Genomic DNA, 72,089 nt, shown 5'->3' on the forward strand with positions numbered 1-72,089 from the left:
ACGCTTTATAGTGACAATACAAATCTGCATATCAGTGCATAGGTAAAAAATGGGTTTGCTGAGGCTTGATTTCCGAATGCATAAAATAAACACAAACTATAATAAATATTGTGAAAAATGGGAAAGGAACACTTGTTACTGGATATGGTTTAACAAAAGGCTCCTTACTGATATGATGGCGCCTCATATTTTCTTATCTTGTCAAAATAGCAGTTTCAAGGATAATAAGCCAGCTAATCCTTGCTCATATAGAAAACAAATATCTAAAATCAGTCCAAACATACATCATATGCAACTTGAAGTAATTATTTGCATCAGCTGGAAGGTTAAAACAATTTTTTCTTAGTCGGTGACTGAGAAGTTTTCCAGTGTAAGAAAAAAAACATATATACAGAGAGAGAGAGAGAGAGAGAGAGAGAGAGAGAGAGACTGAACTGATGGGTTTGGAGCTTCTCCAGCTACTAAAACTGCTTCCCCAACAGCTCCATCTCCTGAAATTGCAAGGATGAAGTATCGTGTTCTCTATTAGACAAGAGATGCTAATCCATATGGTGGATTTATAAAAGGCAATGCATAACTTGTTTCAGTGATAACCTCTGAATACAGTTACCTCGAAAAAGGCTAAATTCTACTTAACAAACAGCTTCATACATACTTCAGTGAGTAAACAGTAAACACATAATACATGAAAAGATAACCTATTTAAATAGGATTATGAGAGATATTGGATTCCTTGGTATTTGTAAGATGCCCAAGTTATATTTCGTCAAACATTAAAAGAAACTGGTCTTTTATGCCATGAAAGCTCTCATACAATTCATCATACAAAGTCAAAAGGCCATAGTGTGTCAACTTGGTTCCTGCATATTATGATACGAAGTAGAGAGTGTGAAATCTATATATTAGGATGTCTCCAAACGCTAAAAGAATTGGTTTGAGAGATGGCTTACAGAAACTCACATGTTGTTGTCATGAAAACTCTCATACGACTCACAAAGTTTCTCGACTTCTTCTATAAAAATATGCCAAGGGGTTATTCCCCATATGACACTACGGGAAAATCAGGCGCTGCCGTGCAGCGTTTCAATGCCGTGAGCCGCCGCACAGCAAAGAAATCATTGCCGTGCGCAGCAAGCAGCACGCACGGCAACGACACTCCGCACGGCAAAATCTGAGAGCAGCGCACGGCAATGAAGGCAAGCACGGCAAAGACAGAAGCGGCGCACGACAAAGAATCTCATCACGGCAAAGAACAAAGAAAGCTCACGGCAAAGAAAGGAAGACGGCAAAGTCCCTACGTGCCGCACGGCAAAGAAACAATGCACGGCAAAGGCCCTGGGTATTGCCGTGGCTCGCCCCTTTGCCGTGCGGACAGGTTAGTTGCACGGCAAAGGCACCTTTGCCGTGCGTTCCCTTCTTTGCCGTGCGCCAATATAATTTTTTTTGTTTTTCTTTCTATTTTATTTTATCTAATACTTATATTTATTTGTTAATTAGTTTTTCTTTTTGATGACTATTTATTAGACAATGTGCAATACAAAATTACTCTCCATATATGTTCATCCCCCACATATATCACGGTTTCGGAGCAACCCGCGGTTCGGAAAATCTCCTAAGTGTTATCGCCCAACGGTGAGGAAGGTCACACCGGGGAGCTATTTTTGCACCATTAGACCTTGCACCACACTTTCACACATATCATAGGTCCACATGCAAGATTTGGTGGGGTTCCGGTGCTCCGGCGGTCGTTCTCCCCCTCCCCCCCCCAAACAGCGGAACGTGTTCCCCGGCGGGTCTACCCCCCTAGATTTCTCCGCGCGAGGGTGCACCAATGTACTTTTTCATTCTTTTAGGTTTGTTTAGGACATATACACATGGAGAACCAAGATTGGGACCCTTTGGCACATATACCCGCAGCTAGAGCCATTGTCACACGATCGAGGGTGTGCCTGATCTACTGGTTAGGGTTAGGGCTAGGGTTTAGGGGGTAGGGCAAGGGTTTAGTTTAAAGGTAGGTATTTATGGTTAGGTATAGGTTTAGGGTTTAGGGTTAGGGTTAGGGTTTATGATGATGGTTCTGCAGCTCCGGTGTCGTGGTTTAGGGGTTTAGAGGGGTTTAAGGCTCGAAGCCTCCCCAGTTTAGGGTTTAGGGGAGCTACTTTTGCACCATTACACCTTGCACCACACTTTTACACATATCATAGGCCCACATGCAAGATTTGGTGGGGTTCCGGTGCTCCGGCGGTCGTTCTCCCCCTCCTCCCCCCAAAACAGCGGTATGCGTGCCCCGACGGGTCTACCCCCCTAGATTTCTCCGCGCGAGGGTGCACCAATGTACTTTTTCATTCTTTTAGGTTTGTTTAGGACATATACACATGGAGAACCAAGATTGGGACCCTTTGACACATACACCCGCAGCTCGAGCCATTATCACACGATCGACGGTGTGCCTGATCTACTAGTTAGGGTTCAGCGTAGGGTTAGGGCTAGGGTCTAGGGTTTAGGGGAGCTACTTTTTCACCAATACACCTTGCAACACACTTTGACACATAGAATAGGCCCACATGCAAGATTTGGTGGGGTTCCGGTGCTCCGGCGGTCGTTCTCCCCTCCTCCCCCCAAAAGAGCGGAACGTGTGCCCCGGCGGGTCTACCCCCCTAGATTTTTCCGCGCGAGGGTGCACCAATGTACTTTTCATTCTTTTAGGTTTGTTTAGGACATATACACATGGAGAACCAAGATTGGGACCCTTTGGCACATACACCCGCAGCTCGAGCCATTATCACACGATCGAGGGTGTGCCTGATCTACTAGTTAGGGTTCGGCGTAGGGTTAGGGCTAGGGTCTAGGGTTTAGGGGAGCTACTTTTTCACCATTACACCTTGCACCACACTTTGACACATAGCATAGGTCCACATGCAAGATTTGGTGGGGTTCCGGTGCTCCGGCGGTCGTTCTCCCCCTCCACCCCCCAAAAGAGCGGGACGCGTGCCCCGGCGGGTCTACCCCCCTAGATTTCTCCGCGCGAGGGTGCACCAATGTAATTTTTCATTCTTTTAGGTTTGTTTAGGACATATACACATAGGGAACCAAGATTGGGACCCTTTGGCACATACACCCGCAGCTCGAGCCATTATCACACGATCGACGGCGTGCCTGATCTACTAGTTAGGGTTCGGCGTAGGGTTAGGGCTAGGGTCTAGGGTTTAGGGGAGCTACTTTTTCACCATTACACCTTGCAACACACTTTGACACATAGCATAGGCCCACATGCAAGATTTGGTGGGGTTCCGGTGCTCCGGCGGTCGTTCTCCCCCTCCTCCCCCCAAAACAGCGGAGCGCGTGCCCCGGTGGGTCTACCCCCCTAGATTTCTCCGCGCGAGGGTGCACCAATGTGCTTTTTCATTCTTTTAGGTTTGTTTAGGACATATACACATGGAGAACAAAGATTGGGACCCTTTGGCACATATACCCGCAGCTCGAGCCATTATCACACGATCGAGGGTGTGCCTGATCTACTGGTTAGGGTTAGGTGTAGGGTTAGGGCTAGGGTTTAGGGTTTAGGGGACCTACTTTTTCACCATTACACCTTGCACCACACCTTGACACATAGCATAGGCCCACATGCAAGATTTGGTGGGGTTCCGGTGCTCCGGCGGTCGTTCTCCCCCTCCTCCCCCAAAACAGCGGAACGTGTGCCCCGGCGGGTGTACCCCCCTAGAATTCTCCGCGCGAGGGTGCACCAATGTACCTTTTCATTCTTTTAGGTTTGTTTAGGACATATACACATGGATAACCAAGATTGGGACCCTTTGGCACATACACCCGCAGCTCGAGCCATTATCACACGATCGACGGTGTGCCTGATCTACTAGTTAGGGTTCGGCGTAGGGTTAGGGATAGGGTCTAGGGTTTAGGGGAGCTACTTTTTCACCATTACACCTTGCACCACACTTTGAAACATAGCATAGGTCCACATGCAAGATTTGGTGGGGTTCCGGTGCTCCGGCGGTCATTCTCCCCCTCCTCCCCCCAAAACAGCGGTACGTGTGCCCCGGCGGGTCTACCCCCCTAGATTTCTCCGCGCGATGGTGCACCAATGTACTTTTTCATTCTTTTAGGTTTGTTTAGGACATATACACATGGAGAACCAAGATTGGGACCCTTTGGCACATACACCCGCAGCTCGAGCCATTATCACACGATCGACGGTGTGCCTGATCTACTGGTTAGGGTTCGGCGTAGGGTTAGGGCTAGGGTCTAGGGTTTAGGGGAGCTACTTTTGCACCATTACACCTTGCACCACACTTTGACACATAGCATAGGCCCACATGCAAGATTTGGTGGGGTTCCGGTGCTCCGGCGGTCGTTCTCCCCCTCCTCCCCCCAAAAGAGCGGAACGTGTGCCCCGGCGGGTCTACCCCCCTAGATTTCTCCGCGCGAGGGTGCACAAATGTACTTTTTCATTATTTTAGGTTTTTTTAGGACATATAAACATGGAGAACCAAGATTGGGACCCTTTGGCACATACACCCGCAGCTCGAGCCATTATCACACGATCGACGGTGTGCCTGATCTACTGGTTAGGGTTCGGCGTAGGGTTAGGGCTAGGGTCTAGGGTTTAGGGGAGCTACTTTTGCACCATTACACCTTGCACCACACTTTGACACATAGAATAGGCCCACATGCAAGATTTGGTGGGGTTCCGGTGCTCCGGCGGTCGTTCTCCCCCTCCTCCCCCCAAAAGAGCGGAACGTGTGCCCCGGCGGGTCTACCCCCCTAGATTTCTCCGCGCGAGGGTGCACCAATGTACTTTTTCATTCTTTTAGGTTTGTTTAGGACATATACACATGGAGAACCAAGATTGGGACCCTTTGGCACATACACCCGCAGCTCGAGCCATTATCACACGATCGACGGTGTGCCTGATCTACTAGTTAGGGTTCGGCGTAGGGTTAGGGCTAGGGTCTAGGGTTTAGGGAGCTACTTTTTCACCATTACACCTTGCACCACACTTTGACACATAGCATAGGTCCACATGCAAGATTTGGTGGGGTTCCGGTGCTCCGGCGGTCGTTCTCCCCCTCCTCCCCCCAAAACAGCGGTACGTGTGCCCCGGCGGGTCTACCCCCCTAGATTTCTCCGCGCGAGGGTGCACCAATGTACTTTTTCATTTTTTTAGGTTTGTTTAGGACATATACACATGGAGAACCAAGATTGGGACCCTTTGGCACATACACCCGCAGCTCGAGCCATTATCACACGATCGACGGTGTGCCTGATCTACTGGTTAGGGTTAGGTGTAGGGTTAGGGCTAGGGTTTAGGTTTTCGGTGCTCCGGTGTCAGCACGTGTAGTTTTGGGTTTAGGTTTAGGGTTAGGGTTTCGGTGCTCCGGCGGTTGTTCTCCCCCTCCTCCCCAAAAGAGCGGTATGTGTACGCCGGGGCACACATGTGTTCCCCGGTGGATCTACCCTATAGATTACGCCGGTATGCGATCGAGTTTACACCCCTATAGCTTTAAGAAAACATGATAAGAACATTATAAAATATTATTAATGTTTGAAAAACAGGTTTAATTTAATTTGAAATAAAATTAAATGATCAATCAAAATGGTAAAATTAAAAGAAAACATTGCCGTGCACTAGCGCACGGCAAAGAGCAAAATTGCACGGCAAAGGGGCCTTTGCCGTGCGGCAAAGCCTGGGCCGCACGGCAAAGAGCTCTCGCCGCACGGCAAAGCTCTTGCGCACAGCAAAAAAACTTTGCCGCACGGCAAAGCTCGCTTGCACGGCAAAGGCCCCTCAACTTATCCACTTCGGGCGCGTCCCGACCACACAACACGCCCCCATCCCCCACGCATCTCAGCTCGACCCGCGCCTCTGCGCCACCCTTCCACGTCGCCGCCGCCGCCGAAGGACCTCCCCTGCTGCTGCCGCTCTCCCAGCCGTGCGCCCGTGCTGCCGCTCTCCCCCTCCGCCTCCCTCCTCCCTCCCAGGCAGGCTGCCCCGCGCCATTGCCGCCGCGCGCCCGAGCTGCTGCTGCTCTCCCCCTCCGCCGCCGCGCCTGTGCTGCTGCTGCTCGCCCCTCCGCCTGCCGCCCGTGCTGCTGCTGCTCTCCCCCTCCGCCCGCCGCCCATGCTGCTGGCCACACCATCCTTGGAAGCTCCGGCCACCACCCGGTATGTGGCCATTTTCTTATTTTTTGTAAATTTGCATGTTACTTAGAGATCGTTTGGGATTGCTACATTATCAAGTTGACGTGTGCATCAGATGAACTGCAACAAGTATTTTTCATAGCTTTTTGAACTCATCTTCCAAATCTGGCATGTCACTGTTTGTATAAGCATACCGGATGAAATGGTATGACAAAAGCATATGGATGCAAATATAATACTGCAACAAACCATATACTCTATATAAGAGCATACATGGTAATTATTAATAGCCCCTAATTGGTTTTTTTTGTTATGCAGGCGATGCTTCGAGGTGGACACGAGGGGCGGCGTCGCGGGGGTGTTTGACGGGGCATTTCGGATCTTCTTCGACGATTCTCTCAGAGGGTCATTGGTCTTCTTCACCGGCAGTCGATCACGCTTCGAGGGTGAGAATCCGTTCGCCTCTCTTGTACCTAGGTTTTTTGTGTGTCTAGATCACCAAGTCTGTCGCGATACCTAGGCGTCTCTTCCCGACCGTAAGGGTTACGCGGATAAATATGCATTAGTGGTCTCGCATATTATGAACCTTAACTCTTACGGCATTTATCGGGACAGCCGGCGGATGCGTAGTTGGGTACGTTCTCCCTGCTCTACCCCGATCCGAGACAGGATTTCGGTAGCGCCTCCCCGTTGTTCTCCGGATGCACACCCCTCTCGGCTTTTTGCCGAGACGTGTATCGGGAGAGTAGCGGGGAGGTGCTGCCAAAATTCTGTCTCGGATCGGGGTAGAGCTGGGAGAACGTACTCAATCTACGGATCCGGCGGCTGCTAGGAGCCCACCTAGTAGAGTTTCAGGTTGATGCACGCGTAAAAAAAATATATGATGCATTTATTTCCTATTTGATATATAAATGCTATGTTCGTCTGTTTTGTTGCTGATTAGAGGATGGATAATCGTGGCTGGATGTACGATGACAGAATCAGTCAGTGGAACTATACTGATGAATGGGGAGAAAAGACCGAGCAGTTTGTGGATAGGGCGTTTGCCATCCCTAGCAGACCTATTAGAGTTTGGTGCCCTTGTAGTAAGTGCGCTAACCAAAAGGCACAGGACAAGGACACTATGAGTATGCACCTGATCAAGTTTGGGTTCACACCGTCCTACAAGATTTGGACTTACCATGGAAAAAAGGCAAAGAAACATGCTAGGAAGGAGGTGCGGCAGATTCAACCAAGGGGGGAATATGACACTGGTTTTGATAGGTGCTTAGAAAACTTGGCTAATGGTAATGTGCCTGAAAGCTCTCATGTAGAGGTGGAGACACCTCAGGATGCGGAGACAAGTGAGGACCCGGAGGAAAACACAAAGGAGTATTATGAGGCTCTGTTTGCTTCGCAGAAACCCCTACATGAAAATACAGAGGTTACCCAACTAGATGCCATCGCTCGCCTTATGGCCTTGAAGTGCCATAGGAACTTGTGCAGAGATGGGTTCGATGAACTTCTGGTCATCGTAGGCAGCCTTCTGCCGAAAGGGCACCTCTTGCCGCAAAACTTCTACTATTCGACCAAATTGCTCAGTGACCTTAAGATGTCATCTCAGCAGATACACGCATGTCCAAAGGGATGCATGCTATTCAGAGAGGAGCACGCTGACACAAATTATTGCATCAAATGCAATTCCTCTAGGTACTTTGAGGTAGACCGCAATGGTGATGGTCAGAAGAGGCAGACCACGATTGCCAAGAATATCCTCCGCTATCTTCCAGTTCTACCGAGGTTCCAGCGGCTCTTCATGACCGAGGATACTGCCCAGCAGATGAGGTGGGCCGTGGAAGGAAACAGATACACCGACAAGATGATACATCCGTCGGATGGTACTGCATGGAAGAACTTTGTCAAGAAATTTCCACTGAAAGCAGGTGACCCGAGGAGCGTAGCAGTTGCGATATCAACCGATGGGTTCAATCCATATGGTATGTCGGCTGCAGTATACAGTTGTTGGCCAGTGTTTGTTATTCCCATGAACCTCCCCCTGGTGTCTGCATGAGATCAGATAACATGTTTGTGTCGATGATAATCCCAGGGCCCAAATACCCGGGTAAGAACATGAATGTGTACCTGGAACCGCTGGTGGATGACTTGGTTCGTGGCTGGGAAGGTCGCGGGATCCGAACATATGACGCATCAAAGAAGGAGTACTTCGATATGTATGTGTGGTACCACACGTCCCTGCATGACCTGCCAGCACGTGCTTTGTTCTGCGGGTGGTGTACACATGGGAAGTGGCCTTGCCCACAGTGCAGACAGGCCGTTAGTTTCTTCTGGCTAAACAAGGGAGGCAAGTATTCATGCTTTGATGAAGCTCGACAGTTCCTTGAGCGGAGGCATGCATACAGGAGTGATGTAAAGAGTTTCAAGAAAGGCCGTGTTGTCCGTGGCCCGAAGCCAATTCTGAAGACCGGAACGGAAATCAAGGCCGAGTTAGATGCTCTTCAGCCTAGCCCTGATGGGAATGGTTTCTTGGGATATGGGGAGACACACCAATGGACTCACAAGCCGTGCTTATGGAAGCTCCCTTACTTTGAGTTTCTCGAGCTCCCGCATAACATTGATGTAATGCACACCGAGAAGAATATCAGTGAAGCCATTTGGAGCACGATTGTGGACACTGAGAAGACGAAGGATAACATAAAGGCTCGAATTGATCAAGAAATGTGGTGTGATAGGCCGGAGTTGAACATGCAGCCACCTAATGGTGCCAAAAAAACTTGGACTAAGCCACACGCTCCGTTCTGCCTCACAAAGGCCCAAAAAAGGGAGGTCTTCCAATGGATGAAGGACTCCTTGTTTTTCCCCGATGGGTTCGCAGCCAACTGGATGAGGGGCCTGAACATTGAAACGCTGCGAGTACAAGGACTGAAGAGTCATGACTACCACATATGGCTTGAGCGGATAATGCCGGTGATGATTCGAGGCTATGTCCCTGAGAAGACTTGGCGAGTGCTAGCGAGGTTGAGTTTTTTCTTCCGCCAGATTTGTGCTAGGGAGTTAGACACTAAAGTGATTGAGAAGCTGGATGAAGAGGCACCCGTGTTGCTTTGCGATCTAGAGAAGATCTTTCCTCCAGGGTTTTTTAATCCGATGCAACACATGATCCTGCACCTCGCGGAGGAGTGCTTAAAGGGGGGCCCGAATTGGGGCCGTTGGCAGTTTGGTCCCGAGAGAGAAACACAAAAGCTTCATCAAATGACTGGCAATAAATGCAAGATCGAAGCATCCATAGCCGAGGCAGTCCTGAACGTGGAGGTGGCAAACTTCACCACTAAGCACTATGATCCCAACATTCCCACAAAGCACAACCCGGTCCTCCGTTACAATGCCGCCAAGAATGAAGAAGTACCCAAGCTTAGCATCTTCGTGGGGCTTGGTGGCAAGTCAAGTGGCTCGAAGCCGTACAGAACGGACCTACATGAGCGGACCTTGATCCACTCGTATGTCTTAAACACCATGGTCGAAGTGAAGCCGTACATCGAGTAAGTGCGAACCATTTAATTATTCGCAAACATTCACTCGTATGTTCGTGGCTAACTCTTCCTCTTTTCATCGGTATAGGAAATTCAAGGCTATACATTGGAAGAATACCCACAGGGAGCCTACCCCGGAAGAATCCAAGCAAATTTTCGATAAGGGCGGCGGTTTCGGTTTCAGTAGCTGGTTTTGTAATTTGGTACTATTCTATCCAAATTAGCTAGTACTTCCGACATTTATCGGTCATGTCTCGTTCTAAACTTCTTGTGCTAAACTTGTAGGCAAGAACTGACAAAGAGATGAAGTCAGAGCTAAGAAAAATTGCTAGGGGCTTTGACCATTCCGTAGAAGCGTTCAACTCCTATGACGTGAACGGGTATCGCTTCCAGACCCATCAATACACAACAAGCCGGCCCAACGCAAAGACAATAAATAGCGGGGTGGTATGTCAAGGTGATGATGGGCTCCATTACTATGGAAGAGTCGAGGGTATATACGAGCTGAATTACGGGTTTCACAAAGGGCTAAATCCCGTCGTCTTCAAATGCCATTGGTTTGACCCACGTCGGGTGAGACGGGATCCTGAAATTGGGTTGGTTGAAGTTCAAAGGAACTCCGTTTATAAGGGAGAGGATGTGTACATCTTGGCTACCCAGGCCTTTCAAGTATTCTATCTCCCGTACGCGTGCAAAAACCCGACAAAACGTCTACATGGATGGGATGTTGTGATGACGGTGCCTTCACGCAATAGGCCGCCCCCGCCAAACAAGGACGATTACCGCCGCGTAGACCCCTCAGCAAGGAGTGTCGAGTTTTATCAGGAAGAAGGGCTCCCCGGCCATTTCACAATCGGCTTGCCGACTATCGATGACATGGTCGTAGACGATGAACAAGAAGACGCGGGCATGGATGGAGACAATGCAGAAGATGAAGCTGAGGATGTTTGTGCCCCGGAAGACCTGAGTTTGATCGAGGCGTTCAAAGCAGGGATTGACCTCGATGCAGATGGACCACCTCCAGGTTTCATTGATGATTATTGGTTCGCCGAGCCTGATGACGATGAGGAGACACGCGGTCCAATCACGGATGGCGACACAGGCTACTGATCTATGTAGTAGTAATTGTGAGGCTAGCCTATTTGTAATAACTCTGTGTAACCGTGATTGTCTAGCTAGGTTATTTGTAAGAACTCCGTGCTATGTTTGAGAGAACTCTATGCTAGCTATTTGTTGCTTCCACTAATTAATGTTCATCTATTTGCATTATTGTTGCTTTCATTAATGTTCATCTACTTATATTTCTGTTGCTTTCACTAATATTTATCTCTTTACAATATTGCGTACTAATAAACCACTCTCTTCATTTGTGTTTGCAGGTGATTGAAGCATGCCGCCAAAAAAAAGAAGGGATGGCGGTCTTACAAAGAAGCTCAAGGACTTGGTAGGTATAGGGTCTTCGAGGCGGGGCCGAGCTACTACCCCCCTCCTAGCCCCCCTCCCGTCGCTCCCCCAGTGCACGTGCGACCGCGTAGGAAGAATGCGACGCGGGTACTCACTCCTAGTCCTAGCCCCCCTCCCGCAGCCGATGATGATGATGATGAGGTGGAGGACCAGGAGCACCACGGGGGTGGGGAGGACCAGGAGGAGGAGGAGGGGTTTGGGGAGGACCAGGAGGAGGAGGGGGTGGGGAGGACCAGGAGGAGGAGGGGGACGAGGAGGACCTCTCGGAGGATGAGGGGTTGGGGAACTTACCGTTTGATCCTGATCCAAACCTAGTTTGGGATGCGCCGCCGGATTACGAGTACGTTCCAGCTTTGGAGAGGCTGAGGCCACGTGATAGGAGGCCATATCGGCGTGGGATAACACAGCTCCCCGCGCTGAAGCACTGGCGCTACAGCCATGTTGTTCTAGTGCCCTATGGAAGGAGGTACATGCTAATTTTTGGCATTTTGTTATCGCAATTTTGTCATTATCAAAATTATTATCACATACATATTGATGTTGTCGTTTCATGGTGCAGCTCGTTCACGTATGAAGAGCCGTCGCAGAAGCCGCCACGTGGGTACTCGAACATCCTTGGGGGCCTACTTAGAAGGTATTTCCCTGGGATAGTCAATCTCCCTAGTGGTGGCTGCGACGTAGCTTGGAGGTGGTGGCACTACAGCCTCGCGGAAGATGCTCTTGGCCGCGGCACCTTGGCGGACTGCGTTGTTGGCAAATTTTGGGTACGTGACTTTGGACTTCTTACCATTCATACACTCTCCTTGGTTGACAATAATTGCACTAATGCCCCTTGTTTTACCTATGTGCATGGTTGCAGAAATACTTCAAGAAGGCCGAGGGCAAGGAAAATGCGTGCGATGATGTCCTTCACCAGCTTGCAAGGAAGAGGGTGACTGGCATGCACTACGAGGCACGTATTCAGTGCGTCCGCGACTGGCATGCCGACCGCTTCGTCCACATGACTAAGGAGGACGCTCGCGACACGCTCATGCAGCTGTGGCAGTACATGCATGTATTTGCATTTGTGTGTTATTGATTTCTTTATCGTCATGTAGTTTATTTTACCATAATGGGTTTATCTTGTGCATGTAGAACCCTCCTCAGTACGTCGGCGAAGACGACAGGTGCTTCCTTGCGATGGTCATGTAGTGGACATGCCCCCAGTACCTCAAGAAGCACGAGGAGGGCAAGAAGAAGCGGGCAGAGATGCGAGGTGGATCGCATATCCAAGGCAGCCTCCCCACCTCTCTTCACCTGCAGAAGGAGGTGAGCAAATTAATGGTTCCTTCATTATTTGAATTCATGTTATATATTTGCTAACTCTGCAAGGGTGTGCCACTTCACTTTATTACATGTTCTCTTTTGCAGGAAGTGAGGACAGGAGCGAAGCCTAACGTCTTTGCCGTGCTGAAGAAGATGAAGCAAAGGAAGACGCCGCATCCTGAGACGGGCTCCGTGTGGGTTAACCCACAATCCGAGACCCAGTGCACGTCCTATGTCTCCAAGTTCAAGCAGAAGTACGGCGAGGAGGCCAACCCAGAGGCCGAGGACTTTGACCCTGAGGTTGTGGTGCTTGCGGGAGAAGGCTTGAAGCATGGCCGCCTATGGTTTGGTGACGGGGTTGTCGACCCAGCGACGGTTCCCTCTCTCCGCCAGATCCGCCGTGGTCGTAAGAGCGGCCAGCCTGAGGTAGAGCCCCGGCCACGGGCTTCGGATCTAGCTGTCGAGCGGTTACGGGTATGTTCTTCCTCCGGCCTCTACCTTTCCTTTACATGCACATGCTTTCCATTGAAATGTTAATGACATCGCGAACACATCGTAGGCGGAGATGGCAGAAAAGGAGCAGGCGGCCCAGGAGCACGCACGGAACTTGGAGCGGCAGGTTCTGGAGTACGCCAGCAGGCACAGATGATGCTGCAGATGCAACAGCAGCAGATGATGCAGCAGCATCAGGCACAGATGAGCTGGCTGATGAGCCAGACGGCTCTGTCTTCTCCACCGGGGTGTATTCCTGCTCCTCCACCTTACTCCATGCCGTGGATGCCGCCACCGCCCACTCAGAGCCCGGGGACACCTCTCACCGTGAACAACATGAACATCATCCGGAGCATGAACCGCGGTGAGTCCTCTTGTGCCCAACCCGCTACTTGTACTTGTTCAAGTGTTCAATATGCAAATGCAAATGTTCATTCCATCAACCTTGTAGATTATATGTCACAAGGCAATGACGATGAGGCCGGCGGAAGCGGAGGAGGACAATAAGGTTGATGGCATGGTCTTGATGTGTGTTGATGGATTTGTGGACATTGCACTTGTTATGGATTGTACTTGTACTTGATGTGTGTTGATGTATTTGTGGACATTGCACTTGTTATGCATAAACTATGTGTGTTGATGTATTTGTGGTGTTGTTGATGTGTTTGGTGATGCTATGGTGAATATATATGTTGTATATGTTATATATATGTGAAATGCAATTTTGAAATGCAGGGATTAGTGGAAAACAGAAAAAAAAAATCCAGAGGCCTTTGCCGTGTGTATACACACGGCAAAGGACTTTTGGTCACTTTGCCGTGTGCACACGCACGGCAAAGGGGCCACGTGACGCTCACCTGTGTCGCCTGGGAGATCCTGGAGGGTCTGCTGCAAAGGCCTTTGCCGTGCGGGCTGGCCTTCTGCCGCACGGCAAAGCTAAGGGCACGACACAGAAACAGCGCACGGCAACGTTGCCACGCACGGCAAAGGAGGAGCCGCACGGCAATGTTACCGCGCACGGCAACGCTCTGCCGCACGGCAAAGTATCGCACGCACGGCAAAGAATAGGGCGCACGGCAACGGTCTTTGCCGTGCAGATAAGCGGTGCGCACGGCAACGTTGCCTTTGCCGTCGCTCGCTTTGCCGGGCAGCCTTGCCAAAGCCTTTGCCGTGCGTATAGCGGCCTTTACCGTGCAAAGTGCCGCACAGTCTTTCCCGTAGTGTGATCTCCTTTTTTAAGCTTAGCATCAAACTAGGAACCCTCTCTTGAGCTATGTCCGTCATGGTTGTATTAAAAAAGCAAGCATGTTAAGAAGAAAAACACCTTGCAAGCATAATAAGCGCTATACTCAATACCATTTAGCAAAACTGACCAGCGATTAAAAAAAAAAAAACACATCCTACAACGATGGTAATGGGCTCAGGAGTATATATGAGCTCTATCGTCTGCAAGGCTACATCATAAGGGGGCAAAGTGGAGGAATATTTTGCTTTGTTTATTCTTATAAAGAGATCGCTCCATGATTGAACCTGTTTGGGCTTCATAGCACAATACAGATTGGCTCTCGGGAGCCGCACACCCCTATACTTGGATTTTTTTTTTCAAAAAGTTCAAAAAAAAATCAAATTTTTTTGGAAATCAAAGATGATCAGGTATTGTACATGAAACAAAATATTTTCCTAGGAAATTACTTTTATTGTATCCTGGGTAAAAGGAACAAACTCGAAACGCCCTATGACCAAGTACTATTCACTTTATATTTGTCATAATTTTGTCTTTTTTGCCCTGGAGATCATGGGAATCATTTTGTTTCTAAACTTTTTTTTACGAAACTTGATCATCCTTGGTTTCTACGAAGATTCAATTTTTTTTTTTACTTTTCTAAATTAGTATAACTTTTTTAGTCTATGGGGGTGCGTTGCACCCGAGAACCAAAAATCCCCTTCCCCTTATGTAGCCCCTCAATAAAGTGTAGTGACACATAAAAATATATTCGAAATGAAACAACCGGGTAATCACTTTCAAAATATTTCCTTCAGAAACATGAAATAAATCGTCAATCCTTTTTCTTCAGATACGATTATGAGTTTTATAAATGGAATTTCAAGCACTATGCAGAATGCCAAAGTTGGCATATGACGCGAACTTTAGAAAGTGGAAATGAAAACTTACAATGTCAATCAAGAGGCAACTAAGTCTAGAGAATATTCAGATTGACTCATAAGCTTGGGGGTTCCTCATCCTTGATCCATCCAGTCCTTGATCTCATGGTGTAGCCAAAAGATACCGATGCAGAAGGAGGACAATGTTTATACTATCTCCAACAGAAGACAAATGTTCCAATACTATGTTGTACAAAATTCTCAATGAACAAACAAGACCAATGAATGAATTACATTTCTGAGAGAAGACAAAATCATTTAGAGAACATAATTGCATTAATTTGAGGCTAGAAAGGAGCAGTATGTACCTTATTCAACTGCATAATCTGTATTGAAGTCCTTGGCACAAGCACCAGCGAACTCCAGGGAATTCAGTTGTTAGATGTATCAACCTGGGCAGCGACTCAACTAGTGCAGTTAGATGTATCAACCTAAGACACTTATGGGAAAGAAAGACGAACCCATCAATCGCGTACTTGGGGCGTGGAAAAAGGATGAAGAATAAGTTTTGCGGACGCGTGATTTAATCACCTCCTCCTGGCGCAGGCGTGGCCGTGGCGGAGACAGGTTCTGATGGTGGCCCAGTAGTCCGGCTCGATGGCGGAATCCATGAGAGAGATGGCGCGTGAACGCGTCGACAGAGGATCAGAAGTGGCGACAACACGGGGGCGAGTAAGAGCATCTCTAGCATACCCTCTGTCCAGCCCCATCTGCATAATAACTGCTATTTTGAGGTTTTAGAGGGATAACATGGCCGGTTCAGATACCGCATCGGGCCCCATCTAAAATATTTTTTGCAGACTATCTAGTTTCACGTCGCAGAAACCTCAATTATCCAGTTTCGCGAGCTCTTCCAAGGGCGAACACCCTCATCCCCACTTCTGCGTTGGAGCGAAGGAAATTTCAGCCCATCAACCACCGTACGAGCGCTGGAGTCGGCCAAAATTCGCCCGAGTCGTAGGATTCTAGCCAAAATTGGACACGGAAATGAAGAGGGTGGAGCCAGCCGCCGCGCTGGGAGAGGTCGAGGCGGAGCAGCGACGCGGGCGGCGCGCAGGCGAGGCGGAGCAGCGGCTTGGCCGGGCGGGTGCGGGGCAGGGGCGGGCGGGTGGCGGGCGTGGCGGCACACGTGCTGGCTGGTGGCGCGTGTGCTGGCCGACGAGGCGGAGCAGCGGCGCGGGCGGCCGGGAGGGCGAGGGAGCGGGGCAGTCCGGCCGGCAAGCAGCGCAGAAGTGGTGTGGTAGGGAAGAAGAGGAGGGAAATAAAAAAAAGATGTTTTTTTGGGAATATGCTCTTATACGGCCCGTGTTTACGGTGCCTGGTCTACGCGCCGTTTTTTCAGCCCGCAAACACCATTTGGGGTGCCTTCCATCAGCGTTTTTGGGGTTTGCTGTTTGCAGTGTCTGCTAGAGATGCTCTAAGGGATGCGAGAAGAGCCAGTCCCAACATCGAGATCCATCGCCCTACACCACCGAAAGATGTGCTTGATCCGGGTCCACCTATGGAAGGGTTTGAGGGTCGCTTCCAGTCGCGCGCGGAGCAGGCGCCGCTCCAGCTATCGCAGGCATAAGGAGAAAGGTTGGCTCAACGATGTGAGAGAGAGAGGGTAAAAGTGGATTGAGGTGCGGTCTCTTTGTATGATAAAAGAAGGCCTCAAGGCCCATTGAAATTTTGACGGCCCGATTAATCACAAATGGTCTAGCTCGACCTATGGAATAGCGGCCATGTGATGTTAGACAGGCCCATTAGGCATCATTTCAATCAACTAAACGACATCAGCATCGCTACGGGAAGAAAAGATAGATCTAGAGCGTTAAACGGCTTAATCCGGCTGTTTAGAGAGTGAAATCGTTATGAGATGCTATAACTAGTTCATTTTTACTGCTAACTAATGGCATGGCATTCAGTGATAATGATTGCAGAGAGTTGACTGATTCTATCGATGATGATGGAGCTGTGGATGAAGAGAATGTGTGTATTAAAGAGAAAAATAGCAGAACGAAGAACAAGCCAAGAGATATTATGATGACTCAAATGACACTGTCCATGAGCACTTGCAAGTAAAAGTTTTCTTTGAAGACGTCCACCAGACGTGGAAAGTCGGACGGGGATGGATGGATAACATGTCAAGTCAGAGATCAATAACGCGGAGGTTAACGGCGGGGTCCATCGGCCAACCACGCAGGATAGGGTGCATCAGGTGATGCATGAAAAAGGAATATGGCAACCCCATGTGTGGTTGGATCGATCCCAAAAAACAAGGGCACCATCCCGATGCTTCCGCGTGTCCTCCTAGGGATGGTATCGAACGGGGCACTGTTTTCGGGGAGACATGGATAGCCAATTGCGTCGAAACATTTGACTCCTCTTACTTACACCAATTTCGCTAATCAAGTTCGCGGTCAAAGCTTGTTAGGAATAATCAAAATATGTTGCCGTGCCGGCATCGTGTGCACGCGTGTCCGTGGCCGGGGTGCACACGTATAGACGACGAAGCTATACGTGTGCATCCCGGCGGATTGTGGTTCAGTACGTGCGTGTCTCGCCGGAAATCGCTTCGTCGTCTACGTCGGAAAGTACTCGACTTACAGGGCTGTGCTATGTATCAGAGCGGCGAGAGTACTGACGCGTCTGGCGGATTGTGGTTTGTACGTGCGTGTCTCGCCGGAAATCGCTTCGTCATCTACGTCGGAAAGTACTCGACGTACAGGGGTTGTGCTAGGTATCAGAGCGATGAGAGTACTGCCGGGTCTGGGCCAACAAAGCTATGCTCAAAATTAGAGGGGTCCATATATTTAGAGGGATGAGGTATTGTTTATGTGATTGTATAAAATTGCTATTCTTGAGGATTGCCTTACGCATGTAAAAAATCGTTCATTACGACCAGAATATGGTGATGCAGTTTATTTATTTTGCAACTGAAGACTGACATAATTAAAGCCTGTGTCATTTTCTCATCCAATTAAGACGGCTTTGGATCGGTCGAAAATCACTTCTTCACCTGGAGTCTCAGTGACAAATGGCATGCTAGCTCATGCTCTTTTTTTTCGAGAATGTATGTAACTCATCAATGTTCTAATGTGGTCATTAGCGTATATATGTCCAAACGAAAAGTCTGGACAAAAATTTCCATCCCTCACCAACATCAGTGTGACTCACCATCCTCTATCTCACATCACATGTCACATGGAGCACTCGTCTCTCCCATTTATAAACCTTCAGTCAAACGCCCGGTTGTACACTCCGATCTGAAGTCTGAACTCGTGCTATAGCGTGACTGAGAGACCAACTGCGGACATGGAGAACTCTGGCTCCGCTTCCGACGTGGGCTACCCATCAGAGGGCGAGGTGAGAATCCTCGTCGTCGACGAAGACCCACTCAGCCTCATCACCCTCATTCGGACGCTCAAGAGCTGTGGCTACCAAGGTAATGTTCGATCTCCTGGATGCAGTTATGCTTCCTCGATGTTCCATGGTTAGCTCTGTTCCCTGTTGCTGCCATATCTAGATCACCTACTACTATCCATGCTTGCAGTGACGGCCAAGGCGTCGCCGGAAGAGGCGCTGCGAGAGGTGCGGCAGAAGCCGGAGGGGTCGTTCGACCTCGTCATAACTGTGGCGCGCACGGAGGGGACAGGTATCGATGGCTTTGGCCTCCTCGAGCACCTCAGAAATCGTCTCCCAGTCATCCGTAAGTCGTTTGCAATTAACCTGGAGGCTAGCAGCCTTGAATCCTTGATAGCGCTACCTACCTACTGATAGATCTGCATGTATTGCAGTGGTCAGCAACGAGCCCGAGCCCATGGAGACGATGATGAGGGGGTACCTGGGAGGCGCTTTCGAGTTCTTGACCAAGCCCCTGGGCGAGAAGGAGCTGCGCTACATCTGGAAGCACGTCTCCCGGTGGAGGATCAACGCCGCGAACGGCTCCGACCCTCGGTGGAGAAGATCCGCCGGAGCGGTGAACGGCTCCGGCGAGGGGAGCTCTCGCGGCGTCCGGCAACAGAAGAAGCGGTGCAGGACCACTAGGAAGACCCAGTTCAACTCGTTGCCGAACCTGCACGCGTTGTTCGTCGAGGCGGCCGAAGTGCTCCAGGGAACGGAAGGTGCGTACGTGAGACATAACCCGAAACGGGCGATCAAAGAAACTGTCCATCTATCTATCTGCAAGCCGATTTGGCCCTTCTGCTATTGCATCATGCCTGATTTGTTCTTACTTGCTTTATGTCTGGGTGCGCTATAGCTTTACAGGGTTGTAATTGTCTGCTTGCTAGTAGTAGTATTAATTGCACTAGATGAAATTGCACAATACTGTTTATATGTGTGAGAACAAATTTTGAACTTGCATGGAACGTTCTAGTAGTACACTATCGAGTGCTCAATACATGTGAGCCTGTGAACCAACCATCCATCTTTCTAACTGCATGTCAGTTTGGCTCTTTGTGTCATTGCATCATGCATGATTTGTTGTTTACGTGCTTAGTTTCTGGGTGCTAGCTTACAAGGTTTAGTACTAGTGACACGTATGTAAGAGCATCCCCATCAGATCGTGTATATTTAGGGGAAATATACACCACCAACAGTGTTTTACACCACCAACTTTTCCACCTTTTCTGGTTTTTGCACCACTAGCTTTTTTTTTTTTTGCCAAAACCTAGATGGTATAAAATGCACCACCTAGTGCTCCAACAGATGGTGCATATTTTAGGTGTCGTGTATTTCACACTTGTATAAACCTCATATCTAATGATTCCAAAACACAAATAAAATGCAAACATACTAAATATTACATAACACAAATAGTTCATCATCAAGTCGCACACAAATCATTTCATAAATAGGCATAGTTCATCATAAACACACATAGTTCATCCACAAACACACATAGTTCATCACACAGTTCAACGACGGCAAACATTCCTCGGTTGCCTCCACCATGACCACCACTCCTCCATGACATCCTTCTGAAGATCTTCATGGGTATATTCATCACGGATCTCGTGGTTGCACTCAATGTAACGGCGATGCGGTCGTGCTGGCGACACGGCCGCACCAGACAAGCCATCAACTTATAGTGATGATCATCCAAACCTTGACCACACTCATTTTCGATTATCATGTTATGCATGATCACACAAGCCATCATGATGTACCATAGGATCTCCTGCTACCAGAACCTCGCTGGACCTCTCACAATAGCAAAATGGGCTAGCAAAATGCCGAATGATCGCTCCACATCCTTCCTAGCCGCCGCCTGAGTAGAGTGAAAGCCTTGTTATTTCTTACCTGTGGGGTAGACAATAGGCTTCACAAATGTTGCCCAATTCGGATAGATGCCATCCACAAGGTAGTAACCTTTGTCATAGGTGCGGCCGTTGGCCACGAACTCCACCGCCGACGTATCTCGGCCATTGGCTATCTCGGCAAAGAGTGCTGACCTCTGAAGAACATTGATGTCAATGCATGATCTGGACATCCTAAAGAAAGCATGCCAAATCCATGTCTCCTGATCGGAGACGGCTTCAAGTATGATAGTGGAGTCCTTCTTCTGTCCTCTGAAATGTCAATGCGAAGCTACTGGACAGTTCTTCCAAGAATACCCGGGAAACCACGCTCGGCATTGATGGCCAAGAGTTTAGCAGTGTCTTGGGTACTGGGAGCTCTCAAGTACTCAGACCCAAACACCTCCACCATAGCAATCGAAAAGTGCTTGACACACTTGGTCTCTTGGATGTCACTCATCTCCAAGTTATCATCAACAAGATCTGGAATTCCATATGCCATCATGCGCAATGTGGCGGTCACCTTCTGGAATGTGCTATGCCCAAGCTGGCCGACTTCATTCCTTATTTGCTCAAAGAAGGTCTCATGAAACAACACCGCCTCGGCAATGAACTTGAACAACTTTGTCCCCATCCGAAACTGGCGATGGAACCACCACTCGGGATTGATCAGGTGCTCGGCTAAGTAGTTGTGCATGAGTCCACTCTCAGTGAAGCTTTGCATGGCCGACGACTGAGCCGCCACGCTTCGGACGCTTGTTGTTGTGAGTGTGCAACGCAAGAACCGTGTCTTCGTTTTCTTTCTCCACCATGTCAAACTCTTCATCGAACGCCGTGTAGTCGAGGGTGCTTGAACTGTCGCTTGAAGACATCTACAAATCACATAATTGTGTCATTTAACAAGATCTACACAAAATAACTGATACAAATAACATAAAATATAGAAGAAAAAGATCAAGAAACTACCTTTGCCACACCGTCGAACACCGGCTATGCGCCCCGGAGTTGCACGGTCGCCGCCGATATAAGGGTGTGTCGAAGGCAACACGAACGAGTTGGAGGCAGGCAGGATCATCAGAAGGGCCGTCGTGAGGCGGGCTGGGCAGGGTGAGGCCGCCGACGACGGTGTGGAGGATGATGGGCGGCGAGGCGGAGCCGATCAAGGCCCGGCTGATTTCGGCTGAACTTGGCCGCGCGGTAGCTCACTGGCGTCAGATCGATGCTGCCCGAGATCGTGCAGCCCATAGACTGCCCGCAGATGGCCGCGGCGAGCCAGAATCATGCCTCCGGGCGGCGGACAACTACAGCTGTGGTAGGGTGTCTCTGTCCATCTCGACTTACGATGAGACTCCAACGAGGCGCGGGAGGGCTCGGTAGGCGGCGGGAACGCATCGGCGGGCGGCGAGGAAGCGTCGGCTTGACAGATTTTGGTTGATTTTCCGGTGGCGGCATGGAGGATGCGCGAGTTGGGAGTAGCTGGGCGAGCGCTGGGGCAGAGGAAAAACGGTTGGAGGAGGCATGCGGGCAGCGGATGGATTATACACCACCTCGCCAAGTGGTGTCAATTTACACCACTTGCGGCAAATTATACATCAGGTGTAAAAGTTGGACCACCTGTGGGACCACTTTTTTTACACCTACACCATCTGATCTAGCTCTATTTTTGCTTCTAAGTAGTGTATATGACAGGTTTTTTACAGCGACACCATCAGATGCCATGCTCTAAGTGTCTACTTAATAGTATTAATTGTCTTGGAGAAGATGAAAATACTGTTTATACATGTGAGGGATTTTTTTAAAACTTGCACGCAAATTGGAATGTTCTACTAGCACACTGTATCAAATGCTCGATACTGGATCGGCCATTTGGTCATGTTTGAATGGCTGATCTGTAGTCGTTGTTAGAGTGTTCTGTTTTCCGGTCTATCAGTTTAGAGCTCAAATAAGACATCTCTAATAGCTAAAGCTATGTCAGATTGTTGTGTTTTGTGTAAGCCATGTAGAGTGGTAACTGTATCATCGAGGAAGTTTATATCTAGTAGTACGTAGCTGGTGTTATGATCTCTAGCTTAGTATGCAGTTTTTTCTATATAAGTTATTTTGTTGGTATGCCTGATAGCTAAAAATACATGTGAGTACAATCTTTGTGCAAGCACCACTGAGATGGTACTTCTCGTGGAGGACATGAAGCAGGGGGCAAAACTACAAGCAAGGGAATCAACTCTTATTGCCGTAAAGGAAAAATCACCCCTTTCCTTTATATATAGTCCGCCGACAATCTAGCACAGGATGCATGTATCGGTACGATATATCTATAGAGAACGTACCCACACTAGTAGAAAATAGCTTATATGGATCATGTGATCCGTGACGTGGCAAACTAAAAAACGCCACAGGTAATATTTATGGGGTGGCGTATTTTGGTGCATCACCGGTATGGGTGGGCCTACCACTGGCGTGGCAGAATGAGTGCCACGCCACATTAATGTGGGACCCACGAGCCAACTTCACCCATGTCACCTTGGTCGTTGGATGGAAAAGCAACATATATACCAAATAAAACACAAGTTGTGCACTAGCATATTTGCACACATACTTCATTTCATATGAATCTACCCAAACTTCGGTCTGGTGGTTCCAGAGTTTCCCAAAATGTCCATGTATTTTGTCGTTGTCTGCATGAGGTTTTATCTTCTATGAGTTCCATGTTGTCTCGTCAAGTTCTAGATAGTATTCAAATCCGAATAAGCTAGAGTGAGGATTGATTCTAACAAAAAAGCAAGGTTCTTTTTGTAATAATGACCACAACCACTAGATCTTACTCACCATTTCTCCATCCAACAGTCAAAGAAACATGGGTGCAGCCGGTGGACAAATTTAGCTAGTGCGCTGCATAGATTCTCGATCTTTATACTTATGGTAGTCTCTGGTGTTAGGTTGGAATTATTTTATTAATAGTCTGGTATGGTGGTATATGTATGTTTTTCTTGCTTTTCTGTTCATAAGAGGAAACATCCATTAAAGTCAGCCAACCTTTATAGGACCATACGTGAATAGAAAGGAAATTACACTTAAGTCCTGTGGAGAAATTGACGCCATCTTTCTCCTGCACTTCTCGGTTGAACGTGACATGCATGAAGCTTGATGTTGCATTTGGACCTCCAGACCACGTAGAAGTATACCTCAGAATACCTCGGGATGGGTCACACTAAAAAGGCCCAATTTTGAAAACCTAGGCCTTATATTGGCAAGGCCCGACAATAGGGTTAGAGAATCAGGCCTCATCAAGACCCGAACTGAGGAAAATCCTAGCAGGCCTTGGATCAGCCCCAGTTGTATCCTGCCAAATGCCAATATCAAACCCATCCCGTCCTAACCGTTGAGCTGAAAATGTAGGCCTGATGGCATGGCCCAACCCAGCTTGGCCCGGGATTTTTTGGGTCGGGCTTTGACCAATTATACACCAGAGCGTGGAAAACATAATTGATGCGACAACCGGGATGTCGAGGTCACAACTAGAAGATGCCAACAATAGTAATGTGAGAAATAGATCCCTACCACGGAGAATAAAGTGTGACAAGGGTTGGACGACCAACCTTGATCCGGCGGCAGACAAATCCAAGGAGACATGTGCCCTCACTATCTCATACTTGAAAACGAAGTTGGCCGAACCTCACCGGATGGAGAAAAAATCATCAGACCATGACACGAAGAATAGGGACTAGAACGAGATCCAACACTTTAGAAGCGTATGAACCGTAAGATTTCCAGCCCTCTTCAACACTAGGGAGGAGAAGTATGTTGACGAGGTGTATGTAGATTTGGGAAAGCCTTATTATTCGTCCACACAATCTTTCCATCACCACCATAGCATCGTCGTCTATTGAACAAACCCTAAGAGACCTAATTACAGTGACACATCATAGATCTATGGTCCCCAATTCTGAGCTCCCTCTGCTTGCACTAGCACGGGGAAGAGGAGGGGATATGTTGATTGATGGCTAGGAGTAGAGGAGTTGTGTCTGAATTTTTCGTATGAGAAATAAGATTGTTTGTTCTTCTGTTAGTTGAATGTTTCATTTATTAATATGAACTAATTGACAAAAAGGACATGCCTGATGTTTTATGTGAGTGGACTCTTCTTGCATGCCAGATGATATTATACCCGTCATGACAGAAACAGAGTGTACGGGGGCGTGAGTAGCTGGAGGGCATGTGAATTCTATGGAGTTGTCCAAGATCTAGAGTTCAACAACATGAGATTCGGTTGGATGACCATAAGTTTGTTAGTAATTTGTATGGAGTAAGATTTTTTTTAATTTATTGGTATGGAATAAGAGTTAACCTACTATCTTGTCACCTTAAGTAGATACATCTTCAAGAATTGCAGAGCTAACTCTCGGCGACTGTGGACAACTGCTCGAACTCAATCGATAGTTCTCCATTAAACAATAGTGTTAGTATATATATGGGCTAGCAACGATGCTTTTTGGGGTTAACACAGGAGTTGCTGCAATTGACCATGCCCATGATTGGAAAGTGAGTTGGCTCACCACTTCTAGATAATGTATAAAACATACGAGTGTCATCATCTAAAAGGACTCGCTGTGTTAGCTTCCACAGGATCCCATTGGTTTGCACATGAAAGTTGGTTGGAGCAATATGTCGAAGAAAGGTCCTGAGCATGGCATATAGAACGGTTATTCACTGTTCTTGAGAAGCCACTTGTCTTCCGACCGCTACACTAGTTTGGTAACTTGTAAAATCATCAACGATTTATTCCTAGAGTAGGTTGGCAAGCATAATGCATGATACACAATGACCAAGGCAGGATAGCTGGCCATCTTCTCCTATTTTCATAATTTCCATGTGTGGAGAGGATATATTCGTTATCCTCTAACTTTCGTGAGAGATGCGTTGCAGTTACAAATATACACTTGAGTGATGTCTATCATAAAGCATGTACCTCTTCAAGATCGACCATATATTGGCGAAGAGGTAGAAGCTGTCACATTTTCTCTTAATCTTTTTTTCGCTATGTTCATACCTTTGTACCACGTAAAAACACACAAGTATCTTCAAGCGGATTTACAATGGTTCCTTCATAAGGACTTCAATGATTTGTTGGAGGTATGAGCCGAAGTTAGCCTGGAGTAAAATTGTGTGTGTGTGGTGGTTCTCATATCTTGAGAACTTTTCATGCTTCTATGGTTACATAAGTTTAATAAACTCTACATCATTGGCTCCTTGCTCGCCTAGGATGATTAAAGTTATCAGCTCCATGGGAGCGCCGAGGCATATACCCCGCTTACCCTACTTTGTTGATTTCAATGGGGAGCCGTGAATCTAAACTCTATCCTCGACTTCGCCAGACTATCGGGTAGTGAATGCTCAATTTTCTACAATATTTTGGCAGTTATGTGACGTACACCTAATCAAGTACCTCCTCAGCAAAAATAGACACCGCTTCCCGGTCCATTTGGATTGAAGAACAATTTGTATAATCTTTTCCCATATCACATCCCTCGTACATTCCCGCCAGAAACAACATTTAGTCAAGGAGTGGTTTCGTCTAGAAATATTCAACTCATTGGCTTTGATATTGAGGCTCAAGCACGACAGATGGTGAGCGACATTATGTCATAGAGAGGCATAAAACACAAGAGATCGTGTGTTAGTTTACAAATATCGAGATGGTGCTTGTGTTACCATGGCTATGTTTGTGTTCTAAGTTATAACAACATCTACGACCTCTTGCCATAGGTCAATAATGAAAGTGACACACTTGGGTGTGAGCTTCGATAGGTTCTCTGATTTTCCTTTTCATCATTGACAAGGGCATCGGGCGTCCATTATTTTTCCTCAAACTTTTTCCATGGAAAGCGGTGAGAGGAAAATCATAAATGTTGTACCATAGTTGGGTGGTTAATATAAGGTAAATTTAACCAATATTTCTAAATAAAGAAAATAGGAATATTTAATATAAAAAATTAATGTAATAATAAACATAAAAAACCATCTCCCCGGCCCCCCTATGGTTCCCATGGTCAAAGCTCAGCTAAAGACACAATCAAATTCATTTAGCAAGATTGAACCCATTGGCTTCAACTCAAATGGCTTTCATCTGATACATAAACCATCCTTATGTTGAACCAATGCCTAGAGCACTATCAATCAGGCGGTTGTTTGCACATATCGATAAACGCTCATGTTACCATGCTTGTGCTTGTTCATAAACTATAAAAGTGTGTGTGGCCTCTTCCTCGTCTAGGTCAATATTTGGAATGACACCCTTGAGGAGTTACTGGTAATCTAAACATGCTCGCCAAAATAAGGTATCTCTTGGAGACCTACTATAAGTTGGAATAGAAAAATAACTCATATGAACTTTCCCCGCGGTCAAGTTTCCCCCACGTTCTAGTATTTAGATTACATCAAAGCACACACTTAAGTTCGTATATAAGATTCAAGAAGATGTACTTAGAAGAGCTTAACCAGTTGCAGGGTGATAGGTGGTGGTTAACATTATCTCAAAGCAAGGTCAAGAGATGTAATTGTCCAGCAGCTCATTGATCTTGCGAAGATGATTATAATTGGATGTCTCGGCCACTTTTTGTAATATATAAAATTGTCGACAATCTCTTCCCGCACCAGGTCGATAATGATAGTGATACTCTCCAGGAAAGCTGTGGTAGCTATCCCTCTTGTACTACTTGTTCACTGCCATGTTATCCAAGCCTCTTATCTATATCATCTAAATTTCCAGGGAGATTGTTGAGTGGTGAACACGCAAGATTCTAACATATATTGGTGGTACCGTAAAGAAATTAGTCCAACACACACTCATCTATAATAGGTACATCTTCAAGATTCAGCGTTGATCACAACAGATAAAGAAATGCTATGGATTTTACCCCTCTATCTCATTGCCTCTATGCTCCCACGTAGACATGTCCATCGTAAGCTTGAATAGGGACATAACTGAAAATCCTAGGCTAAGTTAGGTCCGGCCTGGCCATCAGGTTGGGCTTGGGCCTAGAATCTCGGCTCATTCTACTTCTCGAGCGAGACTTGGGCCTTAGAAATAAGACCGTTCATGCGGTGTACCAACCTAGACTAGAAGAACTTGATCACAACAAATCAGACCATTGATCACAACAGATAAAGAATTGCTAAGGATTTTGCCCCTCTATCTCATTGTCTCTATGCTCCCACGTAGACATGCTCATCGGAAGCTTGAACAGGGACATAACTGAAAATCCTAGGCTAAGTTAGGTCCGGCCTGGCCATCAGGTTGGGCTTGGGCCTAGAATCTCGGCTCATTCTACTTCTCGGGCGAGACTTGAGCCTTAGAAATTAGACCGTTCACGCGGTGTACTAACCTAGACTAGCCTAAAATCCCTCTTTTTGCAACTTTGGGCCACACTCGAGTCCAAAATTTCTCGTTGGGGAGGGCTTGGGCTCTGATTTTTCACAGGCTTTTCCGGGCCCACCGGAGTATGGCTAGGGTTATTTCAAACCATGTATAAGAAAAAAGTAGATTTACTTAACAAGATTCAACACATTTTCTTCGACATGGCAGTGTTTAGGCATGAGATACTGGATGCACCATTGATTATGTCAAATCAAGGCATATATTAGGTGAGTTTGTGATATGGTTTGCAATACATGAGGAAGCTGATCTTGTTATCATCCCTATGTTAGTTTGGTATATCAGAAAATCTTCTAGCACACTTCCTTGCCTAGGATGACAATGGTGGTGACACGCTTGGGTTGGCCAATGCAACTGTCTCACATCTTGTTATTACTTCATTGGCAAGGGAGTTGAGCATCTAATATTTGGCATCTAATTTTGCATTGCATGGCACCGAGGAAAAGAACATGTATTTTCTACCAAAATTGAGTGCTATTTATTGTGCTAGTAATACAACGCCTTCTCATCATAAATAGATAACATTTTAAGGTCCATTGTCTATTCTCTATTGGGATAGATTCAGAGTTGGAATGATTATCCCCTCAATCACAGGTACGTTCCAACGTCAACACTAGACCAAAAAAACATCAAGACTAGACTGAAACATTAACTTGGAAATTTCAACGTGTTCTCTTCAGTACGGCCCAAACAACTAGCCAGCGAGAGGCGGCATACGAGAGCTAGAAATTGTGCGGCGGTTTATAAATCTCAAGGAGTCACTCGTGTTGTTCGTTATGTGGTTTTTTTTTTGTGGGGAGGGGGGTAATGGGGTTTAGGTCATGCGTGCATATGCATGGTAAAGGTTCAGATTGTGGATTTCTATGTCTCCACGTTGCCCTCACAACTAGAGATTTTTAATTCATCCTTTGAGAGAGAAATTTTTCGAAAAGATTTTGTTGTTTTTTCCAGAGAATGTCCAAAAAAGTGCAGGCATGCTTTAGTCAAGGGGCATGTAATTCAGGGCTAATTAAGCATGTTTGGCCTGAAATAAATATATCGCATGTATTGATTAATATTGTTTTTTATCTTTCTGAACTCTGCCCGTTTGGCATATTTTTGGTTTTCTAATGCAGGATATTGTCTCAAAGGGATACGTGAACTCTTGTCAGCTCAAGGTATAGAAATACCTATAGACCAAGCCACAATCCATCTGGAGGTACGATTTTGACTAGCTAGTTGAAGTTTCTAGATTCGATCTGAAACTAAGTTTTGTGCAGTATTCATATGATCATGACATTATCATAAATAATACTCAACTCAACTACCCAAGCATCTACTTATTGATGTTCTCACGAAATTTCAGATATACGAAAGGGACCGTCTAATTAATCATCTATCTGGCGAGCCCACAGACATGTCATCTCATTATAACAATTCAGGGAACTATTTGACGTATCAAAGTTCAGGATCCTATATGAGATCTCATGGAGCTACAAATGTTAACCAACTAAGTAATGGTGCATTTCCACGTTGTCGTGGCGTTCTTGGAAATGAGAGCTACAGAGCTAGTCATGTTGGACATCTTCACAACAATGGCAATCACCATGGCAATTCTAGTGGTTATGGCAATGCTAATGCTAATGCTAATGGTTATTGTGGTAAAGGTCCAGAAAACAGAAGCATGGTTAGTGCACCTCCATCTTTCAACCAAGCACAACAAGTACAACAGACAATGGCCACTCCTGGTTTGGTTCCAAGATTCAGCTACCACGGCAGCACCCGTGGGATAGCAATGTTGGGTGATGGTGATGACATGGTGAGAAGCTACCAGCTGGGTGAAATAGAGGCCATCCAGAACAATGCAGCAACATGTATGACCCAAGGAATCCATGAAGCTGACGCTGCTGGTCAAGCCAGTGCATCGCATGCTCAAGACTTCACTGACTTTTTAAACTGGGAGAGCACTTGTGGAAACGGAATAACTGGGCCATCAGATGCAATGTGATCCAAGTGAGGACGAAATTAAAAAGCTTAATAACTAGCAGGTATTGTTCTAATTTTTCCATGCATGCATTTTCTTTTTCTTTTTAAATTTAACCATTTAGTGTGACTGCTTGAATCCATGCCCCTTGAGAAGTCAAGTTTGCAAAATAGTGATGCAAATACATTAGTCAGTGTTATAATTATGTGTAGTCACAACGTAAAGGTCAGGTTCTTTTACATGGAATTACAATTTATTGGAAGAATTTCAGTTCATGGTTTATCTTGTCCATAATTTTCTTAGAACCATTGGACCTGATACTACCCCGCTGATTGCTGATGGGCACTGCATATTTATTTTCTTCATTCTCTTGATCATATAAAGTAGTTTTACATGGTAACCGTACCTAAACTTTTTTGTTTTAATTGGACAGGGCATACATTAATTGCAAGCTTTATATATAAAGCTGGGCCAAGGGCCTTCTCTTTAAAAGGGCATACATTAATTGCAAGAATGCTAACCCTGCCTATGATGAATTAGCAAGGAACATGGTGTGCTCTCCTCTATATGAATGAATCGATCTTCAATTTGGTTATTTATGAAGTAGAAATAAAGTACTATTCTGTAAAATAAGTTAACTGTTGATACTGTTCATGTACTAAGTTAATTTGAAGATATGTATGCGTGAGACTTTGTCTTGGAATCTGTATGGTGCTGCGAAAATACGTGTGGCGCTGTCTTATGTGATTTTATACAGTCCAGTCTAGGTAAGTAGAACTATTCCTCTTCGCTGCCCTCCTCTATGCTTTCAACTGACATTGCCCCTGCAAACTTGGCGCGCTAGTATATACTGAATTCACAACCCACACTAACTCTAAGTTCAGGGCTCCCGCTCAGTGAAATGCTAAATCTTGATAAAGACGTAGATATAGACAAAACGAGGCATGAAACCATTATAGTATCAAAAATTATAGAGTGTGAAATCAGTCCCTAGGGTTCCCAGCCGCCACTCGAGATCTACAGCGCAGAGGCATCACTGCTCCAGCGCTCCCTCCACCACCGCACCGGAGTCCGTTCGAGCGCCGCCGCCGCATGGACCGCGACCGCAGGGGGAAGCGCCGCTTCGACGAGCTGGGAGAAGGAAGCGACGGTTGGCGCCGCGACCAAGATCTCCGTCAGAAGCTGGACAGGGAGCAGGAGGAACAACGCCGACAGCAAAAGGAGCGGGACAGGGAGTTCCAGCGACGTGATGAAGATCTCCGCGCAAGGGAATGGCGTGGCAGGGAGCAGCGACGCCCACCGGCCCAGCTTCCGCGAGGGCGCGATGCGGGCCGGGGGGAAGGGAGGCCAGAACGAGCGGCGCGCCAAGGCTCTGCGTCAAGGGGATCCGACGCTGGGGGAGGAGATGCGAAGCACATTACCTGCTACAACTGTGGGAAGCAAGGGCATGTGCAGGCGGAGTGCAAGGACGAAGCGTTCTGCATCAAGTGCAACAAGACCGGCCACCTCTCAGCGATGTGTGCCGCGCTGAGCAGGGCGGCGGAGCCTTTCTGGGCGGGCTACGGGAACCCTGGGGTGGGGTTCGTGTGCCTGGAGGTCCCAGAGGAGGAACTGCTCCCTCCCGCCCCCAATGCGGCTAGGGTAACGTTGACCCAGGGTATGCTCTCGGCGGAGCAGCTAGAGGACGAGCTTAAGGACCTGGTGGATGAAGAGTGGTGCTGGAATGTGCAGGAGCTGAGCGCTGGGGAATTTGCCACCTCCTTCCCTTCCAAGGAGAGTTTGCGCATGGCGATCCGCGGTGGCGGTCTCAACTTGCCGAACTGCAACATCCGTGCGATTGTGCGGGCTGCGGTGGGGGACCCGGCGGCGGCGGAGCGCCTTGACGAAACCTGGGTGATGCTGTTCGATGTGCCACCTCCATATAGGCACCCGGTGCGCATTCTGTTGGCGGCAAGAGAGCTGGGAAGACCAATTGGGGTGGACGATCAATCCCTGGAAGTGCCTTCGGCTCCGGTCCGATTGCTCGTGGGTTGCAGGAACCCCGCTTTGCTCCCACCCCATCTGATGATGTTTGTCAATTCTCAAGGTTTCAAGGTCAGAGTGCAGGTGGAAGGGGCTGCTGGTGTGGGTCCATCCGCTCCTCCACCTCCACCACATCCAGTGATCGATGACAAGGAAGAAGACGGCGACGAATCTGAGGGAGAAGGTTGGGACGGCAGGCGTGGCAAGCACTTAAGAAAGGACAAGGACTCTGTGGCGCCTCGTCCAGGGAAAGACGGGGCCCCCAAACATAAGTCAGTTGGCAACGGCTCCGCGGTGGAGCCTCAGGACAAGGTGGCCCCGACGATCCCATCCTCGGCCCTCAGCCAATATGGGTCAAACCTTTTGGGGAAGGGGGACATCTTCCCCATTCTGAAGACTTTGCTCACCCCGGCGGAGGGCTCGGCTTCGTCGCAAGATGTTGCAGTGCACGCGGAGGGGGACCAACCGCCCTTGTCCCCGTCGCTGCTGACCGACTCGGCTACTGATTGCCTTGTGACGCCGGGCCTGGACGGTCACACGGAAGGAAAGGCGTGGTTCTTGTCTCAGGAAGAAAGGGCGGAGGTGGGCCTGAGCCCTACGTGGGAAACAAATCCGAACTTGATGAGGGAGAAGGAACGCCGGAGCAAGAGCAACAAGGATCGTCCATCGCTGGCACACAACAGTGTCGGAAAGGAGGTGGCGACGCAGCTGATCTTTGAGGAGGGGGAACAGCGGGAGAGCGTGGAGACGCGGGGGTCCATCCCCATGGAGGGGGCGGTCATCGGAGAGCTGGCAGCGCAGGTGGCAAGGGCGCCTCGCACCAAATCTAAGTCTGGCGGCCCGTCGCGCAAAAGCAGGCGCGGAGCAGCTGCTTCCGCAGAGCCGGTGCTGCAAAGGGCGATGGCGCGCGCCCAGAGGAAAACCCCAGGTACTTCCCCCTCTCCCATTCCCAAACCTCTATCTCGTTTTGCGGTTCTCCCAGACGTTTCAGATGAACACCTTTTGGCTGTGGCCAAAGACAGTTGCATTGTTTTTCCTTCGGCTGCTGGCAATCCGGCACCGCTGCTCTCTATCATCCGAGCGAAGGAACTGGCTCAAGCGGAGCTGGCGCTAGCCCGGGACAGGCTAGCTGCGGAACAGGCGGTCTCACGAACTGCTGAAGGAGGGGAAGATGTGCTTGATCCTCAGGGGGCAACAGGGGTTGCTGCCCAAATGGAGAAGACTGCCTCAGAGAGTGCAGGGAGCAGAAAGAAGAAAGACATCCTGGCGGTCAGGAAGAAGAGGATTTACAAGAAGACCGCGGTGGTCGGAACGAGAGTCCTAACCCGCCAAGCACGGGGTCGTAAGATCGGACCCCAATGAGAGCTCTTTTTTGGAACATCAGGGGTTTTGGGCGTAGGGGGCGCCGAACCCTGCTTAAAGATTACCTCCGGTTGCACAAGATTGATATTGTTTGCCTTCAAGAGACTATCAAGCAGGATTTCTCGGAGCAGGAACTTAGAAGCCTCGAGGTGGGGGATAAATTCTTTTGGTGCTGGCTCCCAGCGAATGGGCACTCGGGTGGGATGTTGTTGGGCCTTAGAGATAGCGTGTTTGATGTGGGGAGAGTTGCTCTTGGCCAGTTCTTCATCAGCGCCTCGATTTTATGCAGAGCTGACAACTTCAAGTTTGAGTTTATCGGGGTATACGGACCAGCTGATCATGCTTTTACTCAAGTGTTCCTTCAGGAGATTTCAGCAAGGGTGGCAGCCTCGGATCTTCCTATCCTTATGGGAGGGGATTTCAACCTGCTGCGGGACGCGGCAGATAAGAACAACGACAGAGTCAACTGGGCAAGGATGGATCTTTTCAATGATAACATTGCTTCCTGGGGTCTTCGGGAGATTCCGCGCACGGGGGCGCGCTATACTTGGACGAACAAGCGTCTTAATCCTGTCAGGTGTGTGCTGGATAGGGTTCTCATTGCCCCAGAGCTTGACATCCACTTCCCCCTCTGCTCCCTGATGGCAGAAACCAGCTTGGGATCAGATCACACCCCACTGATTTTAGACTCGGGCCAAGACCTTCAGTGTGCGTCCAATAGATTCTTCTTTGAGTCTGGGTGGATGGAACTACCGAACTTTGCAGATATGTTTGCTGCTATCTGGGGTGAGCTCGCTGCCAAGGTTCGAGGAAGGGACGTCCTCGACTGGTGGAATTTCATGAGTGGTGGGGTGCGGAAGAAGCTCAAAGGCTGGAATGCGAACAGAAAGGTGGAGGCAAATGCCGTCAAGGCGGCGCTGCTGCAACAAATCAAAGACTTGGACCAGAAAGCAGACTCGCTGGGACTGGATGGTGAGGAATGGGCATTCCGCTATCACCTCGAAGATCAAATCCTGGCCATCTTTAGGGATGAAGAAGAATACTGGAGACAAAGGGGAAGAGTCAGATGGCTTTTGCAAGGAGACTCCAACACGGCGTACTTTCACGCTGTGGCCAACGGTAGACGCAGGAAGTGCTGTATTCTGAGACTGCTCACAGACAATGGTCCAATTTCGGAGAAGAGACAGATTCAGGAACACATTTACGACTTTTACCGCAGGCTCCTGGGATCGACCGACACAAGGGTGTGCTCGCTGGATCCAGGGGCGTGGGGGGTGGAGGACAGAGTCTCTACACAGGAGAATGAGGAAGTCATGCGCACTTACTCTCAAGAGGAGCTGGACATTCTGGTACAGGAGATGAAATCTGATACGGCCCCAGGTCCTGATGGCCTCCCGGTCCAATTCTTCAAGAAATTCTGGCCATTGATCAGGATGGGAGTGTTACACATTATCAATGACTTCTTACTGGGAAGAATCGACATCTCCAGACTCAACTTTGGGGTTCTATCTCTGATTCCTAAGGTCCAGGGAGCTGACCACATCTCCCAATTCCGGCCGATAGCGCTTATCAACGTGATCTTCAAGATGGTCTCAAAGGCGGTGGCCACCAAGTTGGATCCGATCGCTAATAGGGTGATTAGTCCCAATCAGACAGCGTTCATCAAGGGCAGGTTTATTCTGGATGGGATCTTGGCTCTGCATGAGGTCGTCCATGAGGTTAAGGCCAACAGGGAGGCGTGTATCCTGTTAAAACTGGACTTTGAAAAAGCTTACGACAGGGTCAATTGGGATTTTCTTAGGGAGGTCCTCAGATGCAAAGGCTTCGACTCTGGGGTCGTCCACCGTCTGATGCAACTTGTGTCAGGTGGTCAGACCGCTATTTCTATCAATGGCGAAGTGGGCCCGTTCTTCAGAAACAAGAGGGGAGTCCGGCAAGGGGACCCGCTCTCCCCTCTTCTGTTCAACTTCATGGCGGAAGCTCTCTCCGTCATTTTGACCAAAGCGAACTCTGCCGGGCACATTGCGGGGGTTGTGCCGAACTTGATCCCAGGGGGAATCACGCACCTTCAGTATGCGGACGATACGATCATCATGATCCAGGATGATGACCAACAGATTACCAACCTCAAGTTCATCCTTATGTGCTTTGAGGACATGTCGGGACTTAAGATCAATTATCACAAATCTGAGGTGATTATCATGGGGAGATCAGTGGAGAGGCAACAGTTAGTGGCAGATCAGCTCAATTGCAAACTGGGAGAATTCCCGTTCATCTACCTTGGGCTGCCTATCTCGGATAGAGCGTTGACTATGGAACAATGGTTGTTCCTGGTTAGAAAACTGGCTGCCAAAGTGGAACCCTGGTGGGGCAAATTCATGTCGTCGGGAGGGCGGCTGATTTTGTCCAACGCTTGCCTCGCCAATCTCCCAACGTATGCGATGGGCCTTTTCCTGCTGCAAGACGGCATCCACGCCAAATTTGACTCACACAGAGCAAGGTTTTACTGGGAAGGGGTGGGCCCTAAGAGAAAATTTCACCTAGTCAACTGGCCGGCAGTTTGCAGACCTAAGGACTGTGGGGGTCTGGGGATTGTCAACTCCAGGCTTATGAACGTGGCCCTCCTTCTAAAATGGGTTTGGAAGTTATACCAGGATGGAAACCAACTGTGGAGACAACTGATCAATGCTAAATACCCCAGCGCGGATGATATCTTCACGGCCTCCGGCCAGCGGGGCTCCCAGTTCTGGCGCAGTTTGCACAAGATTAAGCATCTGTTCAAGTTAGGCGCTAAACACTCCATAAGGAACGGACGTCGCACTAGGTTCTGGATGGATCGGTGGGTGGGGGATGCACCTCTTAAAGACAGGTTCCCAGGGTTGTTCAGTATCGCTTATTCACAAATGGATTCCGTGGCCCAGGTTTGTGGTTCCAATGAGCCGCTGAGATTCCGAAGACAGTTGGATCAGATGTCTACCAGAGCCCTCGAAGAGTTACAAGCTGTGATCGTCTCTACCGTGCTCGTGGAAGGCCCGGATAAGGTGTCCTGGCGCTTCGAGAGTGACGGGAGGTTCTCAGTTAAATCCATGTATGCGCGACTGGCACAAGGGGCGACGGTGGCGCATTTCAAGGATGTGTGGGCAGCGAAAGTTCCGCTTAAGATTCGTATCTTCTCATGGCAACTAGTTCTCGATCGTCTTCCCTCTAGTGCCAACATTCAATCCAGGCATGGCCCAGGCAACGGTAACTGCTCTCTTTGCGGGGAAAGAGAGACGGCGGACCACATTTTCTTCACCTGCCCTTTGGCTATGTTTGCCTGGAGCGTACTTAGGCAGATTCTTCAATGCAGCTGGTGTCCCGCCTCCTTCCCGCAGTTTTTTGCGATTGTATCTAATTTCGCGGGCCGGGCACGTAGAACGATTTGGAGCCTGTTTCTTGCACAATCCTGGGCGCTTTGGCTTATCAGGAATAAATTGACCATGGAATCTAAACTCATTCGACACCCGGCTGACATTATTTTTAAAACCCTGTTTTGTTTGCAGCAGTGGCTCATCCTGGCGAAACCTCTGGACCGTCCCTGGCTTAGGTGGCTGATTTCCGAGCTCAGACGGGTGCACGCTCTTCATAGGCCGGACGACTCCTGAGGCTGCTCCGTGTCTTCGTCATTCCAGGGGGAGGATGTCGACTCGTCTCTGTTCGCTGGTTCTCGGTCTGTTAGGGGAGGCCGACCCCAGTTTACTTGCTATGTGTGTTATCTTGGCTAAGCTGTATGCCGCAGCATGTAATGAACCTTGCTGACCTTGTTGGGCTTTATTAATTTAAAGTCGGGCACCTCGTGCCTTTTATCTAAAAAAAATTATAGAGTGTGTATTTGGACTCCGGTCTTAAGGCCGAGACATGATTTTTATATTGGGGTATTTGGAGTAACAAAAAAATTTCGCACGACGCTAGGCAAGATCGAAACTACTACTCATAGCATGACACGCTCTCTTATAATTCCGTCACATTGCAAGAACAAGAAGAAACATTGATTTTAATTCTATGATTTTTGTTTTGGAAACGAGAAATGAATCAAATGATGTCATCTATTCTCGGTTGGGGAAAAAATTCAGAAGCTGAGGAGTTCATAAGAAATGAAGAAAACTTATGTACAGAAAAATTAATGGTGATGGCACACTTCTCCCGCGCCGTTGCCCGGCGGGCGTCGCAGTGGTTCGGACAGTGAAGTCGTGGGGGAACCAAAAATTAAAACATGCATCTTGTAACACATATCTATAGGAGGACAACATGGATCACATCCTAATGCAATACGTTTACCTAGATTGGTGTGGCATGGTTGTCACCGACACGTTGAGTTACAGATTGAGGAGCCCCAGTTGGACAGTAAGCTAGAGACTTGGTGGATGAAGGACAGGGAGCATGTGCTCATTCAGACAAGCGCAAGTTTGATACGATACTCATTCTTACATCATGGTTACCATGGAAGCAAATGAATGCAAGGGTGTTTAACAACCCACGAGAGCAATATAATGAACTGCTACTCATGGAGCGCATAAAGGAGGAGCTTTGCCTTTGAGAGTTGCTCATGCCGGAGGGAGTGAACCAGCATCGAGAGAGTAGGCTTTAGGGTAACAGTGTGTGCGTGTGGGGTGAAGAACCCTGCTAAGGCCTTGTTTGGCACTAAAGGTTTAGTGGGGATAATTCCCACCAAACTTCACATCCTCACTTATTCTAAATGCATGTTTGATGCTAGAGTATGAGCGAGTTTAATCTCCACTTATCTCCATTTTTTCTAAATTTTAGTGTATATTTTTTAATTCTTAATACTCTATCTCTACCTAGTAGATGGGGATAGGGTTTTGTGGGAATTAGGTGATAGTAGAGGTTTCACCCAATACTCTAGAGTATCATCCCTACTAATCCCCACAACACTCTAGTGTCAAACAAGGCCTAACTAGGATGTTTGCATCTTAGTGTAGCTTTCTTGTAAATTGTTACTCCTTTTTTTATAAGTAAAAAAGTATGTTTCTGTTGGCATGCTTATAAGAAAGAGTTATGAGAACGGAACGAGGCGGCGATGGAAAGGGAAGTATTGGCAGAAACTCAATTCGGCTCCCGGGAGCGAGGAAGACAGCAACGGCAAATGGACGAGTTTGTCGCTTAAGATTGGGACACAATTACAATATCACGCCCTAGTCCCTTCCTAGTTCTATTGAATCTAAAGGACTAAAGGGGCACAGCCTGACATATTTTTTTTTCAAAATACTCCTCGATACGTATCTGATGATTCTTTTTCCGGTGACATGTCTCGTGCCATAATTCACACACTGCTGACGAGCAGTAAGCATCCTGTCGGAATCAGACGAGGATGGCGCCACTATCATGACGGCGATTCCACGAAACGAAGGCCACCAGTGTCGGACTCGGCGTCAGATGCTTCGCATCCGACCACCATGCCTTCGCCGCAGGCTGCCCAGGCCACCGCGCGGCCATCCCTCCTCTTCCTCGCCCGCCACCGCCGCCGGAGCTGCCGCCGAGCCTCCATCGATCACGGCGTGTTGTTTCCGGCCCCGCTCTTGCAGGACCTTGCCGCACGAGTCGCAGGAGACGAACTGGCCCTCCGTCCTGACGCGGCGAAGCTCGCCACAGTGGCTGCACGCCATGACCGCCATCGCCACGTGCCGCCCCGCGGCGCCGGACATTGTGATCTTCAAGTACGCACGGAGGCGCGCGCTGGGTGGCGCTGGTCGGGAATCGATCGGCGCGGTTCGTTACTGCATCGTCGTTGTGTTTGATTTGCTCGGTCTCCGTTTTTCTGAATTCTGGTGCCTACTATATATATGTACGCGAGGTCAAGAACCGAGTCAGGAACTCAGGATAGGAGACATTTAGCTTCAGGTATCTTGGCAGCCAAGTTCGCCCTAGTATTTTCGTTTGCTTGGATCGTTATGATACAGGAAGAGTAGACCACACGTAATCTAGGAAGAGCACGAGAAGGTTATTGAACCCGAAAAGGGGTGAGAAGTCTGGAAGAGGCAAGGCATTTTGGTCGGCCAGCCAAGCTTCTGTAGGCTGTAGCGTTGGATTTCACAGTTTCACTTGAAGTTCCAAAATGCAAGAAAATGGGCACAATAATTTCTTCAGGGTAACGTCCAAACCCCCATTTGAAACAGAAATATATTTGTAAAATGCTCGTTCAAGTCCAGAGGAGAGGGCACCCACCTGGTCCACCCAATATTAAAGAGGGGAAAGATGAATGCCTTCGTTGGAGGCACCTCCTCGAAATAGACATTCGCCTCGCTTTATAAATAAAGCCGCGACGGTCGAACCGATACAAGGTGAAGAGGAGAACCTCTTGCAAAGTAGATCAAAGGATAAATAAAAAAGAACACGGAAAACCAAAACTAGCGATGACATTGAAACGGACCGAGTCAAGTTGAGGTTCCACAATGACGCCCCCAAGAGGGTAACGACGCATTACGCCACCACCATCGAGACCGCGAGATCTAGGGTTTTCACCGAAGCCGTACCGTGGGGAGGATACCCACAACGATGCCCCCAAGAGGGTTACGACACCCGCAGGCATCGCTGTCGTTGGCGCCTCGACGCTGAGCTTTCGCCCGGAAGTAACCTCACACCACGCCCGAGAACTCAGCCGCCCGCTATCCCCGAGGAAGGTTACCGAAACACGATCTAGGAGCTGCCACATCCGAAGCGCCGCCAACACCAGGATCTCCCATCATCCGCTCCACGCCATCCCCATGGCCGAAGAGAGAGACCACTACCACCGCAACGTTGCCTGCCGTAGAACAAACCACGCAGCCGACCTTCCGGGGCCGCTGCCCCGGCATCCCACGAACTCGAGCCCATGGCCTAGCCAACACACCGCAACACCGACGGATTGGACAGGGCAGGCCAACACATAGCCAGCAGCCATCAGGCCAACGACAGCCAAGGGAGGGGATCTGCCCTCCGCCACGCGAGGTGACCGTCGTCCGGAAGCAGTAGCACTACCAATTAGGCAGATCATGCCCGGCCGCCGATCAAGTCCCATTAGTCGTGCCGCCGCGCTGCAACACCCATGCTGCCTAAGCCATCAATCTGCAGCTCCGTGCCGAGCCTATCCAAGTCACCCCCAACCGAACCGGCCAGACGCCATGAGCAGCGTCACCGCGACCTCACTCCTAGCAAGACGGCCCTGGTCAAGACCACACACCGCCGCAAAGAAGCACCCTCACCGTAACGTCCGGGGACATCGACACGATGTTATCGACACCGCCACACCGCCGATCAAGCCGGTCACTTTGTTGGCATCCAAGATCTCGCCTTTGAACTGCAAAAGAGCATCCCAACAACCCTCCCGAACGAGAGAGGGGACGGACACCGCGCTACCAGGGCCATCGGACCTGTGCCCGCCTGGCCAGACCCAAAACCAGCAGCAGTGCAACCAGGAGAGCGCCCCACCGGCCGGCCCTACCGAGACCCTCTTGGCCAAGGACAAGGCCCGCAAGGCCCAGATTGGAGCCCACCTAGCCCCAATCCGGGCCGCGCCGCCAGCAGGCCCCCTCCGCTGCCGCCCATGGCCACGCACTGTGCCAGCCACCGCCTCCGCCTGGAGCAACCACCGTCACGCCCTGCCGCCGCCGCCGGACCGAGCGCCTGAATCCCCGAGGAGCACCGCCGCTAGCCCCAGGCAGACCCCCTCGCAAGGGCACCTGACTGTTCGTTGCAAGGGATGCTCTCCAATTATCATCATCTAGTATATAGTGTTACGAAAGCATTCCACCATATAACATTCCACGTGCTCAACACTCCAAAACACGGGGCACAGTGTAGAATCTGATTACCATTTGCAACAGTTTCAAGTCTATGGTTCAGAAATGTCAGTGTTGCTAATGCCGCAGTGATCAACAGATTCAAAGTCGCTATGCACTATCATAAAACAAAACAAAAAACTGAACACTCACGTTCATGACAAGGTTCAAATTGCTACTGTTGAAATTTACAATAACCTCACTCGTATTTACTCTTACCGACTATTGCACGAATGGCAATTTTTCCCCCACATGCCCCATGTGTCCCACCGCTATATTTATGCAGTGCATCTATAGTTACCTCCTATTTTCCAGAAGAGGTTCGACAAGGTTCACCCTGTTTTGATGGGTTTGAATCACCATCAGTAGGTTTCTTTAAAATTCCAGTAGGCTGTGTCCAGACTGTCCTGGCCGGCTCTGCGCTCCCTGCAAGGAACGTGAATTAACCATATTCAATACAAAACTTAAGGAAACATAAAACTGTAAATGGACCGTGAGAACAAAAGTTATCATAGAAGCAAGACTAAAAGGACTTGGTAAAAAAAGAGACTAAAGTTCATACAATTGGTTTTTCTAGAGAAAAGGCCGTAGCCCAACGTTAAACTAATGATACATGTGCTGTTACCAAGTTGGAGTTGCATAATTTTGTAGAAGTCAGTCTTACTTGATCTTTCTGTCGTGCATAAATAGTTTGCATTTAGCTGCATGTCGGTTCTGCTCTTGTTGGGCTTTGTTGTTCAGGCCAACTCTTCTTTGTATCTGCCTGTGTGCCTATGTGTAGTTTGTGTGGTAAGTTGTCTTCAGTTCATATATCACAAAAAATTATGAAATCTCTCAGCAAACATCTGGAAGAATGAGGAAAAGAATGTCCAAAGAAATATTGGTTCAACCAAAAAAAAAAATAGGTAAACAAGGGGATACTTTTTTTTTCGATAAAAGATGCTTTATTACTTTTTGGGAAGGGGATACTGTTAAACATGGCAATACAACTTTATTATATCACATTTAAGTTTTCGTACGTTGCAGCTTATCACACTTACGTTTGGATGATGCAGTACTTCGTAGCGGTAAATATTCAAAGAATCGTCTCAAGTCATAGGCTAGCAAGAAGCCTATAACCAGTTGAACTCATAGTGAAAACAGCCAAAATCAAATGAAAAACAAATCCACTTTTGGAGCATGAACTAGTCCCCTTTTGGTGCTAAACTTGAGAACAACCTGAAACAGAAGGGTGACTTCTTTTAGGCTTCTACCCTAGCTTCTAGGTCCCAAACCGCTGAAGCCCAAAATATCAGTCCAGTTTTTGCACAGCTTCCTCCCACCGTGAAGCCCATTTTGTGTGTGTAGCCAGAAACTGCTCGGGAGCAGTTTCCCGAGCTTCTCCCCCGAGCCGAATTGGTAACCTTTTCTTTCCAAACCGCACACCGCGTCGCTCCTCTCCCGCATGTCGTTCTTCCCCCCCGAGCTAGGGTTCCACCGCCGCCACCCGAGCTAGGGTTCCGCCGCCACCTCTCCAGGGGCGGTGACCCCGCCGCCATCAGCTCCGGCAGGGACGCAGAGCGGCCGCCCCTCCCCCCACGCGTCCCTCCTCTGCTCGCCTTCCGTCGCCGCCTCTGCATCCGCTTCAAGGACGGCGCCAGCCCCTGCATCCACCGCCGACGAGCTCTCCGCTCCGGCCCGGCGTCCGATCGGCGACCTCTTCCCTCGCATCGACCATCCCCACCGACGCCAACTCAAGGACGGCGCCCGCCCCCTGCATCCGCATCAAGGGCGGCGCCCGCCCCTACATCCGCCGCCGCCGAGCTCTCCGCTCCGGCTCGGCGGCCAACCGGCGACCTCTGCCTCCCCCAGCAGCGACCTTCCCCACAGACGCCAACCTCCCCAACGACCTTGTCCTGCCCCAACGAATTCGACCTCGTATAATCAATTTCTTGCTGATGTGGGTGTGAATAAAATAAATTGCTATGATGATTTGCTAGAAAAACTAGTTTGTATCACAATCAGCAATGTTCTCTGAATAAACTTGTCTGTATCACAATCAGCAATGTGCTCCTGGTCCTGCTAAAATAAATTGTTGTGAGGATTTGCAATGTGCTATGCATTTTGTATCCGTATCATAACATATGACTTTTATCTTGATCAAAACATAAGCAGCAATGTAAAATGGTGGATAGTATATTATTTAGCACTTCTGATCCATGATATCTAAGACATTTATTTGATTTGGCATGTACAAAATTATACTATGACACCATGTTTTTATTGGTGTCCGACTTTTCATAATATTCTTGATTCAATTCTACTTCATTATGTACTAAAAAGCAAGGTATATATGATATCATCACTTATTTAAAGCACACAACAAATCTTGGGGCTTTATAGACATTTTACAACTCACCACAACAAATGAGATATAATTCCAGAAGCCCAAAAGAATAGAAGTAACTAGCTTCTAGGAGCTTCTAGCCACCACAGTTTATTCCCACCGAAACAGATAAGCCGGCTTATGCATAAGCAGAAGCCCAAAAGAAGTCACCCTTACACTCTCAAAACTGACTGCTTTAACCCCTGACAGATTTTGAGACGGTTTTGAATGAGGATTGTATATTCGTCTTTTGTTTTTACAAGTATTTTTTATTTTGCTGCAGTGCCCATATGATCATAATTCGCACATGTCTTGCCGTATAAATAATTTACCATGTATTAGTATCATATTTTTTTAATGTATATGTAGTACTTAAATGGGTTAGATCCACGAGGAGAGGATCCCACACTTTTATGGGGTGTGCTCCGGTGTCCCCCTTTAGCTCCACGGTTCTGAGAAGTTGGAGCTGCTCCAACTTTTGGTATAATTACGTGAAGTTGAATTCGTGAAATATAAAAATGCAGAGCACACTGGGACGCACCGCGTGAGCGCTTAAATCTTTGGCTGAAAGTTTATCTGGCCCGTGGCGAAGTACTTCCTGGCGGTGGAGTTGGCCTGGCCACGACGGTGAGGATGGCTATGGCGGCGGCGCTGAACCACCCGGCACTGCCGTGACGTTCCAAAACACCGGGTAATTAGAAATATTGAAATGCGCTCAAGAGAGGAGAGGGATTTAAAAAGTTAACTGCAATGCTCTAGCTTTTGGTACACAAACATAGAAAACACGGAGCCGTAATTTACATCCGACTGCCACTGATTTGACTTCATCGCAACATGATTTACATTTGTCGCTACTGAATCATGTACTCCGGCGAACGAGTTGACGTACCTTCACTGAAGTTAAACTTGTCCGATTCGTTCTCGCCGTCACGCAAATCGAGTTGTAGCTCGCTGCCTCCACCGCCAGGAGCTTGCTGTCGCCGCCACTACGTCGCGCGTCGCCTCACCCACGACGAAGTTGGTTGAGGCGGTCACAACAAGTTTCTAGCGGCGGCAACAAGCTACAACTCGATTTACGCGGCAGCAAGAATGATTCAGACAAGTTTGACTCCGGCTGAAGGTAAATTAATTCGTTTGCCGGCAGCCTCGATTCGGTGGCGGCAAGCGTGAATCACGCTGCGGTGAAGTCAAATCGGGGAGAGTCTGGGCATTGGGAAACATGCCCGAGAGATGAGGGAGAGAAAGATAAAACGTGCGTAACATTTTGGTCACTTATCGGTGGCAGTGGAACGTAAATAAACAACAAATCCATGTTTTTTTGTTCTGCGGAACCAACTCCACGTATTTGTACCAAAAGCTGAAGCAACTACACATATTTGTACCAAAAGCTGGAGCAACTCCATAAATCAAAAGAAAAAACCTGGAGCAGCTCCAATTTTTTTGAACGATGGAGCTGAAGGGGGGGGGGGGGGACACCGGAGCAATCACGCACTTTTATGCATGCTATAAATAAATGTATCAAAACTGGCACTTACTGAAGCCTTTTGAGCAGTTAATCTCGTAACTGACGGAGCCCTCGCAAGTCGCAACTGATGATGCGGCAGCAGCAGCTACCCGGATTCTGCAAGGGACATAATTAATTTTTTTTTTTTGAGGTAAGAACACTATATTAAAATAGCAGCAGGCCGCCTCATTAAAAACCTTCCAGTCCCCTTAGGTACCCTGGCAAGGAAAAGAGTGCGTAAGAAACCTGCTGCCCAGTGATTACAAAGTGTTCGTACAAACTAAGGCACACCCTAGCCCTTACAATTATTTGTGATCAACTCCAACGCACATGCTGGGGCTGAATCATGTAAAGAACCACTAGAACCAGACTTTCCTAATTGCGCTAATACATGCGCTACCTTATTAGACTCACGGTCTACTTTCTGGATTCTAATATCTAGGTGAAATCTTAGAAGTTCTTTGATCTCCCGGTAGATACACCAAAGTGATGATCTATCAACTGATTCCGCCGAAATAGCCGTCACCACCCTAATACAATCAGTTTCGATAATAGCCGGCCAACATCGCATGTGAATAATCTTTTTCAAGCCTTCTAGACATGCAATAGCTTCCGATTGTTCCGCACTAGCACATCCTGTGAGATGGTGCCAAACAGAGAGTTTAACATTGCCTGTGCAATCTCGCACGATCATGCCCCAGCAAAAGGTGAAGAACTCAGCAAAAGGTGAAGAACTCAGCTTGGTGCAAGATGAGACATACCTTATGAACATCAACATATTCATCGGTCTCATCCACTATCTCTTCTTGCAGAACCAGAAAACTCAAAATGTTGAGAAATTCAGAAGTTTGAATTAATATTATGAACTGCATCAATGTCTCCAGCCAGAATAATTATTGCCTTGGGATAGATTTGAAACACTAACACTAGCACTTTTTGATAAATAGTGAAAGAAAGAACCTCCAGAAATTTGACAGGATTTTAATTCAAAGAAACAGACCAACCGATCTGTAGAATAGAAACTCAATTCGGCTCCCGGGTGCGTATGATCCTTCTACCATAAAAACATATTTTTAAGTGTTAAAAAAAATTTAAATTTTTTTTTACATGTACATCTCTATAATATATGTGTGTTCGTCAAGTTTCACGCAAAAATGATACTTTTTGTAGTCTACGTGAAAAACAAAAAAATTATATTGCGACAAGTCTTTGTTCTAGCACCAAATTTTGTCTTTTTTACACACATCACACGAAAAGTCGATTTTTCATGAAACGACTTTATGAGCGTGTAGCACATGAAGATGTACGTGCGAAATTTTTGTTTTAATTTTTTCGACATTTCAAAATATGTCTAACATGCATTTTAAAATAAAGGGAGCATACGCTCCCATGTGCCAAAACATCACTCCCACCGATTTGAGTATAAATAATGGGTGGTTAGATGGTCAAGATACAAACTATATGTATGGCAAAATAGATTTCTGCTGACAATTTTCCAACTAGAGGTAGCATAGAGTCAAGAAGACAAGCACGTGGTAGTACAACTAATCTGATTAGTTTTTTTTTTCTTTTCCTGCTCTAAACCACAACATTAATGCTCTATGCTTTCTTTCAGACACACTTTAACTCTGTTTGTGGAACTAAGTGTGTTGGCTAAGACTGCTCATAGTGGGAGTAACTTAGCTAGTAACATCACACAACCCAAGTCATTTTGGTGACATGGCATGGCAATGAATGAAGAAAGAGAGTGAGGTGGTAACTAGCTATGTTACCATAACATCACACACCCCAAGACAAGTTGAGTCTACACCATAGTAAATGATACAATGCATGACACCACATATTAGTTACTATCCACTATGGAGGTAGTAACTTAGACTAGTAACATATGTCATGTTACTAGTCTAAGTTACTCCCCACTATGACTAGCCTAATCCCCATTTGTCGGTACATATTATCCACTGCAAAAACAAATGTCTGGCAGTGTTTGGCCATATGCAAAGTATACAACTGTTCAGAAGCTACGTAAACAGAATCCATGATTACTTCAAATAGGTCATCAAAATCATCAAATTTTGAATATGAATAATTGACTATGCAACTTATCTTGGCAGCATTACATCCATTTCCTGAGAAAATACCACAAGAGCCCTAACATAAATGGATTGTTGCAAGCCAGAATGCTTTCGCACTTGTTGCAATTTAAAATTGACTGCAAATATCAACAAATTGTAGTAGACATGGTTCCTAAATCATCTCTTAATTTTCGTATTTCCCTACTTTTCAGCACAACTACGACAGAATATGCAAGATTATGCTCAAGGAAGTATGAACCGTTCAGGTAGATGCTTTCAATATACATCCAAACATTTGGCTCTTTTACTTAGACCGGTTTTGTCTCTAAATTTCATGGCCAATATTATGCTAAAAATTAGTGGGAGTCTTTACATATTTAGAAGGAGGGAGTTGTTTGTGTGGTTGTACAAATAATTTAATTTGGTATCCTTGTGTACTGCTTGTTGCACACATGGAATTAATCGACAATTAGCACCATCTTATGGTGATGCCATTTATTTATTGCAATTGGAAATTGACATCATTGAAGGCTCACGTAATAATATCCTGTGTCATTTTCTCATCCAATTAAGACGGCTTGAGATCTGTCATAAATCACTTCTTCACCTCGACTTTTAGTGACAGATGGCATCATTGGCTGTAAATAAACCTTTCTCTTCATTAAGACTACTCATAGTGGGAGTAACATAGCTAGTAACATCACACATCTCAAGGCATGTTACTCCCACTATGAGCAGTCTCAATGCTCTCTCTCTTTTTTTCGAGAATGTAACTCATCAATGCTCTAATGTGGTTATCAGCTATATAATGTCCAAATGAAAAGTCGGAACAAAAAAAATTCCATCCCTCCCCAACGTGAGTGTGACTCGCCATCCCCTTGCTCACATGTCCGTCACCAGCCCGACCCGACGCCGACCGCCGCCGCCGACCCGGGCGCATCCTCGCCGCCCCGCCGCGGACAGCCGCCGGCCGTCCCTGCCCCGGCCCCGTGATACGTCTCCAACGTATCGATAATTTCTTATGTTCCATGCCACATTATTGATGTTATCTACATGTTTTATGCACACTTTATGTCATATTCGTGCATTTTCTGGAACTAACCTATTAACAAGATGCCGAAGTGCCGATTCTTTGTTTTCTGCTGTTTTTGGTTTCAGAAATCCTAGTAACGAAATATTCTCGGAATTGGACGAAATCAACGCCCAGGGTCCTATTTTGCCACGAAGCTTCCAGAAGACCGAAGAGGAGACGAAGTGGGGCCACGAGGTGGCCACACCCTAGGGCGGCGCCCCCCCCCCCCCCCCCCTTGGCCGCGCGGCCCCCCCCCTTGGCCACGCGGCCCTGTGGTGTGGGCCCCTCGTGCCGCCTCCTGACCTGCCCTTCCGCCTACTTAAAGCCTCCGTCGCGAAACCCCCAGTACCGAGAGCCACGATACGGAAAACCTTCCAGAGACGCCGCCGCCGCCAATCCCATCTCGGGGGATTCAGGAGATCGCCTCCGGCACCCTACCGGAGAGGGGAATCATCTCCCGGAGGACTCTACGCCGCCATGGTCGCCTCCGGAGTGATGTGTGAGTAGTCTACCCCTGGACTATGGGTCCATAGCAGTAGCTAGATGGTTGTCTTCTCCCCATTGTGCTTAATTGTCGGGTCTTGTGAGCTGCCGAACATGATCAAGATCATCTATCTGTAATTCTATATGTTGCGTTTGTTGGGATCCGATGAATAGAGAAAACTTGTTATGTTGATTATCAAAGTTATGTCTATGTGATGTTTATGATCTTGCATGCTCTCCGTTATTAGTAGATGCTCTGGCCAAGTTGATGCTAGTAACTCCAAGAGGGAGTATTTATGCTCGATAGTGGGTTCATGTCTCCGTGAATCTGGAGGGGTGACAAGAACCTCTAAGGTTATGGATGTGCTGTTGCCACTAGGGATAAAACATTGGTGCTATGTTCAAGGATGTAGTCACTGATTACATTACGCGCAATACTTAATGCAATTGTCTGTTGTTAGCAACTTAATACTGGAGGGGGTTCGGATGATAACCTGAAGGTGGACTTTTTAGGCATAGATGCATGCTGGATAGCGGTCTATGTACTTTGTCGTCATGCCCAACTAAATCTCACAATACTCATCATAATATGTATGTGCATGGTCATGCCCTCTTTATTTGTCAATTGCCCAACTGTAATTTGTTCACCCAACATGCTGTTTATCTTATGGGAGAGACACCTCTAGTGAACTGTGGACCCCGGTCCAATTCTCTATACTGAAATACAATCTACTGCAATACTGTTCTACTGTTTTCTGCAAACAATCATCATCCACACTATACATCTAATCCTTTGTTACAGCAAGCCGGTGAGATTGACAACCTCACTGTTTCGTTGGGGCAAAGTACTTTGGTTGTGTTGTGCAGGTTCCACGTTGGCGCCGGAATCTCTGGTGTTGCGCCGCACTACATCCCGCCGCCATCAACCTTCAACGTGCTTCTTGGCTCCTACTGGTTCGATAAACCTTGGTTTCATACTGAGGGAAAACTTGCCGCTGTACGCATCACACCTTCCTCTTGGGGTTCCCAATGGACGCGTGTTCTACGCGTATCAAGCTCTTTTTCTGGCGCCGTTGCCGGGGAGATCAAGACACGCTGCAAGGGGAGTCTCCACTTCCCAATCTCTTTACTTTGTTTTTGTCTTGCTTAGTTTTATTTACTACTTTGTTTGCTGCACTAAATCAAAATACAAAAAAATTAGTTGCTAGTTTTACTTTGTTTGCTATCTTGTTTGCTATATCAAAAACACAAAAAAATTAGTTACTTGCATTTACTTTATCTAGTTTGCTTTATTTACTGTTGCTAAAATGGCTACCCCTGAAAATACTAAGTTGTGTGACTTCACAACCACAAATAATAATGACTTCTTATGCACACCTATTGCTCCACCTGCTACTACAGCAGAATTCTTTGAAATTAAACCTGCTTTACTAAATCTTGTTATGCGAGAGCAATTTTCTGGTGTTTGTTCTGATGATGCTGCTGCCCATCTTAATAATTTTGTTGAACTATGTGAAATGCAAAAAATATAAAGATGTATATGGTGACATTATAAAATTAAAATTGTTCCCTTTCTCATTAAGAGGAAGAGCTAAAGATTGGTTTAGTGTTTTGTTGTGCCAAGTAAAGTCGTTGATAGAAAAGTTCATACTAGATTTGGATTACTGCGCAGAAACAGATTTTTTTGCTGTCACGAATCTGGGCTGTTTTCTCTGTAGGTAACTCAGAAAATTATGCCAATTTACGTGAGTGATCCTCAGATATGTACGCAACTTTCATTCAATTTGAGCATTTTCATTTGAGCAAGTCTGGTGCCTCGATAAAATTCGTCAATACGAACTGTTCTGTTTTGACAGATTCTGCCTTTTATTTCGCATTGCCTCTTTTGCTATGTTGGATGAATTTCTTTGATCCATGAATGTCCAGTAGCTTTATGAAATGTCCAGAAGTGTTAAGAATGATTCTGTCACCTCTGAACATGTTAATTTATATTGTCCACTAACCCTCTAATGAGTTGTTCTAAGTTTGGTGTGGAGGAAGTTTTCAAGGATCAAGAGAGGAGTATGATGCAATATGATCAAGGAGAGTGAAAGCTCTAAGCTTGGGGATGCCCCGGTGGTTCACCCCTGCATATATCAAGAAGACTCAAGCGTCTAAGCTTGGGGATGCCCAAGGCATCCCCTTCTTCATCGACAACATTATCAGGTTCCTCCCCTGAAACTATATTTTTATTCCATCACATCTTATGTGCTTTTCTTGGAGCGTCGGTTTGTTTTTGTTTTTGTTTTGTTTGAATAAAATGGATCCTAGCATTCACTTTATGGGAGAGAGACATGCTCCGCTGTAGCATATGGACAAGTATGTCCTTAGGCTCTACTCATAGTATTCATGGCGAAGTTTCTTCTTCGTTAAATTGTTATATGGTTGGAATTGGAAAATGATACATGTAGTAATTTGCTATAATGTCTTGGGTAATGTGATACTTGGCAATTGTTGTGCTCATGTTTAAGCTCTTGCATCATATGCTTTGCACCCATTAATGAAGAAATACATAGAGCATGCTAAAATTTGGTTTGCATATTTGGTCTCTCTAAGGTCTAGATAATTTCTAGTATTGAGTTTGAACAACAAGGAAGATGGTGTAGAGTCTTATAATGTTTACAATATGTCTTTTATGTGAGTTTTGCTGCACCGGTTCATCCTTGTGTTTGTTTCAAATAGCCTTGCTAGCCTAAACCTTGTATCGAGAGGGATTACTTCTCATGCATCCAAAATACTTGAGCCAACCACTATGCCATTTGTGTCCACCATACCTACCTACTACATGGTATTTTCCGCCATTCCAAAGTAAATTGCTTGAGTGCTACCTTTAAAATTCCATCATTCACCTTTGCAATATATAGCTCATGGGATAAATAGCTTAAAAACTATTGTGGTATTGAATATGTACTTATGCACTTTATCTCTTATTAAGTTGCTTGTTGTGCGATAACCATGTTCACTGGGGACGCCATCAACTACTCTTTGTTGAATTTCATGTGAGTTGCTATGCATGTTCGTCTTGTCTGAAGTAAGAGAGATCTACCACCTTATGGTTAAGCATGCATATTGTTAGAGAAGAACATTGGGCCGCTAACTAAAGCCATGATCCATGGTGGAAGTTTCAGTTTTGGACATATATCCTCAATCTCATATGAGAAAATTATTAATTGTTGACACATGCTTATGCATAAAAGAGGAGTCCATTATCTGTTGTCTATGTTGTCCCGGTATGGATGTTTAAGTTGAGAATAATCAATAGCGAGAAATCCAATGCGAGCTTTCTCCTTAGACCTTTGTACAGGCGGCATAGAGGTACCCCTTTGTGACACTTGGTTAAAACATGTGCATTGTGATGATCCGGTAGTCCAAGCTAATTAGGACAAGGTGCGGGCACTATTAGTATACTATGCATGAGGCTTGCAACTTGTAAGATATAATTTACATGATACATATGCTTTATTACTACCGTTGACAAAATTGTTTCATGTTTTCAAAATCAAAGCTCTAGCACAAATATAGCAATCGATGCTTTTCCTCTATGGAGGACCATTCTTTTACTTTTATTGTTGAGTCAGTTCACCTATTTCTCTCCACCTCAAGAAGCAAACACTTGTGTGAACTGTGCATTGATTCCTACATACTTGCTTATTGCACTTATTATATTACTCTATGTTGACAATATCCATGAGATATACATGTTACAAGTTGAAAGCAACCGCTGAAACTTAATCTTCCTTTGTGTTGCTTCAATGCTTTTACTATGAATTATTGCTTTATGAGTTAACTCTTATGCAAGACTTATTGATGCTTGTCTTGAAGTACTATTCATGAAAAGTCTTTGCTATATGATTCACTTGTTTACTCATGTCATATACATTGTTTTGATCGCTGCATTCACTACATATGCTTTACAAATAGTATGATCAAGGTTATGATGGCATGTCACTCCAGAAATTATCTTTGTTATCGTTTTACCTGCTCGGGATGAGCAGAACTAAGCTTGGGGATGCTGATACGTCTCCAACGTATCGATAATTTCTTATGTTCCATGCCACATTATTGATGTTATCTACATGTTTTATGCACACTTTATGTCATATTCGTGCATTTTCTGGAACTAGCCTATTAACAAGATGCCGAAGTGCCGATTCTTTGTCATTGTTTTTGGTTTCAGAAATCCTAGTAACGAAATATTCTCGGAATTGGACGAAATCAACGCCCAGGGTCCTATTTTGCCACGAAGCTTCCAGAAGACCGAAGAGGAGACGAAGTGGGGCCACGAGGTGGCCACACCCTAGGGCAGCGCGGCCCCCCCCTTGGCCGCGTGGCCCTGTGGTGTGGGCCCCTCGTGCCGCCTCCTGACCTGCCCTTCCGCCTACTTAAAGCCTCCGTGACGAAACCCCCAGTACCGAGAGCCACGATACGGAAAACCTTCCAGAGACGCCACCGCCGCCAATCCCATCTCGGGGGATTCAGGAGATCGCCTCCGGCACCCTGCCGGAGAGGGGAATCATCTCCCGGAGGACTCTACGCCGCCATGGTCGCCTCCGGAGTGATGTGTGAGTAGTCTACCCCTGGACTATGGGTCCATAGCAGTAGCTAGATGGTTGTCTTCTCCCCATTGTGCTTAATTGTCGGGTCTTGTGAGCTGCCGAACATGATCAAGATCATCTATCTGTAATTCTATATGTTGCGTTTGTTGGGATCCGATGAATAGAGAGTACTTGTTATGTTGATTATCAAAGTTATGTCTATGTGATGTTTATGATCTTGCATGCTCTCCATTATTAGTAGATGCTCTGGCCAAGTTGATGCTAGTAACTCCAAGAGGGAGTATTTATGCTCGATAGTGGGTTCATGTCTCCGTGAATCTGGAGGGGTGACAAGAACCTCTAAGGTTATGGATGTGCTGTTGCCACTAGGGATAAAACATTGGTGCTATGTTCAAGGATGTAGTCACTGATTACATTACGCGCAATACTTAATGCAATTGTCTGTTGTTAGCAACTTAATACTGGAGGGGGTTCGGATGATAACCTGAAGGTGGACTTTTTAGGCATAGATGCATGCTGGATAGCGGTCTATGTACTTTGTCGTAATGCCCAACTAAATCTCACAATACTCATCATAATATGTATGTGCATGGTCATGCCCTCTTTATTTGTCAATTGCCCAACTGTAATTTGTTCACCCAACATGCTGTTTATCTTATGGGAGAGACACCTCTAGTGAACTGTGGACCCCGGTCCAATTCTCTATACTGAAATACAATCTACTGCAATACTGTTCTACTGTTTTCTGCAAACAATCATCATCCACACTATACATCTAATCCTTTGTTACAGCAAGCCGGTGAGATTGACAACCTCACTGTTTCGTTGGGGCAAAGTACTTTGGTTGTGTTGTGCAGGTTCCACGTTGGCGCCGGAATCTCTGGTGTTGCGCCGCACTACATCCCACCGCCATCAACCTTCAACGTGCTTCTTGGCTCCTACTGGTTCGATAAACCTTGGTTTCATACTGAGGGAAAACTTGCCGCTGTACGTGATACGTCTCCGACGTATCGATAATTTCTTATGTTCCATGCCACATTATTGATCTTATCTACATGTTTTATGCACACTTTATGTCATATTCGTGCATTTTCTGGAACTAACCTATTAACAAGATGCCGAAGTGCCGATTCTGTTTTCTGCTGTTTTTGGTTTCAGAAATCCTAGTAAGGAAATATTCTCAGAATTGGACGAAATCAACGCCCAGGGGCCTATTTTTCCACGAAGCTTCCAGAAGTCCGAAGACGAAACGAAGAGGGGCCACGAGGCAGCCAGAGCATAGGGCGGCGCGGCCCCTGCCCTGGCCGCGCGGCCCTATGGTCTGGGCCCCTCGCGCCGCCTCTTGACCTACCCTTCCGCCTACTTAAAGCCTCCGTGACGAAACCCCCAGTACCGAGAACCACGATACAGAAAACCTTCCAGAGACGCCGCCAACGCCGATCCCATCTCGGGGGATCCAGGAGATCGCCTCCGGCACTCTGCCGGAGAGGGGAATCATCTCCCGGAGGACTCTACGCCGCCATGGTCGCCTCCGGTGTGATGAGTGAGTAGTCTACCCCTGGACTATGGGTCCATAGCAGTAGCTAGATGGTTGTCTTCTCCCCATTGTGCTATCATTGTTGGATCTTGTGAGCTGCCTAACATGATCAAGATCATCTATCTGTAATTCTATATGTTGCGTTTGTTGGGATCCGATGAATAGAGAATACTTGTTATGTTGATTATCAAAGTTATATCTACGTGTTGTTTATGATCTTGCATGCTTTCCGTTACTAGTAGATGCTCTGGCCAAGTAGATGCTTGTAACTCCAAGAGGGAGTATTTATGCTCGATAGTGGGTTCATGCCTGCATTGACACAGGGATGTGAGAAAGTTCTAAGGTTGTGTTGTGCTGTTGCCACTAGGGATAAAACATTGATGCTATGTCTAAGGATGTAGTTGTTGATTACATTACGCACCATACTTAATGCAATTGTCTGTTGCTTTGCAACTTAATACTGGAGGGGGTTCGGATGATAACCTGAAGGTGGACTTTTTAGGCATAGATGCAGTTGGATGGCGGTCTATGTACTTTGTCGTAATGCCCAATTAAATCTCACTATACTCATCATGATATATATGTGCATGGTCATGCTCTCTTTATTTGTCAATTGCCCAACTGTAATTTGTTCACCCAACATGCTGTTTGTCTTATGGGAGAGACACCTCTAGTGAACTGTGGACCCCGGTCCAATTCTCTTTACTGAAATACAATCTACTGCAATACTTGTTCTACTGTTTTTTGCAAACAATCATCTTCCACACAATACGGTTAATCCTTTGTTACAGCAAGCCGGTGAGATTGACAACCTCACTGTTTCGTTGGGGCAAAGTACTTTGGTTGTGTTGTGCAGGTTCCACGTTGGCGCCGGAATCCCTGGTGTTGCGCCGCACTACATCCCGCCGCCATCAACCTTCGACGTGCTTCTTGACTCCTACTGGTTCGATAAACCTTGGTTTCTTACTGAGGGAAACTTGCTGCTGTACGCATCACACCTTCCACTTGGGGTTCCCAACGAGCGTGTGCTTTACGCGTCATCAAGCTAAATTTCTGGTGCCGTTGCCGGGGAGATCAAGACACGCTGCAAGGGGAGTCTCCACTTCTCAATCTCTTTACTTTGTTTTTGTCTTGGTTAGTTTTATTTACTACTTTGTTTGCTGCAGTAAATCAAAATACAAAAAAATTAGTTGCTAGTTTTACTTTATTTGCTATCTTGTTTGCTATATCAAAAACACGAAAAAAATTAGTTACTAGCATTTACTTTATCTAGTTTGCTTTATTTACTGTTGTTAAAATGGCCAACCCTGAAAATACTAAGTTGTGTGACTTCACAACCACAAATAATAATGATTTCTTATGCACACCTATTGCTCCACCTGCTACTACAGCAAAATTCTTTGAAATTAAACCTGCTTTACTAAATCTTGTTATGCGAGAGCAATTTTCTGGTGTTAGTTCTGATGATGCTGCTGCCCATCTTAATAATTTTGTTGAACTATGTGAAATGCAAAAATATAAAGATGTAGATGGTGATATTATTAAACTAAAATTGTTCCCTTTCTCATTAAGAGGAAGAGCTAAAGATTGGTTGCTATCTCTGCCTAAGAATAGTATTGATTCATGGACTAAATGCAAGGATGCTTTTATTGGTAGATATTATCCCCCTGCTAAAATTATATCTTTGAGGAGTAGCATAATGAATTTTAAACAATTAGATACTGAACATGTTGCTCAACCTTGGGAAAGAATGAAATCTCTGGTTAAAAATTGCCCAACCCATGGACTGACTACTTGGATGATCATCCAAACCTTCTATGCAGGACTAAATTTTTCTTCGCGGAATTTATTGGATTCAGCTGCTGGAGGTACCTTTATGTCCATCACTCTTGGTGAGGCAACTAAGCTTCTTGATAATATGATGATCAATTACTCTGAATGGCACACGGAAAGAGCTCCACAAGGTAAGAAGGTAAATTCTGTCGAAGAAACCTCTTCCTTGAGTGATAAGATTGATGCTATTATGTCTATGCTTGTGAACGATAGGACTAATATTGATCCTAATAATGTTCCATTAGCTTCATTGGTTGCACAAGAAGAACATGTTGATGTAAACTTCATTAAAAATAATAATTTCAACAACAATGCTTACCGGAACAATTCTAGTAACAACTATAGGCCATATCCTTATAATAATGGCAACGGCTATGGTAATTCTTATGGGAATTCTTACAACAATAATAGGAGTTCACCCCCTGGACTTGAAGCCATGCTTAAAGAATTTATTAGTACACAAACTGCTTTTAACAAATCTGTTGAAGAAAAGCTTGGGAAAATTGATATACTTGCTTCTAAAGTCGATAATCTTGCTGCTGATGTTGATCTTTTGAAATCAAAAGTTTTGCCTAATGAAAATCATCATAATAAAATTGTTACTACAGCAAATGCCATTCAAGTTAGAATTAATGAGAATATAAGATTAATGGCTGAACTGCGTGCTAGGTGGGATAGAGAAGAAAATGAAAAACTAGCTAAAGAGAAGAATGTAGCTAAAGTTTAGACTATTACCAGCACTAGTAATGCTAATGCTACACATGTTGCTGCACCTCCTACTAATACTAATAAAAGAATTGGTGTTAGCAATGTTTCCACTTCTAATGCAAAGCGCGAGAAACTGCCTGAAACTGCTAAAACTGCTGAAACTGCCTGTGATAAAGCTGCTGAAATTTTTCCCAACATTGGGGATGATGATCCCATTGCTTTAGATTATAATGGTTTGAATTTTGATGATTGCCACATCTCTGAAGTTATAAAGTTCTTGCAAAAACTTGCTAAAAGTCCTAATGCTAGTGCTATAAATTTGGCCTTTACACATCATATTACAAATGCTCTCATAAAAGCTAGAGAAGAGAAACTAGAGCGTGAAGCCTCTATTCCTAAAAAGCTAGAGGATGGTTGGCAGCCCATCATTAAGATGAAGGTTAAAGATTTTCATTGTAATGCTTTATGTGATCTTGGTGCAAGTATTTCTGTTATGCCTAAGAAAATTTATGATATGCTTGACTTGCTACCGCTGAAAAATTGTTATTTGGATGTTAATCTTGCTGATCATTCTACAAAGAAACCTTTGGGGAAAGTTGATAATGTTCGCATTACCGTTAACAATAACCTTGTCCCCGTTGATTTTGTTGTCTTGGATATTGAATGCAATGCATCTTGTCCCATTATATTGGGAAGACCTTTTCTTCGAATTGTTGGTGCTATTATTGATATGAAGGAAGGTAATATAAAATATCAATTTTCTCTCAAGAAAGGTATGGAACACTTCCCTAGAAAGAGAATGAAGTTACCTTTTGATTCTATTATGAGAACAAATTATGATGTTGACACTTCGTCTCTCGATAATACTTGATACACACTTTCTGCGCCTAGCTGAAAGGCGTTAAAGAAAAGCGCTTATGGGAGACAACCCATGTTTTTACCTACAGTACTTTGTTTTTATTTTGTGTCTTGGAAGTTGTTTACTACTGTAGCAACCTCTCCTTATCTTAGTTTTGTGTTTTTTTGTGCCAAGTTAAGCCGTTGATAGAAAAGTAAGTACTAGATTTGGATTACTGCGCAGTTCCAGATTTCTTTGCTGTCACGAATCTGGGTCCACCTCCGTGTAGGTAGCTCAGAAAATTAAGCCAATTTACGTGCATGATCCTCAGATATGTACGCAACTTTCATTCAATTTGAGCATTTTCATTTGAGCAAGTCTGGTGCAATTTTAAAATTCGTCAATACGAACTGTTCTGTTTTGACAGATTCTGCCTTTTATTTCGCATTGCCTCTTTTGCTATGTTGGATGAATTTCTTTGATCCACTAATATCCAGTAGCATTATGCAATGTCCAGAAGTGTTAAGAATGATTGTGTCACCTCTGAATATGTTAATTTTTATTGTGCACTAACCCTCTAATGAGTTGTTTCGAGTTTGGTGTGGAGGAAGTTTTCAAGGATCAAGAGAGGAGTATGATGCAACATGATCAAGGAGAGTGAAAGCTCTAAGCTTGGGGATGCCCCGGTGGTTCACCCCTGCATATATTAAGAAGACTCAAGCGTCTAAGCTTGGGGATGCCCAAGGCATCCCCTTCTTCATCGACAACATTATCAGGTTCCTCCCCTGAAACTATATTTTTATTCCATCACATCTTATGTGCTTTTTCTTGGAGCGTCGGTTTGTTTTTGTTTTTGTTTTGTTTGAATAAAATGGATCCTAGCATTCACTTTATGGGAGAGAGACACGCTCCGCTGTAGCATATGGACAAGTATGTCCTTGGTTTCTACTCATAGTATTCATGGCGAAGTTTCTCCTTCGTTAAACTGTTATATGGTTGGACTTGGAAAATGATACATGTAGTAATTGCTATTAATGTCTTGGGTAATGTGATACTTGGCAATTGTTGTGCTCATGATTAAGCTCTTGCATCATATGCTTTGCACCTATTAATGAAGAAATACATAGAGCATGCTAAAATTTGGTTTGCATATTTGGTTTCTCTAAGGTCTAGATAATTTCTAGTATTGAGTTTGAACAACAAGGAAGACGGTGTAGAGTCTTATAATGTTTTCAATATGTCTTTTATGTGAGTTTTGCTGCACCGGTTCATCCTTGTGTTTGTTTCAAATAATCCTTGCTAGCCTAAACCTTGTATCGAGAGGGATTACTTCTCATGCATCCAAAATACTTGAGCCAACCACTATGCCATTTGTGTCCACTATACCTACCTACTACATGGTATTTTCCGCCATTCCAAAGTAAATTGCTTGAGTGCTACCTTTAAATTTCCATCATTCACCTTTGCAATATATAGCTCATGGGACAAATAGCTTAAAAACTATTGTGGTATTGAATATGTAATTATGCACTTTATCTCTTATTAAGTTGCTTGTTGTGCGATAACCATGTTCACTGGGGATGCCATCAACTACTCTTTGTTGAATTTCATGTGAGTTGCTATGCATGTCCGTCTTGTCTGAAGTAAGAGAGATCTACCACCTTATGGTTAAGCATGCATAATGTTAGAGAAGAACATTGGGCCGCTAACTAAAGCCATGATCCATGGTGGAAGTTTCAGTTTTGGACAAATATCCTCAATCTCAAATGAGAAAATTATTAATTGTTGTTACATGCTTATGCATAAAAGAGGAGTCCATTATCTGTTGTCAATGTTGTCCCGGTATGGATGTCTAAGTTGAAGAATAATCAATAGCGAGAAATCCAATGCGAGATTTCTCCTTAGACCTTTGTACAGGCGGCATAGAGGTACCCCTTTGTGACACTTGGTAAAAACATGTGCATTGTGATGATCCGGTAGTCCAAGCTAATTAGGACAAGGTGCGGGCACTATTAGTACACTATGCATGAGGCTTGCAACTTATAAGATATAATTTACATGATGCATATGCTTTATTACTACCGTTGACAAAATTGTTTCATGTTTTCAAAATCAAAGCTCTAGCACAAATATAGCAATCGATGCTATTCCTCTATGGAGGACAATTCTTTTACTTTCAATGTTGAGTCAGTTCACCTATTTCTCTCCACCTCAAGAAGCAAACACTTGTGTGAACTGTGCATTGATTCCTACATACTTGCTTATTGCACTTATTATATTACTCTATGTTGACAATATCCATGAGATATACATGTTACAAGTTGAAAGCAACCGCTGAAACTTAATCTTCTTTTGTGTTGCTTCAATGTCTTTACTTTGAATTATTGCTTTATGAGTTAACTCTTATGCAAGACTTATTGATGCTTGTCTTGAAGTGCTATTCATGAAAATTCTTTGCTTTATGATTCACTTGTTTACTCATGTCATATACATTGTTTTGATCGCTGCATTCACTACATATGCTTTACAAATAGTATGATCAAGATTATGATGGCATGTCACTCCAGAAATTATCTGTGTTATCGTTTTACCTGCTCGGGACGAGCAGAAATAAGCTTGGGGATGCTGATACGTCTCCGACGTATCGATAATTTCTTTTGTTCCATGCCACATTATTGATGTTATCTACATGTTTTATGCACACTTTATGTCATATTCGTGCATTTTCTGGAACTAACCTATTAACAAGATGCCGAAGTGCCGATTCTTGCTGTTTTCTGCTGTTTTTGGTTTCAGAAATCCTAGTAAGGAAATATTCTCGGAATTGGACGAAATCAACGCCCAGGGGCCTATTTTTCCACGAAGCTTCCAGAAGTCCGAAGACGAAACGAAGAGGGGCCACGAGGCAGCCAGAGCATAGGGCGGCGCGGCCCCTGCCCTGGCCGCGCGGCCCTATGGTCTGGGCCCCTCGCGCCGCCTCTTGACCTACCCTTCCGCCCAATTAAAGCCTCCGTGACGAAACCCCCAGTACCGAGAGCCACGATACGGAAAACCTTCCAGAGACGCCGCCAACGCCGATCCCATCTCGGGGGATCCAGGAGATCGCCTCCGGCACTCTGCCGGAGAGGGGAATCATCTCCCGGAGGACTCTACGCCGCCATGGTCGCCTCCGGTGTGATGAGTGAGTAGTCTACCCCTGGACTATGGGTCCATAGCAGTAGCTAGATGGTTGTCTTCTCCCCATTGTGCTATCATTGTCGGATCTTGTGAGCTGCCTAACATGATCAAGATCATCTATCTGTAATTCTATATGTTGCGTTTGTTGGGATCCGATGAATAGAGAATACTTGTTATGTTGATTATCAAAGTTATATCTACGTGTTGTTTATGATCTTGCATGCTTTCCGTTACTAGTAGATGCTCTGGCCAAGTAGATGCTTGTAACTCCAAGAGGGAGTATTTATGCTCGATAGTGGGTTCATGCCTGCATTGACACCTGGGACGATGTGAGAAAGTTCTAAGGTTGTGTTGTGATGTTGCCACTAGGGATAAAACATTGATGCTATGTCTAAGGATGTAGTTGTTGATTACATTACGCACCATACTTAATGCAATTGTCTGTTGCTTTGCAACTTAATACTGGAGGGGGTTCGGATGATAACCTAAAGGTGGACTTTTTAGGCATAGATGCAGTTGGATGGCGGTCTATGTACTTTGTCGTAATGCCCAATTAAATCTCACTATACTCATCATGATATGTATGTGCATGGTCATGCTCTCTTTATTTGTCAATTGCCCAACTGTAATTTGTTCACCCAACATGCTGTTTGTCTTATGGGAGAGACACCTCTAGTGAACTGTGGACCCCGGTCCAATTCTCTTTACTGAAATACAATCTACTGCAATACTTGTTCTACTGTTTTCTGCAAACAATCATCTTCCACACAATACGGTTAATCCTTTGTTACAGCAAGCCGGTGAGATTGACAACCTCACTGTTTCGTTGGGGCAAAGTACTTTGGTTGTGTTGTGCAGGTTCCACGTTGGCGCCGGAATCCCTGGTGTTGCGCCGCACTACATCCCGCCGCCATCAACCTTCGACGTGCTTCTTGACTCCTACTGGTTCGATAAACCTTGGTTTCTTACTGAGGGAAACTTGCTGTTGTACGCATCACACCTTTCACTTGGGGTTCCCAACGAGCGTGTGCTTTACGCGTCATCAGTACGCATCACACCTTCCTCTTGGGGTTCCCAACGGACGCGTGTTGTACGCGTATCACCCCGCCGCAGCCCGAGTCAGTCAGATCCGCCTCCGCCGTCACCAGCCCGACCCGCCGCCGACCGCCGCCACCGGCCCGGGCGCATCCTCGCCGCCCCGCCACGGACAGCCGCCGGCCGCCCTGATGGCGTGTAACTCACACGTTCGTTGGGAACCCCAAGAGGAAGGTATGATGCGCACAGCAGCAAGTTTTTCCTCAGAAAGAAACCAAGGTTTATCGAACCAGGAGGAGCCAAGAAGCACGTTGAAGGTTGATGGCGGCGGGATGTAGTGCGGCGCAACACCAGAGATTCCGGCGCCAACGTGGAACCTGCACAACACAACCAAAGTACTTTGCCCCAACGAAACAGTGAGGTTGTCAATCTCACCGGCTTGCTGTAACAAAGGATTAACCGTATTGTGTGGAAGATGATTGTTTGCAGAAAACAGTAGAACAGTATTGCAGTAGATTGTATTTCAGTAAAGAGAATTGGACCGGGGTCCACAGTTCACTAGAGGTGTCTCTCCCATAAGACGAACAGCATGTTGGGTGAACAAATTACAGTTGGGCAATTGACAAATAAAGAGAGCATGACCATGCACATACATATCATGATGAGTATAGTGAGATTTAATTGGGCATTACGACAAAGTACATAGACCGTCATCCAACTGCATCTATGCCTAAAAAGTCCACCTTCAGGTTATCATCCGAACCCCCTCCAGTATTAAGTTGCTAACAACAGACAATTGCATTAAGTATTGCGTGTAATGTAACTAGTGACTACATCCTTGAACATAGCACTAATGTTTTATCCCTAGTGGCAACAAAGACATCCATAACCTTAGTGGTTCTTGTCACTCCTCCGCATTCACGAGGCATGAACCCACTATCGAGCATAAATACTCCCTCTTGGAGTTACTAGCATCAACTTGGCCAGAGCATCTACTAATAACGGAGAGCATGCAAGATCATAAACAACACATAAGCATAGCTTTGATAATCAACATAACAAGTATTCTCTATTCATCGGATCCCAACAAACGCAACATATAGAATTACAGATAGATGATCTTGATCATGTTAGGCAGCTCACAAGATCCGACAATGATAGCACAATGGGGAGAAGACAACCATCTAGCTACTGCTATGGACCCATAGTCCAGGGGTAGACTACTCACACATCACACCGGAGGCGACCATGGCGGCGTAGAGTCCTCCGGAGATGATTCCCCTCTCCGGCAGGGTGCCGGAGGCGATCTCTGGATCCCCCGAGATGGGATCGGCGGCGGCGGCGTCTCCGGAAGGTTTTCCGTATCGTGGTTCTCGGTGCTGGGGGTTTCGTCACGGAGACTTTTTATAGGCGAAAGGGCAGGTCAAGAGGCGGCACGGGGCCCCACACCACAGGGGCCGCGCGGCCAAGGGGGCCGCGCCGCCCTAGGGTGTGGCCCCTCCGTGGCCCCTCTTCGTCTCTCCTTCGGACTTCCGGAAGCTTCGTGAGAAAATAGGCCCACTGGGCTTTGATTTCGTCCAATTCCGAGAATATTTCCTTACTAGGATTTCTGAAACCAAAAACAGCAGAAAACAGAATCGGCACTTCGGCATCTTGTTAATAGGTTAGTTCCGAAAATGCACGAATATGACATAAAGTGTGCATAAAACATGTAGATAACATCAATAATGTGGCATGGAACATAAGAAATTATCGATACGTCGGAGACGTATCAGCATCCCCAAGCTTAGTTCTGCTCGTCCTGAGCGGTAAAACGATAACACAGATAATTTCGGAGTGACATGCCATCATAATCTTGATCATACTATTTGTAAAGCATATGTAGTGAATGCAGCGATCAAAACAATGTATATGACATGAGTAAACAAGTGAATCATAAAGCAAAGACTTTTCATGAATAGCACTTCAAGACAAGCATCAATAAGTCTTGCATAAGAGTTAACTCATAAAGCAATAATTCAAAGTAAAGGTATTGAAGCAACACAAAAGAAGATTAAGTTTCAGCGGTTGCTTTCAACTTGTAACATGTATATCTCATGGATATTGTCAACATAGAGTAATATAATAAGTGCAATAAGCAAGTATGTAGGAATCAATGCATAGTTCACACAAGTGTTTGCTTCTTGAGGTGGAGAGAAATAGGTGAACTGACTCAACATTGAAAGTAAAAGAATGGTCCTCCATAGAGGAAAAGCATCGATTGCTATATTTGTGCTAGAGCTTTGATTTTGAAAACATGAAACAATTTTGTCAACGGTAGTAATAAAGCATATGTATCATGTAAATTATATCTTACAAGTTGCAAGCCTCATGCATAGTATACTAATAGTGCCCGCACCTTGTCCTAATTAGCTTGGACTACCGGATCATCACAATGCATTGTTTTTACCAAGTGTCACAAAGGGGTACCTCTATGCCGCCCGTACAAAGGTCTAAGGAGAAAGCTCGCATTGGATTTCTCGCTATTGATTATTCTTCAACTTAGACATCCATACCGGGACAACATAGACAACAGATAATGGACTCCTCTTTTATGCATAAGCATATAACAACAATTAATAATTTTCTCATTTGAGATTTGAGGATTGTTGTCCAAAGCTGAAACTTCCACCATGGAACATGGCTTTAGTTAGCGGCCCAATGTTCTTCTCTAACATATGCATGCTTAACCCTATGGTGGTAGATCTCTCTTACTTCAGACAAGACGAACATGCATAGCAACTCACATGAAATTCAACAAAGAGTAGTTGATGGCGTCCCCAGTAAACATGGTTATCGCACAACAAGCAACTTAATAAGAGATAAAGTGCATAATTACATATTCAATACCACAATAGTTTAAAGCTATCTGTCCCATGAGCTATATATTGCAAAGGTGAATGATGGAATTTTAAAGGTAGCACTCAAGCAATTTACTTTGGAATGGCGGAAAATACCATGTAGTAGGTAGGTATGGTGGACACAAATGGCATAGTGGTTGGCTCAAGTATTTTGGATGCATGAGAAGTATTCCCTCTCGATACAAGGTTTAGGCTAGCAAGGCTTATTTGAAACAAACACAAGGATGAACCGGTGCAGCAAAACTCACATAAAAGACATATTGAAAACATTATAAGACTCTACACCGTCTTCCTTGTTATTCAAACTCAATACTAGAAATTATCTAGACCTTAGAGAAACCAAATATGCAAACCAAATTTTAGCATGCTCTATGTATTTCTTCATTAATGGGTGCAAAGCATATGATGCAAGAGCTTAATCATGAGCACAACAATTGCCAAGTATCACATTACCCAAGACATTTATAGCAATTACTACATGTATCATTTTCCAATTCCAACCATATAACAATTTAACGAAGGAGAAACTTCGCCATGAATACTATGAGTAGAAACCAAGGACATACTTGTCCATATGCTACAGCGGAGCGTGTCTCTCTCCCATAAAGTGAATGCTAGGATCCATTTTATTCAAACAAAACAAAAAACAAAAACAAACCGACGCTCCAAGAAAAAGCACATAAGATGTGATGGAATAAAAATATAGTTTCAGGGGAGGAACCTGATAATGTTGTCGATGAAGAAGGGGATGCCTTGGGCATCCCCAAGCTTAGACGCTTGAGTCTTCTTGATATATGCAGGGGTGAACCACCGGGTGCATCCCCAAGCTTAGAGCTTTCACTCTCCTTGATCATGTTGCATCATACTCCTCTCTTGATCCTTGAAAACTTCCTCCACACCAAACTCGAAACAACTCATTAGAGGGTTAGTGCACATTATAAATTGACATATTCAGAGGTGACACAATCATTCTTAACACTTCTGGACATTGCATAATGCTACTGGACATTAGTGGATCAAAGAAATTCATCCAACATAGCGAAAGAGGCAATGCGAAATAAAAGGCAGAATCTGTCAAAACAGAACAGTTCGTATTGACGAATTTTAAAATGGCACCAGACTTGCTCAAATGAAAATGCTCAAATTGAATGAAAGTTGCGTACATATCTGAGGATCATGCACGTAAATTGGCTTAATTTTCTGAGTTACCTACAGGGAGGTGGACCCAGATTCGTTACAGCAAAGAAATCTGGAACTGTGCAGTAATCCAAATCTAGTACTTACTTTTCTATCAACGGCTTAACTTGGCACAACAAAACACAAAACTAAGATAAGGAGAGGTTGCTACAGTAGTAAACAACTTCCAAGACACAAAATAAAAACAAAGTACTGTAGGTAAAAAAAAAACATGGGTTGTCTCCCATAAGCGCTTTATTTAACGCCTTTCAGCTAGGCGCAGAAAGTGTGTATCAAGTATTATCAAGAGATGAAGTGTCAACATCATAATTTGTTCTCATGATAGAATCAAAAGGTACCTTCATTCTCTTTCTAGGGAAGTGTTCCATACCTTTCTTGAGAGGAAATTGATATTTTATATTACCTTCCTTCATATCAATGATAGCACCAACAGTTCGAAGAAAAGGTCTTCCCAATATAATGGGGCAAGATGCATTGTATTCAATATCCAAGACAACAAAATCAACAGGAACCAGGTTATTGTTAATGGTAATGCGAACATTATCAACTTTACCCAAAGGTTTCTTTGTAGAATGATCAGCAAGATTAATATCCAAATAACAATTTCTCAGCGGTGGCAAGTCAAGCATATTATAAATTTTCTTAGGCATAACAGAGATACTTGCACCAAGATCACATAAAGCATTACAATCAAAATCTTTAATCTTCATCTTAATGATGGGCTCCCAACCATCCTCTAACTTTTTAGGAGTAGAGGCTTCACGCTCTAGTTTCTCTTCTCTAGCTTTTATGAGAGCATTTGTAATATGATGCGTGAAAGCCAAATTTATAGCACTAGCATTAGGACTTTTAGCAAGTTTTTGCAAGAACTTTATAACTTCAGAGATGTGGCAATCATCAAAATTCAAACCATTATAATCTAAAGCAATGGGATCATCATCCCCAATGTTGGAAAAAATTTCAGCAGCTTTATCACAGTGCAGTTTCAGTTTTAGCGATTTGTGCAGTTTTTCGCGCTTTGCATTCGAAGTGGAAACATTGCTAACACCAATTCTTTTATTAGTATGAGTAGGAGGTGCAGCAACATGTGTAGCATTAGCATTACTAGTGGTGGTAATAGTCCAAACTTTAGCTATATTCTTCTTTTTAGCTAGTTTTTCATTTTCTTCTCTATCCCACCTAGCGCGCAGTTCAGCCATTAATCTTATATTCTCATTAATTCTAACTTGAATGGCATTTGCTGTAGTAGTAATTTTATTATGATGATTCTCATTAGTCATAACTTTCGATTTCAAAAGATCAACATCAGCAGCAAGACTATCAACTTTAGAAGCAAGTATATCAATTTTCCCAAGCTTTTCTTCAACAGATTTGTTAAAAGCAGTTTGTGTACTAATAAATTCCTTAAGCATGGCTTCAAGTCCAGGGGGTGAACTCCTATTATTGTTGTAAGAATTCCCATAAGAATTACCATAGCCGTTGCCATTATTATAAGGATATGGCCTATAGTTGTTACTAGAATTGTTCCGGTAAGCATTGTTGTTGAAATTATTATTTTTAATGAAGTTTACATCAACATGTTCTTCTTGTGCAACCAATGAAGCTAACGGAACATTATTAGGATAAATATTAGTCCTATCATTCACAAGCATAGACATAATAGCATCAATCTTATCACTCAAGGAAGAGGTTTCTTCGACAGAATTTACCTTCTTACCTTGTGGAGCTCTTTCCGTGTGCCATTCAGAGTAGTTGATCATCATATTATCAAGAAGCTTTGTTGCTTCACCAAGAGTGATGGACATAAAGGTACCTCCAGCAGCTGAATCCAATAAATTCCGTGAAGAAAAATTTAGTCCTGCATAGAAGGTTTGGATGATCATCCAAGTAGTCAGTCCATGGGTTGGGCAATTTTTAACCAGAGATTTCATTCTCTCCCAAGCTTGAGCAACATGTTCAGTATCTAATTGTTTAAAATTCATTATGCTACTCCTCAAAGATATAATTTTAGCAGGGGGATAATATCTACCAATAAAAGCATCCTTGCATTTAGTCCATGAATCGATACTATTCTTAGGCAGAGATAGCAACCAATCTTTAGCTCTTCCTCTTAATGAGAAAGGGAACAATTTTAGTTTAATAATATCACCATCTACATCTTTATATTTTTGCATTTCACATAGTTCAACAAAATTATTAAGATGGGCAGCAGCATCATCAGAACTAACACCAGAAAATTGCTCTCGCATAACAAGATTCAGTAAAGCAGGTTTAATTTCAAAGAATTCTGCTGTAGTAGCAGGTGGAGCAATAGGTGTGCATAAGAAATCATTATTATTTGTGGTTGTGAAGTCACACAACTTAGTGTTTTCAGCGTTGGCCATTTTAGCAACAGTAAATAAAGCAAACTAGATAAAGTAAATGCAAGTAAACTAATTTTTTGTGTGTTTTTGATATAGTAAACAAGATAACAAGTAAAGTAAAACTAGCAACTAATTTTTTGTATTTTGATTTAGTGCAGCAAACAAAGTAGTAAATAAAACTAAGCAAGACAAAAACAAAGTAAAGAGATTGAGAAGTGGAGACTCCCCTTGCAGCGTGTCTTGATCTCCCCGGCAACGGCGCCAGAAAATATGCTTGATGGCGTGTAACTCACACGTTCGTTGGGAACCCCAAGAGGAAGGTATGATGCGCACAGCAGCAAGTTTTCCCTCAGAAAGAAACCAAGGTTTATCGAACCAGGAGGAGCCAAGAAGCACGTTGAAGGTTGATGGCGGCGGGATGTAGTGCGGCGCAACACCAGAGATTCCGGCGCCAACGTGGAACCTGCACAACACAACCAAAGTACTTTGCCCCAACGAAACAGTGAGGTTGTCAATCTCACCGGCTTGCTGTAACAAAGGATTAACCGTATTGTGTGGAAGATGATTGTTTGCAGAAAACAGTAGAACAGTATTGCAGTAGATTGTATTTCAGTAAAGAGAATTGGACCGGGGTCCACAGTTCACTAGAGGTGTCTCTCCCATAAGACGAACAGCATGTTGGGTGAACAAATTACAGTTGGGCAATTGACAAATAAAGAGAGCATGACCATGCACATACATATCATGATGAGTGATACGTCTCCGACGTATCGATAATTTCTTATGTTCCATGCCACATTATTGATGTTATCTACATGTTTTATGCACACTTTATGTCATATTCGTGCATTTTCTGGAACTAACCTATTAACAAGATGCCGAAGTGCCAGTTCCTGTTTTCTGCTGTTTTTGGTTTCAGAAATCCTAGTAACGAAATATTCTCGGAATCGGACGAAATCAACGCCAAAGATCTTAGAATCCCCGGAAGCATCCAGAACACACCAGAGAGGTCAGAGGGGGGCCACAGGCCCACCAAACTACAGGCTGGCGCGGCCAGAGGGGGGGCCGCGCCGCCCTATAGTTTGGCCCCCCTGTCAGCCCTCCTGCGCCGCCTCTTCGCCTATATAAAGCCCCTGGATCGAAAACCCTGATACGATCGACGAAACCCACAGAAACCTTCCAGAGCCGCCGCCATCGCAAAGCCAAGATCTGGGGGACAGGACTCTCTGTTCCGGCACGCTGCCGGGACGGGGAAGTGCCCCCGGAAGGCTTCTCCATCGACACCGCTGCCATCTCCACCGCCATCTTCATCACCGCTGCTGCTCCCATGAGGAGGGAGTAGTTCTCCATCGAGGCTCGGGGCTGTACCGGTAGCTATGTGGTTAATCTCTCTCCATGTACTTCAATACAATGATCTCATGAGCTGCTTTACATGATTGAGATTCATATGAGTTTTGTATCACAATTCATCTATGTGCTACTCTAGTGATGTTATTAAAGTAGTTCTATTCCTCCTGCACGTGTGTAAAGGTGACTAGTGTGTGCACCGTGTGGTTCTTGTCGTAGGCTATGATCATGATCTCTTGTAGATTGTGGAGTTAATTATCATTATGATGGTATTGATGTGATCTATCTGGTTATGTTGATCTATCTTACACTATAAGGTTACTTAAATATGAACAAATTGTGGAGCTTGTTAACTCCGGCATTGAGGGTTCGTGTAATCCTACGCAATGCGTTCATCATCCAACAAGAGTGTAGAGTATGCATTTATCTATTCTGTTATGTGATCAATGTTGAGAGTGTCCACTAGTGAAAGTATAATCCCTAGGCCTTGTTCCTAAATACTGCTGCGTTACTCTTGCTTGTTTCTTGTTTCACTTTGCGTTACTACTGCTGCAATACTACCACCATCAACTACACGCCGGCAAGCTATTTTCTGGCACCGTTGCTACTGCTCATATATATTCATACCACCTGTATTTCACTATCTCTTCGCCGAACTAGTGCACCTATTAGGTGTGTTGGGGACACAAGAGACTTCTTGCTTTGTGGTTGCAGGGTTGCATGAGAGGGATATCTTTGACCTCTTCCTCCCTGAGTTCGATAAACCTTGGGTGATCCACTTAAGGGAAAACTTGTCTTTGTTCTACAAACCTCTGCTCTTGGAGGCCCAACACTGTCTACAGGAAAAGGAGGGGGAAGTAGACATCAAGCACTTTTCTGGCGCCGTTGCCGGGGAGGAAAGGTAAAAGGCACTCATACTTCGGTTCCAGGTAAAGTACTTTTCTGGCGCCATTGTGTTTGTGCTCGAAGCTATTTCCTTTAGATCCTGCAATTGCAACTTTTTGTTTCTTGTTTACACTAGTTAGGCATAATGGAAAACATCTGTGAGCTCTTTGTACTATTTCCTGAGTCAAGACATGAATGGTTTAATGCGAAAATTAAAAAACCCATGGAACATGTTAGCATGAATACTTTGAACACCATTGTTGCTAATGATATGGAAAATTCTAAGCTTGGGGAAGCTGGCTTTGATGAGCATGATATTTTTAGTCCCCCAAGAATTGAGGAGAAAATTTTCTTTGATGATACTTTGCCTCCTATTTATGATGATTATAATGATAGTGGTCTTTTGGTGCCACCTACTATGGAGAGTAAATTTTGTTGTGATTATACTATGCCTCCTACACTTGATGAGAATAATAATGATAGCTACTTTGTTGAATTTGCTCCCACTACAACTAATAAAATTGATTATGCTTATGTGGGTAGTAATAATTTTATGCATGAGACTCATGATAAGAATGCTTTATGTGATAGTTATATTGTTGAGTTTGTTCATGTTGCTACTGAAAGTTATTATGAGAGAGGAAAATATGGTTGTAGAAATTTTCATGTTACTAAAATGCCTCTCTATGTGCTGAAATTTTTCAAGCTATACTTGTTTTATCTTCCTATGCTTGTTACTTTGCTCTTCATGAACTTGTTTATTTACAAGATTCCTTTGCATAGGAAGCATGTTAGACTTAAATGTGTTTTGAATTTGCCTCTTGATGCTCTCTTTTGCTTCAAATATTATTTCTTGCGAGTGCGTCATTAAAACTGCTGAGCCCATCTTAATGGCTAAAAAGAAAGAACTTCTTGGGAGATAATCCATGTGTTATTTTGCTACAGTAATTTGTTTTATATTTGTGTCTTGGAAGTTGTTTACTACTGTAACAACCTCTTCTTATCTTAGTTTTGTGTTTTGTTGTGCCAAGTTAAGCCGTTGATAGAAAAGTAAGTACTAGATTTGGATTACTGCACAGTTCCAGATTTCTTTGCTGTCACGAATCTGGGTCCACCTCCCTGTAGGTAACTCAGAAAATTAAGCCAATTTACGTGTATGATCCTCAGATATGTACGCAACTTTCATTCAATTT

General features: G+C 45.5%; 1 protein-coding gene across 1 annotated transcript; it reads left to right on the forward strand.

Annotated features, from left to right (window-relative positions):
* The first annotated feature begins 18,366 nt into the window (after positions 1-18,366).
* Positions 18,367-30,487, forward strand: LOC127315235 (putative two-component response regulator ARR20). Its single transcript, XM_051345742.2, has 6 exons — positions 18,367-18,534; positions 18,643-18,798; positions 18,887-19,213; positions 28,937-29,019; positions 29,167-29,848; positions 30,218-30,487. Exons 1-5 carry the CDS (start codon positions 18,405-18,407, stop codon positions 29,806-29,808), a joined length of 1,338 nt encoding a protein of 445 aa, XP_051201702.1. The 5' UTR covers positions 18,367-18,404; the 3' UTR covers positions 29,809-29,848; positions 30,218-30,487.
* Positions 30,488-72,089: the final 41,602 nt, after the last annotated feature.

The sequence above is a fragment of the Lolium perenne genome, chromosome 1 (assembly GCF_019359855.2).
Source record: "Lolium perenne isolate Kyuss_39 chromosome 1, Kyuss_2.0, whole genome shotgun sequence".
NCBI classification, from domain to species: Eukaryota; Viridiplantae; Streptophyta; class Magnoliopsida; order Poales; family Poaceae; genus Lolium; species Lolium perenne.

Coding starts and splice junctions, on each gene's coding strand:
- LOC127315235 (XM_051345742.2), top strand. CDS start 18,405: ATGGAGAACTCTGGCTCCGCTTCCGACGTGGGCTACCCATCAGAGGGC. Junction 19,214..28,936: donor AGTGCTCCAGGGAACGGAAG/GTGCGTACGTGA, acceptor TTTCTAATGCAG/GATATTGTCTCAAAGGGATA. Junction 29,020..29,166: donor AAGCCACAATCCATCTGGAG/GTACGATTTTGA, acceptor ACGAAATTTCAG/ATATACGAAAGGGACCGTCT.